Raw genomic sequence first — 56,813 nt, forward strand, 5'->3', positions numbered from 1 at the left:
ATACTTTATTTTTGTTTGCTTGCACTTAAGAGTCGTTATTCTGTATCTGTGTGCAGCTGTTTCTCTAAGGAGGGAGTTGGTGCAAGGGATCTACAAGGTGCAACTGCAGACTTCAGTGGAGAAGTCTGATGTCAGGAGAAGTGATGCAAGTCCTGGCGTGGCAATGACATAAATAGTGGGGTTGGAAGATGAGGAGCAAAGATATCCATAAAGGGTCAAGCTTCTCCTACCTGTCCAGACCTCCTTAAGAGACACTCAGGGCTTGCTGTGTCTTAATAAACCCCAAAGTATAGCTTCTGCAAAGTCCAACAACTTCAACACCTGAGAGGAGACTGATGAGTTAATTGGAGGTCGTGATTACAGGTAGGCCAAGGCACTGTGCAGGTGGCTCTGAGGCTGAGAAAATGCTGGGTTTGTTTCATCAACCAGAAAGGCCAAACCCTGATGCCAATTCTGGGCAGAGAGCTCCTGTCCCTCCCATGAAGCTCCAGGCTCTTCCTCAGGCAGTGGGGTGTGGGTTATGCAGTGCCAAGTGAAAGACAGTGGTGTGACACCTCCTGGCCTCCATCAGGAGGTGCAAGGAGGTGATGAGCCCCCATTGCTAATAGGACAACATCTCCTCCTAGGCTTTGGTGGCAGAGAGACCTGCAATAGCCAAGGGGACAAGGCCTTGGTTTTCCTGGCTAAGTCTACTCTTGCCAGTGTCCTTGTCCATCTCCACCACCGGCTGCCCTATGATGTCCCACACCCATCCCTGTTTCCCTGCAGGCTGAAAACATGCATCTTGCTTTCCTACCTTGCTCTCAGCTTAGCATTTCTGTGCCTTCATTGACATCTGTACCCTCTCCAGCTGTGCCCTGAAACACAAAGCTATGGGCGGAGCACAGATTCCCTCAAGGTGACGTCTGACACTAAAGCACTACCCTTTCAGTGATATATCTTCCCTCTCATGCCCTGTCTCCACCATCCAAGCCTCAATTTCTAGAAAGCTGTCTGTCACCGTGAACAGGGGAAGTTTCCTGTGACCAAGGGAAGTTCCAACATCTCAGAAACCATCCTTCACACAGGCATCCCAACCTATCAGCTTTCCTGTGGCTAGTCATCTCACCAGGCAGAAGGAACCTCACCAGGGTCTTCCAAGCCATGTGGCCTTCCTGCTGGCCTTTCAGCTCCTCAGATAGACACAACCAAGCCACATGCCTGCTCTCAGTCCCTTGCCCAGCCATGCTCCTGCTGTTGGCCTATCAGCTCCAGAGGCAGAAGTGACCTCAGAGTCACCTCCACAGCCAGACACTTCACTTTCATTATTAAAGTCCAGGAATAAGGGATTTGAGGATTAGGTGTTCAGGTTAAGGTTTGGGGATTGGATCTTGCCTTCCAGGTTAGGGATTGGGCAGAGATTTAGGGAGAGGCTTTGCTTTTCTGCTTTGGGAACCCATTCAGTGTTTAGGGTATGGGCTGGATTTTTGGTTATGGTTTTATTTCTGCCTGGGTGAGGGTTAGAGTTAAGGCAATTTAATGCAAGGAATTAAGGGCTGTGGATTACAGTGAGCAATGGGGTAAAAAACACTAAGTGGTTATGTCTAAGTGGTTATGGGCTTTGTCTTCAGGGTAAGGTTTGAGGTTGGTAATTACTACAGAGGCTTCATTTCAGGATGAGAGACAGCACTTAAGGGTATGCCTAGGATTTATGGTTACTTGTTAGAAATATTACCAGGATCTAACATGAATTTATTCCCACTAAACGTTGCAGCAGCAGCAGCCTTACCTGAACCCCTCCTAACTCTTCAAAATCTTTCCTTTCTGTTAGCCAAGTCCCTCTTATCTCTCCCAAAGCTCCCACCTTTATTCTTCCAGCTTCCCCCTGGCTTCCCCAAAGGAGTCACCCTCTTTTGGGCAGCTTTCTGATGGCCTTTATGACCTCAGAGGCTCTGCCTCCCTGCTGTTGGCCAGCCGGGTGCTGGGACAGAAGTGACCTCACAGCCAGCATCCACAGGGCTACAAGGAGCTGTTGTGCTCAGGAGGCCTCTTCCCAGCCCACCCACGAGCAGTGGGTGCAGGGGATGCCCTGCACAATCCCTCAGGTACTCTGCCTACCAACCAGCTCATGTTTAAGAAGGCCTCCCACATGTCTAGACTCATGTTTCCTCATGCAGCCTTTAGAGAACAAGGGCCCAGCCCAGCCCCTGCTCTGCCAGTCCTTCCTGCCCCTCCCAGGAGGCCAGCCCAGCCCAGACCCTCCCCAGCTCTCCACACCTCCCTCTCCTCCACCCAGCCTAGCCCAGCAGAGCAGCCCAGACTGGGCTGGCCTCGAAGCAGCAAATGGAGAAGTGGAGGTCAGTGGCAGTGTCCCTGCTGCTGCCATCTGCAGGAGATCCCATACCCTTCCAAGGTGCAACCTTTTTAATATAAAATAGAGAAAATTTACTTGAAATCTAAAGAAGGAAATCTTCACTATGAGGCTGGTGAGGCACTGGAAAAGGTTCTTCAGAGAAGTAGAACCCCACTCCCTAGTAGTATTCAAGGCCAGGGAGGATGGGACCTTGAGTAACCTGGTCTTGTGAAAGGTGCCTCTGACCATGGCAGCGGGGCCCGAACAATATGGTCGTTAAGCTCCCCTCCAACCAAAGCCATTCTATAGTTCTATGACACTTCAGGCCCCAAATTGGCTGTGTAGCTTGTGTAGACAGAGGAATTTCAATTTCTGTGAAAATGTTTCCTCCCCCTGAATAACAACAAGTGCTTGGAAGAGACAGGATGCAGCTTGCCTGTCACATTGCGGGTATGTGGTCGCACAATGGGACAAGAAAAGTTAATTCTCAAGCCAAACTCTTGTTTTGAATTAGAGAAAAGGAGAGCACTGGAATTAAGTGTCCATCCCCAGCTCAGAGAAGAAAAAAAAGTGTTTGCTTCAGTGAGTTTCAAAGTTGATTCCCCTGGAGGCCCAAGGACTTATCAATATCTCCCTGTACAGCTGAGCAGGGCTGGGCTCTTGGGCCCAAGGGGAGCTCCTGGCAAGCGGGCAGCGCTGCAGAGAGACAGCTCTGCCCAGGAGCAGCTCCTCTGCACAGCGCAGCAGGGCTGGTGGCACTGCCTGCAGGGGACAAGGGCGGCTGAGAGAAGGGAGGGAGATGTTAAAGGCAGTGTGGAGGGGGGATGCTGAGATCTCAGTGTTGGAGAAATCTTCCCAGCCCTGAACAGGGTAAGTCTCTGGCTGCAGGGCAATACAGCTGTTGTTCCTGGTGCCATCTCCAGATTTGCTGGAAAATCCTGCAGCATATGAGACCTTTCAGGAGATCTCTCAGAGGTTCTTTGGATAAGAGGAGAACAACAAGGTCCAGAGCAGCGATTACCTGCCATAAATAACTGATGGACAGGACATGAGGGTTCCTTCTAGAGGGGCTGGCTACAGGCTGTACAGCTGGGGTGCAGGCAGGGGTGGCCAGGGCTGTGGTGCAGAGCAGGGTCCCTGCTGTGCCCCAGGGGCTGTGTGCCGGGGAAGGGCCTCTGCCGCCTGCCAGACTCAGCACTCAGCCTGCCTGGGGAGCTGCCCAGGGCACTGCGGGGAGAAGCTGTGGGTGGAAGGAGTCCCCGGAGCAAGGCAGGACAGGGCAGGGCAGGGCAGGGTCCTGCTGGTGCCCAGAGGCTGCTGCCTGGGGAAGGATTTTCACTGTACCACAGCACCCCCAGAACACCTCAGAGCAGACACCTCAAGGGAAAGGTCAGAGCAGGGGTTTCTTGAAGAGAAATATTCAGTGCTTTGAGATTTCTCCTCTTGCTTTGGGGGTGGCAGTTAGAGACAGGAATTTACTTCTCCATTTTGATAAAAGCACTGAGACGCTAGTTGTTGTAAGGTCTTTTAGCTCTGAGCTGCTCCATAATCATTGAAAACATGGAGATATCCCTGAAAATTACCCTGGGACGGGAGGTGTCTACAAGAAAGAGCTGAGTACACTGCGGGTGGGATGGGGTCTGTAAGCAATGGCAAGGAGGAGATGTGGGCACAGGGAAAAAGATCCCAGCAGGGACAGCTCCAGGCAGGGGCAGGGAGGGGAAAGGGAACTTCTGCCTGAAATTCCAAGGGAGGGGGGATTCAGGCACTCCCTGCCAGGTCTGCAGTGCAGGCACCTTCTCTGCAGCAACCCCCTGCCCTCCTCTGCCACCCAGCACAGCTTCTGCCTGCAGGGGCTTTAGGGCATGAGCCACCTCCTCCTCAGCTGGACCTCTAGAAGAGGGGAGGAGCCTGTGTCCTGCAGTGTGATACACAACATTGAGGCTAAGAGTGCCTTCCCTGCAGAGTCACTTCCATAGGTGGCATGCAGGCTTGGTAAGCTGAAGGCTTCCCTGCATGCCCATCTGCCTTTCCCTCTCTCAGCTGGTTGGAGCATTGTGGTATTCTCTCTTATTTCTCCACATGTGCGTGGTTTTTCTACTCACTTTCTCTGAAGTGCAGGTGAGTGTAATCTTCTGTTCCGACACAGACTGCCTTCAACCCCATACCCGTACAAAGGTGTCTTCAAGGGAACAAGTCACCCAAGCTTCATTTTATACTGTCAGGCAAACTGTCATTCAGATGGGAGGGGTGGAGAATGAGATGAATCATTCAGCTCAGGGAACGCTGATTTTCTGTGATTCTTCTGAGAGAAGGAGTGGGTTTTGCTTGGAGAAGTTTCTCTAACATATATCTGTCTTTTCCTCCATGGACAGCCAACCATGCCCTGAGGCAGCAAATGTCCAACAGCAGCTTCCCCAACGAGTTCCTCCTCCTGGCATTTGCAGACACGCGCGAGCTGCAGCTCCTGCACTTCGGGCTCTTCCTGGCCATCTACCTGGCTGCCCTCCTGGGCAACGGCCTCATCCTCACAGCTGTAGCCTGCGACCACCGCCTCCACAAACCCATGTACTTCTTCCTCCTCAACCTCGCCCTCATTGACCTGGGCTCCATCTCCACCACTGTCCCTAAAGCCATGGCCAATTCCCTGTGGGACACCACGGCCATTTCGTACACAGGTTGTGCTACCCAGGTCTTTATGTTTGTTGTCTTTGTCACAGCAGAGTTTTCTCTTCTCACCATCATGGCCTATGACCGCTACATTGCCATCTGCAAGCCCCTGAACTATCAGACAATAATGGCCAGCAGTACTTGTGTCAACATGGCAGCGGCTACTTGGGGCAGTACTTTCCTCTATGCTGTGCTGCACACTGCCAATACTTTCTCCCTCCCGCTCTGCCAAGGCAATGCCCTGGACCAGTTCTTCTGTGAAATTCCCCAGATCCTCAAGCTTTCCTGCTCTGATGCCTACTTCAGGGAAGCTGGGCTTGTTGTGGCTAGTGTCTGTTTAGCATCTGGGTGTTTTGTCTTCCTTGTGCTGTCCTATGTGCAGATCTTCAGGGCTGTGCTGAGGATCCCCTCAAAGCAGGGCCAGCACAAAGCTTTTTCCACTTGCCTCCCTCACCTGGCTGTTGTCTCCCTGTTCATCAGCAATATCGTGTTTGCCTACCTGAAGCCCCCCTCCATGTCCTCCTCCTCCCTTAATCTTTTGCTGGCAGTTCTGTACTCGGTGATGCCTCCCGCAGTGAACCCTCTCATCTACAGCATGAGGAACCAGGAGCTAAAGGATGCTGTTAGGAAACTGATTTGGGGGATGTTTTTCAGTACTCATAAAGTTTCTTTCACTCTCCAGAAATGAAAATTGTGCATCCCATTGTTTGTTTGTTTTTTTTTTTTTTGCAACAAATGTGGGTTTTTTTTTTCATTATTAATAAAATTGCTTTTTCCTTATTGTCATGTTGACTGCTTTTGCTTCTTGCATTCCCACATAGATGTTTGGATTCCTCCCACTGCAATGAATGAGTGAAACTGCTCTGTCTCATATGGATGCTTTATACATGTACATATAACTGTGAGTCAGTTAATCCTCTCATAAAAACTTTGTAATAAATGGGATAACCCGTGTGCACTGTCCGAAGGCTAGGATTTCTCTCCCAAACCAGTGTCAAGAATAGGCCCAAAGAATTGTTCCCCACAAGGGACTGTTCCTCCTTCAGTTCAGGAGAGAATGGCTCACTGTTGATTTGTGACCTGTCAGAGACCAAGGGCTAGATTTAAACTCACCCATGGGTGTCTGCTGACAGCAGAGGCAGCAAACGGTCACTGCATTACATAGCCAGGGCTGTTCCCACATGTGACCCGTAGATGATGTCCTTCAGGAGGGGAATCTGGAGCTACCTGCACAGCCCAGGGTACCTCCAGGGACAGCGGAGCCTGGTGTGGGCAGTGACTGCTGCCCCTCTGAAAGTGAGAGATCTCCCACTGTGATCTCAGCCACAGGGAAAGAACTAAAGCCAGGTATTCACAGGGAACCTGTGACTCTGCAATCTCAGAGAAGAGAGTGGGAACCCAGGAGGCAGTGGGAAGGGAAGCTGGGGGGTGATTCATTTCCCCCTTCGTGAAGTACTTCTGTTTGGTCCAGCCCAGTGATCTAGACCTAGCTGAATCTGCTTCCCACCCTGACCAGCACAGCCATGCATATTGACCCCACAGCACCACAGCCCATTTGCTCTGCAAAGGAGCACTGCCAGCTTGGGGATCACATGTGGGGAGCACGGGAACAGTCATTCCCCACGGCCCAAGGGGAGCTGATCTTTGAAATTTGACCAGCTCCACCCTTCTGCTGGCATCAGTGTCTATACTGGGGGTACAGCCACCAGTGGATCAGCACTGGGTCATGGGCCCAGAGACTTCAATACCCAGCTGCAGAAAGCACTGACTAACCTGATCTACCTGTGAAGCTATCACTGCTCAGAGAAGATGATGGTAGTGGACACCTCCAGAGGTCCCTTCTGACTCAGGGAAGAAAGGGTTGGACTTCACAGTCAGACTGCATGACAATCCTATGTTTTGAGGCATTTGAGGCTGCTGCTTGTAAATCCCTGCTCCTCAAGGTTACACATTGAGCAGGGTAATTCTCAAAATGAGGCTCTGACTCATGGGAACCTGTGGTACAACAGGTGCAAGGATACTACTGAAAAGTTCTCAGAAACATTACCAGGTATTCCAGAATGACTGAGTCACAAATTTGTTGGACTTAGAAAGAGTCTCTCCCCATCTTTCTTGTAAGCCCCTTTTAAGTATTGGAAGGCCTGAAGAAGGTTTCCCCCAGAGTGTTCTCTTCTCTAGGCTAAACAAGCCCAACTGTCTTCATGGGAGAGGTGTTCCGCTCCACTGATCACTTCTGCGGCTCTGCTCTGGTCCCACTCTGTAAGTCCTAAATCTTACATGTCTGTTGTGCTGGGCCCCCAGAGCTGGATGCAGGACTCCAGGTAGGGTCTCACAAGAGGAGAGTAGAGAGGGAGAATCATCTCCCTTATCCTGCTGTCATCGCTGTTTTTGATAGAACCCAGGATACAGTTGGCTTTCTGGGCTTCATACGCACAGTGCCAGCTCATTCATCAAATCATTAAGGTTGGAAAGGACCTTCAAGATCATCTGGCCCAACCATCACCCTACTGCTAATGTCACCCACTAAACCATGTCACTAAACTCCAGGTCCAACCTTTCATGGAACACCCCCAGAGATCATGACTCCACCACTTCCCTGGGCAACCTGTTCCAATGCCTGAGTACTCTTTCTGAGAAGAAATGTCTCCTAATTTCCAAACTAAACCTCCCCTGGTGCAACTTGAGGCCGTTCCCTATAGTTCTATCACTAGTTTTCTGCGAGAAGAGGCCGACCCTCAGCTCCCCACAACTTCCTTTCAGGTAGTTGTATATAGAGGTTGTTGTATAGAGCAATAGCATGTCCCCTGAGCCTCCTCTTCTCCAGTCTATACAACCCCAGTTCCCTCAGCCACTCCTCATAGGACTTGTGTTCCAGACCATTCACCAGCTTCGTAGCTCTTCTTTGGACATGTTCCAGGGCCTCGATGTCCTTCCTGTAGTGAGGGGCCCAAAACTGAACACAGTACTCAAGGTGCGGCCTCACCAGAGCTGAGTACAGGGGGATGATCACCTCCCTGGTCCTGCTGGCTGCACTATTCCTGACACAAAGCAGGATGCCGTTGGCCTTCTTGGCCACCTGGGCACACTGCTGGCTCATATTCAGGTGAGCATCAACCAGCACCTTTTCCTTTTCCTTTTCCTCTTCACAGCTTTCCAGCCACTCTGCCCTAAGCCTGTAGTGTTACATGGGGTTAATGTGGCCAAAGTGCAGGACCTGGCACTTAGCCATGTTGAACCTCATCCCATTGGCCTCTGCCCATCAACCCATCCTGTCCATGTCCCTATGCAGGGCCTTCCTACCCTCCAGCAGACTGACACGTCTCCCCAACCTGGTGTTCTCTACAAACTTACTGAAGATGCGCTCAATTCCCTCATCCAAGTCATCAAGAAAGATATTAAAGGGGTTGGGCCCCAACTCCGACCCCTAGGGAACACCACCAGTGACCGGTCACCAGCTTGATTTCAGTCCGTTCACCACCACTCTCTGGGCCTGGTCATCCAGCCAGTTTTTAACCCAGCAAAGTATGTACCTGTCCAAGCCATGGGCTGCCAGCTTCTCCAGGAGAATACTGTGGGAGACTGTGTCAAAGGTCTTGCTGAAATCTAGGTAGGCTACATCAACAACCTTTCCGTCATCCACCAAGCAGGTCACCTGGTCATAGAAGGAAATGAGGTTGGTCAGGCAGGTTCATGCCTTTCATGAACCCATGCTGATTAGGCCCGATCCCCCTGGTTGTCCCATATATGGTGTGTGATTATATCCAAGATGACCTGTTCCCTCACCTTTCCTGTCAGGCTGACAGGCCTGTAGTTCCCCAGGTTCTCCTTATGACCCTTGTTAGAGATGGGTGTCACATTTGCAAGTCTCCAGTCATCTGGGACCTCTCTGGATGACCATGACTGCTGATAGATGGTGGAAAGCAGTTCAGCAATCGTATCCGCCAGCTCCCTCAGCACCCTCGGGTGGATCCCATCTGGCCCAATGGACCTGTGACAGACCAGGTGGAATAGCAGGTCTCTAACTTTTTCCAGTAAAGGATGCAGATTCTCCTTGGTCCTCCTCTTACTCTTAATAGATTTGTAAAAAGATTATTTGTTATCTTTTACCACAGTGGCCATGATGAGCTCATGCTGGGCTTTTGCCTTTCTGATTTTTTCCCTGTATATGCTAGAAACTTCTTTGCACTCTCCCCAAGTTGTCTGTCCCTTCTTCCACTGGACATAAGCTCTCTTTTTCTCGTGGACACTCAGCAAAAGTTCCCCGTTCAGACATGCCAGTCTTCTTCCCTGCCGTCTCATTTTAAGGCACACGGGACAGCCTGCTCCTGCACCATTCAGACTTCCTTCTGGAGGAGCATCCAGCCTTCCTGCACACCCCTGCCTTTCAGGATTGACTCCCAAGGAACCCTCCAGACCAGGGTCCCGAACAGCTCAAAGTCTGCCCTCTGGAAGTCCAAGGTAGCAGTTTTACTGACCTCCCTCTTGACTTCACCAAGAATAGAGGACTCTACCATTTCGTGGTCACTCTGCCCAAGACAGCTCCCTACCACCACATCTCCCACCAGTCCTTCTCTGTTCATGAACAGCAGGTCTAACAGGGCACACCCCTGGTAGGCTCACTAACCAGCTGAATCAGGAAGCTATCTTCCACATGCTCCAGGAACCTCCTAGACCACTTCTTCTGAGCTGTATTGTATTCCCAGAGTATGTCCAGGAACTTTAAGTCCCTCATGAGTACAGGTGCTGACAATTACATGACTTCCACCAACTGCTTGCAGAATGCTTCATCCATTTCTTCATCCTCATTTGGAGATCTATAACAGACCCCCACCAGGATGTCCGCCTTGTTGGCTTTCCCCCTGATCCTTATTCATAGGGGCATAACCATATCATTCCCAGCCCTGAGCTCTACAACATCGAAACACTCTCTAATATAAAGAGCCACACCACTGCCCCTCCTTTGTTGCCTCTCCTTTCTGAAGAACTTACAGCCATTCTTTGCAGCACTCCAGGAAAGATCGTACACAGAGAAAATGAGGAGGTGATTGGTGACAGCCAACATGTCTTCATTAAGGGCATATTGTGCCTGATAAATCTGGTGGCCTTCTATGGTAAGATTACAACATTGGTGGATAGGGGAAGAGCAACTGACATCATCTACCTGAACTTGTACAATGCATTTGACAATGCCCCCGCATGATATTCTCATCTCTAAATTGGAGAGACATGGATTTGATGGGTGGACTACTTGCCGGGTAAGGAATTGGCTGGATGATCATACTCAAAGGGTTGCAGTCACTGTATCAACATCAAACTGGAGATCAGTAAAGAGTGGTATTCCTCAGGGGTAAGTATTGGGACCAGCACTGTTTACCATCTTTGTTGGTTACATGGACAGTGGGATCAAGTGCACCCTCGTCAGGTTTGCCGATGACACCAAGCTGTGCGGTGCAGTTGACATGACGGGGGGAAGGGAAGCCATCCAGAAGTACCTTGACAGGCTTGAGACGTGGGCCTGTGCAAACCTCATGGAGTTCAACCAGGCCAAGTTCAAGGTCCTGCATCTGGTCTGGGGCAATGCCAAGGACAAATACAGGCTGGGCAGAGAATGGATTGAAAGCAGGCCTGAGGAGAAGAACATGGGTGTGTTGGTGGATGCAAAACTCAGCATGAGCTGGCAGTGTGTGTTTGCAGCCCAGAAAACCAACCGTATCCTGGGTTACATCAAAAGAAGCATGGCCAGCAGGGCAGGGGAGGAGATTCTTCCCCTCTACTCTGCTCTCATGAGACCCCACCAGAGTACGTTGTTCAGCTCTGGGGCCCGCAGCATAAGAAGAAAGTGGGAATATTAGAACAAGTCCAGAGGAGGGCCACAAAGATGATCACAGGGCTCAAGGACCTCTCCTGTGAAGACAGGCTGAGAGAGTTGTGGTTGTTCAGTTTGCAGGAGAGAAGGCTTTGGGGAGACCTTCAATCATTCTATGATCATCTAGTTCCATCCTCCCCTGACATGGGCAGGGACACCTTCTCTTCCAGTAGTGGAAGTTGCTCAGAGCCCCATCCAAGTTGAGCTTCAACACTTTAAGGGAGGGGGCATCCCCAACTTCTACAGGCAACCTGGTCCTGTATCTAGCTACCATCACAGTAAAGAATTTCTACCTTATTGGAGATCAAAATCTACCCTCTTGTAGTTTGAAAATGTTCCCTCTTGTCCTGTCACTATACATCCTGTTAAAGCATCTATCCACAACTTTCCAGTACACCCCCTTTATGTATTGCAAGGCCGCATTAAGGTCTCCTCAGAGGCCTTTCTTCTATACTCTGAAGTACCCCGGCTCTCCCAAGCTTTCTTGATGAGGTTTTCCAGTCCTGTGATTATTTTTGCGACCTTCTATCATACGTCTACTTCTTTCTTACACTAGGACCCTAAAGCAGGATGCAGGTGGGGTCTCACACAGATGGAGAAGAGGAGGAGAATCACTTCCCTAGACCTGCCACCTATGGTATTATGATCCAGTCCAGGATACGACTGGCTTTCTGGGCTGTAAGTGAACATTGCCAGCTCATTTCCAGGTTTCCGTCTACCAATATCCCCAAGTCCTTCTCTGCAGGTCTGCTCTCATACCAGTCATCACTCAATCTTCACTGATGCTGGGTAGTGTCCTGACCCAGGACACTTGTCCTGGGACAAGTCCCACTGGTCCTGGGAACAGGACCTTGTGCTTGGCCTTGTTGAACTGCAGGAGGTTCACATGAGCCCATTCCTCAAGGCTGTCTAGGTTCCTCTGCATGGCGTCCCTTCCCTTTACTGTATCAACTGCAATTTTGGCTGTCTCAAATCCCCTCCCTGTCTTCCATGAACCTTAGCATGCTTTCCAGGAGGTTCTGCTCCGAGATCTTCCCAGGCACAGAGGTAAGGCTGACCAGTCTGTAGGTCCCTGGGTTGTCATTTTTAGCCATTTAAAAGATAGGTGTTATATTTTCAGACTTCTGGGGACATCACCTGACCCCAACAACTTTTCCAATATGATGGATAGTGGCTTAGGAACTTCATCTGCCCGTTCCCTCAGAACCCTGGCATGCACCTGATTGGGTCTCATGGAGTTTACACCCCCAGGTTCCTCAGGTAGTTTCAAACCTGTTCTCTCTCTACAGTGAGTGGACTTCATCTCCCCCGTCCCCGCCTTGACATTTTGTGACTTGGGAGGTGTGGAATGGGCTGGTGAGAAAGTCCAAAATGGTGTTGAGTACCTCAGCCTTTTCCATGTCAGTTTTAGTCAGGTCCCTTGTGACCCTTTTTACGGAGGGTACAATTTCTTTGCTGCCTTACGTATCTGCAGAAACCCTTCTTGTTATTCTTTGCATCCCTGGCCAAGTTTCCCTCCAGCTGTGCCTTGGCTTTCCTGATCCCATCCCTAAACTCCTGGGCCATATCCCTATGAACTTTCCAATTTGTTTGTCCCTACCTCCACTGCCTTTGCTTTTCCTTTCTATGCTTTAGTTTGATTATGACATCCTGACTCAGACATTGGTCTCCTGCCTCCCTTGCCTCATTTCTTCACTGCCCCAGGAGACACTGGCAGTGCATTCAGGATGCTGTTTTTTTCCAGAGATGCTGGTAGGGAGGTCAGGTCTTGTACCACATTCAAAGCATTTGTGACAGATTCAGAGATGATTGGATGAAGCCTCAAGAGAAGTGGTGTAAACCTAAAGAATAACACGTTAGTACGATTATCTACAGGAAAAGACAAACTCTGAGATCTGTGCATAGAAGAGGAAGCAAGTTCTTGTTGATGGTACAAGGTTCCTTGTGGTCAGTTTCTCAGTGCCTTCTGGAACTCGTAGTTCCTCATACTGCAGATGAGGGAGTTCAATGTCAGAGACATCACCGCGTACAGAACTGCCAGCACCCAATCTGATGATGGGAACCAGATGGAGAGGACCTTCAGGGAGGAAAAAATGAGGTGCTGGAGGCATAGGGAAAATGCTCTGCTTTGATGCCAGGGCTCTGCATTGAAAAAAAAAAAATCCTTTTTAAATGAATAGAAGAAACACAGAAGGCCACCTGTCATGCGACAATAGGCACAGTTACAGAAGGACTCTGAGTGAGTCTGACTGTGTTCGTGTCCCTGCAGAAGTAGAATGAATGCAAACACTTGTGTACAACCATGGTTACCAATGACAGAATACTCCAAAGCACAACATATGTCTGTGATCAATTGGAGATTTCTTGTGAAGAAAGACAGACAGCTTATTCTTTCTTAATTACCACCAGTAGGATCAGTTCCTTCAGTGCCCCTTTGATCTCCTGGTTCCTCATGCTGTAGATGAGGGGGTTCACTGCTGGAAGCACCTCCGAGTACAAAACTGTCAACGCCACGTTCAGGGATGGGGAAGAGGTGGAAGGGGGCTTCAAGTAGGCAAACATGATAGTGCTGAGAAACAGGGAGACAACAGCCAGGTGAGGGAGGCATGTGGAAAAGGCTTTGTTTTGTCCCTGCTGTGAGGCAATCCTCAGCACTGCCCTGAAGATCTGCACATAGGACAGCAACAGAAAAGCAAAACATGCAAAGAGTAAACACGCTGAAAACCCAACAACGCCAATTTCTCTGAGGTAGGCATCAGAGCAGGAGAGCTTGAGGATCTGGGGAATTTCACAGAAGAACTGGTCCAGGGCATTGCCTTGGCAGAGGGGGAGGGAAAAGGTATTGGCAGTGTGTACCATGGCATTGAGAAAGCCACTGCCCCAGGCAGCTGCTGTCATTTTGACACAAATTCTGCCACCTAGGACGGTCCTGTAGTGCAGGGATTTGCAGATGGCAACATAGCGGTCATAGGCCATGACAATGAGAAGTAAATACTCTCCTCCAAGTAAAAAAACTAGCAGAAAGACTTGTGCAGCACATCCCAAGCAGGAGATGGTCCTGGTGTCCCACAGAGAGTTGACCATGGACTTGGAGAGAGTGGTGGTAATACTGCCCAGGTCGAGGAGGGCGAGGTTGAGGAGGAAGAAGTACATGGGGGTGTGGAGGCGGTGGTCGCAGGCTACGGCTGTGAGGATGAGGCCGTTGCCCAGGAGGGCAGCCAGGTAGATGCCCAGGAAGAGCCCGAAGTGCAGGAGCTGCAGCTCACGTGTGTCTGCAAATGACAGGAGGAGTAATTCTGTCGGGAAGCTGCTGTTGAACATTTTCTCTCTGTGGGCCCTGACAACTGTCCAAAGAGAAAAAGACAGTGAAGAGTTAGAACAGATTTCTCTGCACAAAACCAAAGCTATTTCTCATAGACTCTCCCCCACAACACGCCTATCCTCTGTGCTATTTGGCAGAACCTTGCTGCAGTTCTCTGCTGGGAGCTCTGCTTTCTGCTGTCTGAGTACGCCATGAGGGGCAGGACCTCTGCCCATAGACTCCCGAGGAGTAGGTCATGCTCTAATTCTGTGGCATCTGGGAGCAGGGGGGGATGCAGGGGCCAGGTCCGATATTCAGGATCTCTCAGGTAAAACCCCTCTGAACACTGAAGAGCTTGTCAGTATCTGCACCCAGGAGTGCTGGGACACCACAGCCCCATGGCCACATGGCTGGGGTAGAAGCCACAAGGTTAGTGCCTGACTCTGCAGCTGAAACTGCTGACTGCCCTGCCGGAAGCTCCACAGGTTAGAAAGGCCCTTTGGCACCTTGTTCCCCTGCAGACACCTCCTCTGCAGGATGCTGAGCACCAGTGTCTGATCCTCAGCTGAACTCCTCCCCATCACTCCAAGGAGCTGACATACCCAAGAGCCCCAGCATAAGAGAAAGACTGAAACAGGTGGAGGGAAAAGGACAAGCAGGATGACCGAGAGAGAGGAGAGACAGATGAGCAAGTGGAAATGGGTCACCCTGCCCAGCCGTGCCTGCTGCCTGCCAGGAAGCACCATAGCAGAGCAGCAGCTGTCAGCCCTTTGCTGGGCAGTGGGACAAGGCACATAACAGGAAAGGAAGATCTGCCTTCTTCTGGGGCTCTGGCTACCCAGGAGGCAGCTCCTGCCCAGGAACTCTGGATCATTCCAGCCTGTCTGTCCTGAAGTCTGTATCTATCCACTGAAGTGTCCCATAACTGCATGTCCTGTCCCACCATGCCTTGGCAGTGACTCCATGGATGTCAGAAATCACAGGCTCCAGCTTGTCCTGGTCTGTGCACCTGGCTGAGGGCGTTGGTACGTCTTTGAAATGTTACTCCTCAGACCATGCCTAAAACTTAATGCTCTCTGCAATGACAATGAGAAACAGAACTGGGATGGACAGTGGGAAGAAAATTCTTCTGCCCTCATTTGCCAGGCCAGGGAAGAAATCACCCTGGGAAGAAATAGGTTTGCTTTCAGTCTATCTTTGCAGCCCCTGAGGGCCATTGGTGGAGGTTATGCAGCTCTCCAAGAGTCTCAAGGTACTGCTGAGCAGCACACTCTGAAAATGGTTGGTCTGTTCCTTGACAGATACATCAAGGGATAAGTAAAGAATGGAGGAGAGAAAAAAATAGGTGTTTGAGAGCATAGGCACATGAGTGGACTGCCCTACATCTACTAAATTAGGAGGCTCCTTCAATTCTTTTGATGGTATAGGGGCCTTACAGAGACATTTGATAGATTTGAACACTGGTCAGTTGCCTACCATATAAAATTAACAAGAACTAATGCCAGATTCTGCACCTGGAACAGTGTATTTCTGGATATACGTATAGACTGGAGGACATGTGGATGGAGCATAACCCTGCAGAAAGGGATCTGGGGGTTGTGGTTCATGGTATGTTCAGGAAGAGTCAACAATGTTCCCTGCAGTGACCAGGAGATGGTGGAATTGATCCTGTGGGAGGACAGCGTAGCTCAGAAAAAGCAAGCTCACAACTCTGGTCTTCAGGAGAGCAGTCTGTGGCCTCTTCAATATCTGCTTGGAAGAACACTTTGGGATAAGGCCCTGGAGAGAAGAGCAGTCTCAGAAAGCTTGTTAATATTCCAGGGTCACCTCCTCCAACATCAAGAGCAGTCCATCCCAAGAAAGACGAAATCAGGTGAAAATGGCAAGAGACCTGCATGGATGAACCGGAAGATTCTGGCCAAACTCCAACACAGAAAAGAAGCATAGATATGGTCGAAGCAAGAACAGATAACCTGGGAGGATTACAGAGGCCTTGTCTGAGCATGTAGGGAAGAATAGCAGAGAACCGAAGCCCGACTCTAATGGAATTTGGCCAAGGATGTCTAAGGCAGTAAGAAGGGCTTCTAGAAGTACATAGGTGGCAAAAGGAAGGTTCGGGAATATGGACTCACTGCTGAATGAGGACCAAGATCTGTTGACACAGGACAGGGAAAAGGCTGAAGTGCTGACTTCCTTCTTCACCTCAATCAGTACTGGCAAGTCTGGCCTTTGGGAATCCCAGGTCACAGAGAATGGGGGTAAAGTCTGGGGCAAGGAAGACGTACACTTGGTGGGAGTGGGTCAGGGCAGGGCATACTTGACCAAATGGGATACACAGGTCTATGGGACCTGATGGGATTCACCCATGAGAGCAGAGGGAGCTGGCTGATGTCCTTGCACAGCCACTCTTGGTCATCTTGGATCAGCCCTGGTGAGTAGCAGAATGTGCCTCCTAGCTCCAAGAAGCATTACTTGCAAAGGCAAATGCCATATTTCCTATCATTCCTCACACCATCAATAAAAGAAAAATACATTTTATTCAGTGTTGTTTAAATAACTCAATAAATGATTTTTTTTTATTTATGTCTCAGCTCAGCCTCAACTTTGCCTTCCAGACAAAGCCTTTTGTAGCATCTTCTGTCTTCCAAGACTTGGTCACATATTAAAGGAAAGATGAAAACAGAACAAACACTCTTCAAGACAGCTGTTGCACAGGGGTTCTCCAGGGCAGCTGTGTTTTAGTGCAGGAGGAAACTGGCTTTGAGAGGGTTTAGGAACAGTCATGGAGTGTGTCTGCACAGCATGAAGGCTTTCTGTTTCTCATACTGCCCCCACGCCATGTAGTTTGGAGTTGTGCAGGACATTGTGATGGCACACAGCCAGCAGAGCTAACCCAAAGTGTTCAGATTGACGTTCCTCACCATCCAGCACCCCCTGCAGCCTACCACATGAATACCAAAGGCACACCAAATACGTGTCCTGTGGGGAGTGGCTGAGAGAGTTGGGATTAGTCTGAAGAAAAGAAGACTCCAGGAGACATTATTGTGGCCTTCCAATACATAAATGGGGCCTACACACGTGTGTAGTGACTAGACTAGACTAGACTAGACTAGACCAGAATAGTTCGGTTGGAAGAGACCTTCAAAGATCATCTAGTCCAACTGCCTGACTTCTTCAGGGCTAAACAAAAGTTACAGCATATTAATGAGGACAATGTCCAAATGCTTCTTGAACACTGACACTGGCTTGGAACAAGAACCAGGTCTCAAGGAAGCCTGTTCCGGTGTTTGATCACCCTCAGAATACAGAAAATTTTCCCTGCTGTCCAGTCTGAACATCCCCCGGTGCATCTATGTGCCATTCCCACACGTTCTGTGATCAGTTACCAGGGAGAAGAGATCATCACCTCCCTCTCCACTTCCACCCTCATGAAGTAGCTGAGAACAATGAGGTCCCCCTCATACTTCTTTTCTCCAGACTAGACAACCCAAATGTCCTCAACCTCTCCTCATAGGACATCCCCTTTTACAAGTATTCCCTCTTTTCCCTTGGTTTCCCAACTGACAAGGTTCCTGGTCAGATAACCTTGCTGGAAGAAATGTTTTCTCTCTCTCCCATGCTCCCACCAGGCAGTGTGACTGACCAGGTCTGGCTCCCTCACTGTCTCCTTTATCACTTGTCAGTCAGGTTTGTGTCCCTGGCTGTGTTGTGCTTTATCCCCAGGAGGTAGCCAAGCACCACACAGCCACTCTCTCCCTCCCCATTCTTAAAAGAACAGGGGGAGAAAAATAGGAGAAATATCTGGAGAGACTTTATCAGGGAGTGTAGTGATAGGACAAGGGGCAGTTCTTCTAAGCTAAAAGAGAGTAGATTTAGATCAGATCTAAAGAAGAAATTCTTCACGCAGTGGCTGGCGAGACCCTGGAACAGGTTGCCCAGAGAAGTGGTGGATGCCTCATCCCTGGTAGTGTCCAAGGTCAGGTCGGATGGGACCTTGAGCAAACTGTTCTAGAGGGAGGTGACTCTGCCCATTTCACAGGGACTGGAACTAGACCTTAAGGTCCCTTCCAACTCCAAACGTTCTATGGTTCCATGAACTTGCTGGGTTGTGTAGTCTGTGTAGACAGAGGGATATCATTTGCTGTGAAAAAAAATTCCTTCTCCTGAATATTAACAAGTGCTTGAAAGAAATAGAATACAAACTGGGGGGGTCCTAAATAATAACAGGAGAGGAAAAAAAGATTCCCATAAGGAACTCCTATTTTGATTCAGGAGAAAAGACAGCATTGGAAACCGGTGTCTCTCTCTAGCTGACAGAAGGAAGAACAGTGATTGAATCAGTTTGATTCAAAGTTGATTCCCCTGGAGGACCAGGGACTTGTCGAGAGCTCCCTGTGCTGCTGAGCTGGGACAGGCTCCTGGGCCCAAGGGGAGCTCTTGGCAAGCGGGCAGCGCTGCAGAGAGACAGCTCTGCCCAGGAGCAGCTCCTCTGCACAGCGCAGCAGGGCTGGGGGCACTGCGTGCAGGGGACAAGGGTGGCTGAGAGAAGGGAGGGAGATGTTAAAGGCAGTGTGGAGGGGGGCTGCTGAGAGCTCACTGCGGGAGAAATCTTCCCAGCCCTGAACAGGGTAAGTGTCTGGCTGCAGGGCAGCACAGCTGTTGTTCCTGTTGCCATCTCCAGATTTGCTGGCAAATCCCACAGCCTCTGGGATCTTTCAGGAGGACACTTAAGAGTTCCTACGATAAGAGAAGAACAATAAGTTCCAGAGCAGGGATTACCTGCCATAGCTGTCAGAGGGACATGGGATGATGGTTTCTTTCTGTGGGGCTGGCTACAGGCTGTGCAGCCGGGTTCCAGGCAGGGGTGTCCAGGGCTGTGGTGCAGAGCAGGGTCACTGCCGTGACCCAGGGGCTGTGTGCTAGGGCAGGGCCTCTGCCGTCTGCCAGGCTCAGCACTCAGCCTGCCGGGGAGCTGCCCAGGGCACTGCGGGGAGAAGCTGTGGGTGGAAGGAGTCCCCTCAGAAGGGCAGAGCAGGACAGGGTCCTGCTGGTGCCCAGAGGCTGCTGCCTGGGGTAGGGTGGCTACAGCTCCACAGCATCCCCAGGGAATCTTTGGGGGAGATTCTTGAAATGGAAGAGAAAGGCCTGCACTACTACTAGGGAAGGCACTCTCTGGGGTCTCTACTTTCAATTTCCTGCCCTGAAGGACTCTCAAAACAGGTCAGAACTGCTGTATATCTGCTGAATATGAGGAGATGTCCCTGGGCAATTATCTGGGACAGGAGATGTCTGCAGAACAAAGCTGAGCACACATCAGGTGGGATAGGTTCTGTGAGCAATGGCAGGGAGGAGATGTGGGGACAGGGAAGCAGCTGCCAGCAGAGGCAGCTCCAGGCAGCAGAGACGTGGGCAGGGAGGGAGAGGGAGCTGCTGCCTGAAACACCAAGGGAGGGGGGATTCAGGCACTCCCTGCCAGGCCAGCAGTGCAGGCACCTTCTCTGCAGCAACCCCCTGCTCTCCTCTGCCACCCAGCACAGCCTCTGCCCTCAGGGGCTTTAGGGCATGAGCCACCTCCTCCTCAGCTGGACCTCCAAAAGAGGAGAGGAGCCTGTGTCCTGCAGTGTGATACACAACGAGAAGGCTAAGAGTCCCTGCCCTGCAGTGTCACTTCTCTAGGCAGCATGCAAGTTTGGCAAGGTGAAGGCTTCACTGCATGCCAATCTGATTTTCTCTCTGTCAGCTGGTCGGAGCATTGTGGTATTCTCTCTTATTTCTCCATGTGTGTGTGGTTCTCCTGCTTGTCTAGGGTGCAGATGGGTGTAAGCTTCTGTTCTGAACTGGACTGCTGGTGAACAATGTGCCCAAACTACATTCTACACTGTCAGGCACACTGTCATTCACTTGGGAGGGTTGTTGAATGACCTGACTCATTCCTCATTCCACACAAGGAATAATAATATCTCTGAAGGAGAACTGGGTTTTGCTCAGAGAAGTCTACCTAACGTCTCACTTTTTTCTTCTCCTAGAGCAGGTCTGCATGACCCGAGGCAGCAAATGTCCAACAGCAGCTTCCCCACAGAATTCCTCCTCCTGCCATTCGCAGACACGCGCGAGCTGCAGCTCCTGTACTTCGGGCTCTTCCTGGGCATCTACCTGGCTGCCCTCCTGGGCAACAGCCTCATCCTCACAGCCGTAGCCTGCGACCACCGCCTCCACGCCCCCATGTACTTCTTCCTCCTCAACCTCGCCCTCCTCGACCTGGGCACTATTACCACCACTGTCCCCAAAGCCATGGCCAATTCCCTCTGGGACACCAGGGCCATTTCCTTCTTTGGTTGTGCTACCCAGGTCTTTATGTTTGTCACATTTGTCACAGCAGAGTTTTACCTTCTCACCATCATGGCTTATGACCGCTACATTGCCATCTGCAAACCCCTGCACTATCGGACAATAATGACCAGCAGAATTTGTGTCAACATGGCAGCAGCTGCCTGGGGCAGTACTTTTCTCTATGCTGTGCTGCACACTGCCAATACCTTTTCCCTCCCCCTCTGCCAAGGCAATGTCCTGGACCAGTTCTTCTGTGAAATTCCCCAGATCCTCAAGCTCTCCTGCTCAGACGCCTACATCAAAGAGGCTAGGCTTATTGTGGTTAGTGCCTGTTTACTATTTGGGTGTTTTGTCTTCCTTGTGCTGTCCTATGTGCAGATCTTCAGAGCTGTGCTGAGGATCCCCTCAGAGCAGGGGAGGCACAAAGCCTTTTCCACATGCCTCCCCCACCTGGCTGTGGTCTCCCTGTTTATCAGCACTGGCATATTTTCCTACCTGAAGCCCCCCTCCATGTCCTCCTCCTCCCTGAATCTTTTGCTGGCAGTTCTGTACTCGGTGGTGACTCCAGCAGTGAACCCTCTTATCTACAGCATGAGGAACCGGGAGTTGAAAGATGCGGTGTGGAAACTGATGAATGGATGTTTTTCAGAAGGAATAATCTGCCCATCTTAGAATCATAGAAACATAGAAACATAGAACAGCGTGGCTTGGAAGGGACCTCAAAGATCATCTAGTTCCAACCCCCCTGCCATGGGCAAGTATGCCACCCACTAGATCAGGTTTGCCAGGGCCCCATCCAGCCAGGCCTTGTAGTCCTCCAAGGATGGGGCATACACAAGTTCTCCGGGCAACCTGTTCCAGTGCCTCACCACTCTCTGAGTGAAGAATTTCCTCCTAACCTCTGATCTAAATGTCCCCTCTTTTAGTTTAAAACCATTCCCCCTTGTCCTGTCATTATCTGACTGAGCAAAAAGTCATTCTCCATCCTTTTTTATGCCCCCTTTAATTATTGAGAAGATGCAATCATCACAGACAGCCCCTCGTAACCACCGTTCCCTGCACTGGGCTCTTGCTCCAGCTCAGACAGGTGGTTTGTAGACAACGAATTCACCCTAAAGCCTTCTCTTCTGTAGGCTGAACCACCCCAACTCTCTCAGCCTTCCTTCACAGGAGGGGTGCTCCAGCTCCTTGATCATCTTTGTGGCCCTCCTCTGGATCTGTTTTAACAGATCAACATCCTTCGTGTGCTGGGGCCCCAAACCTGGATTCAGTACTCCAAGCCGGGCCTCACAATAGCAGAGTAAAGGGGGACAATCACCTCCCTCGACCTCCTAGCCACTCCTCTTTTGATGCAGCCCGGAATGCAGTTGGCCTTCTGGGCTGCAAGCGCGCACTGATGGCTCATGTTGAACAGTTCATGTCCACCAGAACAAGAACCTTCTCTGCAGGGCTGCTCTCAATGCATTCTTCTCCCAGTCTGTCCTCATGTCTGCGATTGCTGTGAGATAGGTGCAACGCCTTACACTTGGACTTGCTGAACATCTTTAGTTTCTCATGGGCCCACTTCTCATGCTTGTCCAGGTCCCTTTGGATGGCATCCCTTCCTTTTATTGCATCAACTGCACCACTGAGTTTAGTGTCATCTGCAAACTTACAGAGGATGCACTCGATCCCCCTGTCTAGTTCTTTTTCTGCATATCATTCATAATGTAACTCATTAAAGGCCCAGATGCAGGTTTGTTTGTTTTTTATTTTGCTTGTGAGTATATTTTTTCTCTTTATGTTACTTGTGAAATTATTTTCCACAAAGAAATATCTTTGTTCATATTCTTTCATTTCAGTATCTACATATCCCCTGTGACTCCCAGACTTGGTGTAAACAATGAACCAGGCTCTCTGTATTTAAATAAAAACAAGGACCCTGCAGTGACTTGCTTGCCTGAGATCCTCCCTCAGAGACTTGTAGTGGAGCTGCAGGGGCACTTGGCTGTGTGCAGAGGTGGAGGGGAGAAGTGTCCTGGCACAGCAGCACTGCCAGGGAGCCCCAGGGCTTGGTCTGTCCCAAGCTGCTCTCCCTTTCACCTCCCACACTCTCCTACAGAGCCGTTGTGTTGCTGTGAGGACTAATTGCTCTTGTCACTTGCTCACCGTGCTGCTGTGGGGCAGTCCAGTGTCCACAGGCAGGGACAGGCCAGGGGCACTTCTCTAACACAGCTGGCTCTGTACCAGCATCTCCAGCATAAAAGGGGATCTGCTGAGGGCAGTGCCTGAAGGCTCAGTTCTCCCAAAGCTACTCTCATGGATGTTGCAAAGTAAAGATAATTTTCTGAATTACAGATAAAGTGCTAAATCTGGGTGGGAACAGGCAAAGGAGAGCTCTGCCACTCCAGGGAACACAGCTGGTAGAGGAAAAGCAGTCTGCTGAGATTTTATACCTGTGTTGAAATTTCGTAGACTGAATACAGGGAACCACCCCAAAACATCTAATGACATTGGAAATAAGTTGGACTAGATGATCCTGGTGGGTCCCTTCCAGCTCAGACTGTTCCATGAGTCTCTGACTCTGAAGAAGGCCGGCTATCTGTGCGCACCCTCCATGGCCAAAGAACCACTTGTGTGGGAGGCAGTCAGTGGCAGTGCCCCCCACTAGATGGCTCTGCCTTCCCAGCCTGACCAGCACGGCCCTGCAGAGTGCCCCCACGGCCCCACGCATCACAGCCCCCTCACTCTGCAGAGCAGCACCGCCAGCTCGGGGGCTGTGGGCAGCATGGGCAGGGGCTGCAGGAATGGCTGCTCAGGCCAGCCCAGACGTGGTGGGCTGGGGCAAGGCTGTGTGGGACATGGGGTGTCCTGGGAGCAGAGCAGGGCACTGTGTGTGTGTGTGCAGTGGTGCTGCCTGAGGAGCCCCAGGGCCAGCACTGTGGTGCTGTGCTGTGTCTCGGAGCGGGGCTGGCCTGGGGGGCTGCAGGCTGTGTGGGGGAGGGGAATGTCCTGCAGATGGCAACAGCAGAGAAACTGCCACTGCCATCCACTTCTCCATTTGCTGCTAGTCATCATGACTTTAACACTAACTCCTTGTCTGCAGAGTTCTCAACATTTTCCTAAAATATATATTCAGTTCTTGATTCAATTTTCCACACAGCAGTGGCCATTTCCCTCAGGATGCCCTCAAGTTACTAAAGGCTACATGGGGAAACATGAGTCTGGATATGTGGGAGGCCTTCTGAAGCATGAGCTGGTTGGATGCCTGCTGGATGCTTGAGGGAGGGTATTCTCCTGCAGACGGCAGCAGCAGGGACACTGCCACTGACCTCCACTTCTCCATTTGATGCTTTGGGGCCAGCCCAGCCTGGGCTGCATTACTGGGCTGGGCTGGGCTGGGGAGAGGACGGGGAGGTGTGGAGAGCTGGGGAGGGGCTGGGCTGGCCTCCTAGGAGAGACAGGGAAGACCAACAGAGTGGACACTGCCACTGTCTATTTCCACGTGCCTCCCTCACCTGGCCGTGGTCCCCCTGTTTGTAAGCACTGGCTAGTTCGCCTACCTGAAGCTCCCCTCATTCTCCACCCCATCCACGGACCTGCTGGTGGCAGTTCTGTACTTGGTGGTTCCTCCAGCAGTTAACCCCCTCATCTACAGCATGAGGAACCAGGAGCTCAAGGATGCAGTGAGGAAACTCTTTGGATACATGCTTCAAGCAAGTATTTGCACAGATTCTTCAACATTAATCATGTGCCTATAATCCTATCAGGGCACTGATGTCTTCTGAAATAAACTGTTAGGACAATCTTCTTTAATTTTATTTCTTTCTTAATATTGTCTAAAGCTCGTGAATTTGACTTAATGTTATTCTTAGTGTCCAATATGTAATGTTTTTTTAGTTTTGACCCATTCCTCTAATGTACTTATAGAACTGGGATTCTCGTGCAGATAACAACAATAAAGAAGAGAGTAGAAATTTACTGGTCTCATGTCCCATCTCCTCCCATCTCTTCTGCAGCTGGGGGAGCAGCCCCAACATGCACGAGGAGCTCAGGACCAAGAGCCCAGCTGCCACATGGAGGAGCAGCCCCGGTGGCCCTCAGGGCTGCCCCTCACTGCCCACTGGGCTCTGCCTCTCTGCTGCCTTCGGGTCGGGGCTGCTGCTTCCCTGGAGCCATGGCCATGGCCAGCAGCAGGACGTGGCCTTTTCACTGCTGCTCTCTTTTGGCTTCCACTTTGTTCTCTTGTTCCCTTGCATTTCTCTTAGCCCTCAGATCACGGGTACCTTGGTGACAGTCCTGATGTCTCTACAGTGGCATCTCTGCCACATCTCTGCACTCGTCTGCCAAAGATAGTGTCAGAAATACAACCAAGGACACCTTCCCTGGACAGGCCTCTTGCTTTTCTGGGCTTCACCATGGATCAGAGTCCCATAGTGATCACTGAAGGACTGTGGGATGCCTTCTTGGTTGTACATAGCCTAGCAAATAGTAGCTGGCCTTTCACTGGCCTGGGAGTGTCCCAGTGCTGCTGGGCCTGATGGCAAATCACATCCTGGAGAGGAATCTGGAGCTGCTTTGTGCCTGTGGCAGGCCTCTTGTGCTGGCCTGGGGAGCGGGGCTGGCCCTGCGAGGCACAGAGACTCTGTGCTGGGGATCTCCCAAGCAAGAGACCAGGGCTCCTCCAGCTTCACTGACCTCCATTTCCTGAGCAGTGGCTGGCCCCAGCCCGGGGGCTGCTGGGGAGGCCCAGAGCCGCCTTTGTCCCAGCAGCTGCGGTGTCTTGCGAGGGGCTGGGGCTGTGGTGGCCGTGCCCAGAGCCCTGCAGCAGCCTGCGGTGGGCACTGCCCAGGGGCCAGCCCAGCCTGGGCTGTTGGGCTGGGCTCGGCTGGGCTGGGGAGAGGGCAGGGAGGTGGGGAGAGGGCAGGGAGGTGGGGAGAGGGCAGGGAGGTGGGGAGAGGTGGGCAGGGGCTGGGCTGCATTGGGCAGTGCACAGCAGAGGGCAACAGCAGCATCAGGGAGCAGTGGGAGCATGCAGGGGAGGGCTCCCAGCAGGGCTTGGTGCTGCAGAGCCAGGGCTGGGGAAGGGAGCCCAGAGCTGCAGGGGCAGGGGAGAGGAGGCCGCTCTGGGCCCTTGCTGGCCTAGGCAGAGCAGAAAGGGGGCCTAGGGCATCTGTCCCATCACCGCAGCCTGCCATGACCGCAGATGGTCATGGAGCGTCCAGGGCCAGGCTCTGCCCCGTGGCCACGAGCCCTGCCTGCCCTCCTCCTGCCACGCTCTGTGCGGTGGCTGCAGCAGAGGGGACCCCCAACCAGCCCCTGCCCGGGGCTCTGCCACCCACGTCGCCCCGGCCATCTCCAGCGCTCTCCTTGATGCTCTCTGATGCATGCCAGTACCTCCCAGTGCGTGCTGACCAGCACATCTGCTGAGGGCCACTGCGACTGCTGCAGGGGCAGGGAGCTCAGCATGGCCCTTGCAGTCCCCTGCCCTGGGCCTGCTTCTCCCCTTGCCCTTGGCCCCAGCCTTGTCTCTGCTGGCAGGAGCGCTCTTGGCATGCGCTTCCTGGCCTCCCCTCACCTGCGCACAGCTGCTGCCCACTCAGGCTGCTGGCACAAATGTGTGCTCACAAGCAGCACCACCCCTTGGGCTGCTTCTCCTGGCCTCCCCCACCCCACTGCCTTGACTCCTTGTCTCTGCTGGGCCCCACCTTCCACACCCACATGTGTCCCTTGGCTGTCAGCTCCATCTCCCCTGCCCCACAGGATGACAAAGATAGGGTGGGACGTATTACTGTTATGTGTGGAAGTGTTTTTGTAATCCGCATCAGTAATGGCACAAAAAGACAGTTCCTTCACCAGTGATCTACATCCTTCTTCAAGTGAATTTTCAGGATCTATATTCATCACAGGAGAAGAAATACTGATGGTCACCTGTACTTGCACTGTCATCGCTTTGTCCATCATGGTGTACTCCCTCATCTTCCAGGTACTTCCACTCATCTCGAATAAAAAATCCCTGTTGAACGTTCCCTTTCCAGCTGCCTGTCTGGACCTATGCACTTCCCATGGTTCTCCTGCTTTGTCCTCCCCTTACCCTTTGATCATTCAGACCACTCTCACCGACCCAGTTGCTGCTTTGAGCTTCATTGAGTTCAAGCTTGCCCATCTATTAGCAGTCTGCCTAATTGTTTCTGTAGCAAGCTCCTCATCATTTATCATTGAATTAGGATCATATGGAATAATACTTATCTTAATACTTATAATTTCCTATCAATCAGGATAAAATGCTTAATTTACAGTCATCCTTTTAGGAAGGTTAAACTCAATGGAGACATTCAAGATGAGGAGCTTGCTTTGCTGTTTGGAAAATTGCTGCACGTTTTCCTGCTGTTTGTTTTAAAATAAGGACAAACCCTTCTGTGGCTGTGTGCAGCCAGGTCTCTAAGGAAAGCAGGTGGGAGCTGGTGCAAAGGGGCTGTAACATCCAGCTGCAGACTTCAGAAGTCTGGTGTAAGGAAAAGTGATGCAAACTCCAAGTGGCCAATGAGAGAAATGTCAGGGTTGGGGTGGTGAGGAGCAAGGTTGTCCATGCACTGTCAGACCTCAAGAGTCTGCTTTTCCTCCCTATGGACATCTCCATAGGAGAAGCCCTGGATTAATATCAATTGAAGAAAGATGCTCAAAGCTGAAATGCAACAAAATTCACCTTTTAAAACGAGAAAAGATTTTTATTAGGTGCTTTTTGAAATCTTCCTCCTTAACTACACCATGAAAGCTCTCCAATTAGCTGTCCAAGTCTTGAAGACCTGAATAAAACTATGGAAGACATATGGTTCCTTAGGTGTTTCTGCATTTTAATGAATTCCATGGTGGATTTTGGTGCTCAGTCTGTGAACCTCAGGTACTGAGAGGAGAATGATGCAATTGCTTGAGAAAGTAAAGTCAGAAGGAAAAGTTGAAGTGACTTGGAGTATTAATGGGCCCCACTGAGGGCCGTTACCAAGAGATTCTCCTCAGGGACTTGTTAGGGCAGAAAATTGGAGGCCATGCTTACAGATAGGTAAAGCACTGTGCTGAGAAAACTCTGGGTTTGTGGTGGTGAAGTAAAAGGGCCAGGTCCTGACTCCAGCCACTGAGAGGGAAGTTCCTGCACCCCCATGTCTGGCTCAGGGCTCTTGCTGGGGTTCTGTGGGATGTGGTGGGCAGTGTGATGCCAGGAGAATAACAATGGTATGACACCTCCCTGGCTCTGCACAGGGTCTCAAGAAAGCAATGAGCCCCCTTGCAATGACTATATCTCATCTCCTCAGAAGCTCTATCCAAGGGGACAAAAATGTCAGGGCTGTTGGGGCCTTCTCTTCTTGCCAGCACCCACCTCTTTGTCCTCTCCAGGCTTCCCTATGCTGCCCCACACTTTGCCCTATTTCCTTGAAGGCTGCAGACACCCATCTCTGTTCACCACCTTGCTCTCATCCCGGCATTTCCATGGTTTCACTGATGTCTTGTCAACTCTAACCAGCTGTTCCTTGAAACACAAAATCATATTCTGATCACAGACACTCTTTGGGTGACCTCTGGCACCACAGCACAACCCTTTGAGGGACATTTCTTCCTCTTCATGACCAGTGCCAACCTTCCAAGGTGCACTTTGTGGCAATTTTTTTCTCTCCTGCTCTTTCCTACTACCAAAGAAAGCTCCATCAGGGTGGAAACAACTCCTGAAGTAGGCATCCCAACCCATCGGCCTTCTTGCGGCCTGTCAGCCAACCAGACAGAAGTCACCTCACCAGCATCTTCCAAACCATGGTCCTGCTGCTGGCCTTGCAGCTTCTTGCGTAGACACAACGAAGCCTTGCTTCAGCTGCTGTCAACTCATGTACTGAAGCAGAAGGGACAGGACCACCCATATTCAGGCCTTCTTTCTGTCTGGGTCCTCCTGGGCATGTAGGCAGGGGGGATCCCACAGTCAGCATGCCAACCAGGTGCCTTCTGCTGGCCTACCACGGCCACTGGCAGATGTCAGCTGAAAAGTACACATCCTAGGTCAAAGTGTGACCTGTCAGCTACTTCAGACAGAAGTGACCTCACAGTCCCTTTCCGTGACACGTTCCTGCTGCTGCCCTATCAACTGCAGAGACAGAAGTGACCTCACAGTCCCTTCCACAGTCACTTTCCTCCTGCTGGGGCAGGAGATCCTGAGGCAGAGCTGAGCTCATCAGATCATTCCCACCCATCTCCTCCTTGTGGACTACAAGCTGCTCAGATCCATGGCCCTTCACGTTCACCTTTGAATGCACCGCAATCTGACGATTCCTGCCCTGCCCCAGTGGAACAAGAACCTAAAGTTAAAGGTTAGGAAAAGGGTTAAAGGTGGGAAGGTTAATGCACAGGAAGACAGGCTTTGGATGATAGTTGTTCATGTATGGCGTTAGGGACTACGGCGAACCTTTCTGGGTGAGACATTAAGCAGATATTTAGTGGGAGGGTTTGGTGTTCTGCTTGGGGTGTCAGGTCTGTGGTTAGGGTATGGGCAAGCTCTTTGGTTGAGGGTTTTGTTTAGGTCTGCAAGAAGACTAGGGTTAAATAGAGCATTTTAATGCTAGTGTTAAGGGCAGGGATCAGGGTGAGCAAGAGAGTAAAGGTAATGGAAAGGGGTTATGGACTAATTTTGGCTTCAAGGGATATTGTGGTCGAAAGTTAGAGCAGTGGATTCCTGTCAGGGTGTGGAGTGACATTTAGATTTAGGTATTAATGTAACAGGTTAAACTAGGGTAAGGGCCTCACATGGCTGCTTTAAGTCAGCTTTATGGTGGGATCAACATTACCTGAATGTTCTTACCTCTCCAAAATCGTTAGCTTCTGCTGTCCAAGCTCCTCTTTCCTCCCTTAAATCTCACATCTCTCCTGGCCACGCTCCTCCTGCCTTCCCCATATCAATTATCTACTTAGGGTCAGCTTTCTGATGGCTTTCATGAACTCAGAGCATCTGTCTCACCTCTGTTGGCTCCTCTGTTCCTGAGAAAGAAGCAGCTCCTAAGCCAGCATGGAGAAGGACACAAAGGCTGTCGGAGCAGCCTGCACAATGTGCCCAGCAGCTCTGCAACATCACAAAAGTGCGCTTCCAGCCTACATGTTTTGGTTCTAGAATGGCTCCTATGGACTCAGGGTAACTTATTCCATGGCCTTGTGAAGGCTTTGTGTTCCCCCAGGCATCTGGGAGGCAGTGGCCCCCTCTGTGTCAAAAACTGAAAGCAGCCCTGAAGGATGAATGAGGCAAAAGCTGAAACCTCTGACATGACAACACCCGTTCAAGACCTCTTCCTCAACGGGCCCTACCAGGTACTTAGGAAGAGAGGATCTCACAAACGATGTGCAAAGCAGGTGCATCTGCTGGCCTGTCATGGAGACCAGCAGATGTGAGCCTCCTTTAGGCTCACAGATCCCAGCCAGGATTCAAGGGATGACCTGTCAGCTACTTCAGAAAGAAGTCAACTCACAGGCCGTTTAACAGCCATTCACTTCCTACTGAACTTAGAGCTTCTGAGGCACCACTGCCCTCCTAATACCATACCTACAAAACACCCCCTTCTTGGGCCAGAATCTGCCCAGGTAGAAGTGAGCTGGTTGTGATCCTTCAAGCCCATGGCACTGCTGCTGGACTCCCAGCCTCTCTGGCGCACAGCAGCCAGTTCTGTGCCAGTCCTGTGAGGTGCTAGGGCAGGAGGGACCTTGCAGGCAATGTTCCAGCCCCGTGCTTCTTTGTGGTCTCTCAGCTCCTTGTGCACAGTGAAGATCATGCTCACATCCAGAAGCCATGTGCCTGAAGCTGGCCTAGAAGACACTCAGGGGAAGCGCCCTCCAAGCCGCAGCCCCAGCCCCAGCCCCAGCTGGCGGTGATGCTCTGCAGAGCGAGGGGGCTGTGGTGCCTGGGGCATGGGGGCACTCTGCAGGGCCGTACTGGGCAGGCTGGGAGGCAGACCCAGCTCATGGGGTCACTGCCATTGCCCCAGGGCTGCAAGGAATCACTCGCCAGACTCCTTTGCTGGGGCTGCTGCGTGCCCTGGGGCTGCAGAGCTCTCCTCTGCCTGTTCACACCACATTGAGCACTTGAGCTCTGGTCAGTCCACCTTGGACAGGCTCACGCTCTGCAGTTGTCTCCCAGGCTTATATTGCCCCTGCAGATCACCTGGGCTCCCCTGGAAGCTCCTGGATCCCTCCAGGACCAAAAAAAAAAAAAAAAAATTGAAGGACAACATATTCCTCTGCGATCAGCGCCTTCATGTTCTGTGAAGCCCGAGTGTATGGCCACTAGCAACTAACAGGGAACTTGTGAACCAGCCCCAGATCCCTAAACTCCATGCTGGGACTCTGCTCTCACCACACCAAGCCCTTGTGGAAAGCAGCAAAGCACACAGCCTCTTTGGAGTCTCTTCCTTGGGCTTGTTCTTGACGGCAACTTTGCAGGAAGGCCTCAGCCTTCAGGCAGTGCCCGGAGGAGATCCCCTCTTAGGAGGGAAGTGCTGCAGCAAGTGGAGGCCAGCTGTGCCACTGCCGTGCCCACTGCCTGTCCCTGCCTGCAGTCCCAGCACAGCCCCACAGCAGCACTGGCACCAAGCTACAGGAGCAGCCGGGCCTGACCCCACCAGCAGGGCTCAGCAGGAGAGGGCGGCAGTGGCAAGAGAGCAGCTCTGCAGGCACCAAGCGCTGCTGCTCCCTGGCCGTGCTGCTGGGATGGGGCTCTTTTCCTCAGCACCCCTGCACACAGGCACTGCCCCTGCAGATCCAGACCAGGTCTCAGAGGAAGGACATCAGATAAAGAAGGCAGTGCAGGCTCCTTTCTTTTGTTTATATTCATAGAGAGCCTGGCTCGTTGTGTGCAGAGACTTTGAACTATGCTCAACAAGTAGATACTGGAATGGAAATGGGATGAATAATACAATTTTCATCTGCAAAATGAGCCTAATTAAAAAAAAAAAAAAGTTGAAATAAACATACACACACACACAGAATATTGACCATTCCTGTAATAATTGACATTACCACAGAATCACAGAATCCTCTAGGTTGGAAGACACCTCCAAGATCACCTAGTCCAACCTATGTCCTAACACTAACAAGTCCTACACTAAACTATATCACTATGCTCTGTATCTGAAAGTCTTTTAAATACCTCCAGGGATGGTGACTCAACCACTTCCCTGGGCAGCCCATTCCAATGCCTAACAACCCTTTCAGTAAAGAACTTTTTCCTAAAATCCAACCTAAACCTCCCCTGGCACAAATTTCCGCCCATTGCCCCTCATCCTATCACCAGGCATGTGGGAGAACAGACCAACCCCCACCTCTCTACAGCCTCCTTTAAGATATCTGTAGAGTGCAATAAGATCTCCCCTGAGCCTTCTCTTTTCCAGGCTGAACAATACCAGCTCCCTCAGCCACTCCTCGTAAGACTTGTTCTCCGGACCCCTCAACAGCTTCATTGCCCTTCTCTGGACATGCACCAGACCTTGATGTCCTTCTTGTAGTGAGGGGCCCAAAACTGAACACAGTACTTGAGGGGCAGCCTCACCAGAGCTGAGTACAGGGGGACAATCACTTCCCTAGACCTGCTGGCCACAATGTTTCTGATACAAGCCAGGATGCTGTTGGCCTTCTTGGCCACCTGAGCACACTGCTGGCTCATATTCAGCCGACTATCAACCAATACTCCCAGGTCCTTCTCTGCCAGGCAGCTTTCCAACCACTCATCTCCCAGCCTGTAGCGCTGCTTGGGGTTGTTGTGCCCCAAGTGCAAGACCCAGAACTTAGACTTGTTGAGCTTCATGCAGTTGACCTCAGCCCACCTATCCAGCCTATCCAGATCCTCCTGCAGAGCCTTCCTACCCTCGAACAGATCGACACACGCACCTAACTTGGTGTCGTCTGCAAACTTACTGAGGGTGCACTCGATCCCCTCATCCAGGTCATCGATAAAGATATTAAAGAGGACTGGCCCCAGCACTGAGCCCTGGGGGACTCCGCTAGTGACCGGTCTCCAACTGCTGGTCACTAGTGGAGTCCTCCATTCACAACACTTTGGGCCCAGCTACCCAGCCAGTTTCTAACCCAACACGTGATGACACTCAAGAGAACCTGTTCAATAAGCTTCCCTGGTACTGCAGTCAAACTAACAGGCCTATCGTTTCCCAGGTCCACCCTCAGGCCCTTCTTGTAGATTGGCATCACATTTGCTAGCTGCCAGTCGACTGGGACCTCCCCTGATAGCCAGGACTGCGGATAAATGACAGAAAATGGCTTCGTCAGCTCTTCTGCCAGTCCTCTCAGTACCCTCGGGTGGTTTCCATCCATCCCCACTGATTTGCATACATCTAAGTGCTTTAGAAGGTCGCCAACCATTTCCTCTTGGATTATGAGGGCCACATTCTGCTCCCCATCCCCTTCCACCAGCTCAGGGGGCTGGGCAGCCAGAGAACAACTGCTCTTTCTCCTAAAGACTGAGGCAAAGAAGACGTTAAGCACCTCAGCCTTCTCCTCATCTCTGGACACTAAGTTGCCCCCCGCATCCTGTAAAGGATGGAGATTCTCCTTAGTCCTCCTTTTTGTGTTTATGTAATATCCATGCCGGGTCATCTTTGGGCACATGGGGACAGACTGCTCCTGAGCCATTAAGGTTTCCTTCTTGAAGAGTGCCCAGCCTTGCTGGACTCCTCTGTCCTTCATAACTGCCTCCCAAGGTGCCAGCCAGTGTCCTGAACAGCTCAAAGTCTGCCCTCCAGAAGTCTAAGACAGCACTTTTACTGATCCCCCTCCTGACTTCTCCAAGAATAGAGAACTCTACCATTTCAGGGTCACTCTGCCCAAGACAGCTCCCGACCACCACATCTCCCACCAGTCCTTCCCTGTTTGTGAACAGAAAGTCTAGCTGGACACTATCCCGGTAGGTTCAGTAACCAGCTTTGTCAGGAAGCTATCTTCCACGCTCTCCAGGAACCTCCTAGACTGCTTCTTCTGAGCCGTACTGTATTTCCAGCAGATACCTGGGAAGTTGAGGTGCCCCACGAGAACAAGTTCTGGCAATTGTGCAACTTCTGCCAGCTGCTTGTAGAACGCCTCATTTGTCTCTTCATCCTGGTTTGGCAGTCTATAAGATATCCCCACCAGGACGCCTTCCTTCTTGGCCTTCCCGCTGACCCTAACCCATAAGGACTCAACATTATCATTCCCAGCCTCGAGTTCTACAACATCAAAACACTCTCTAATATAGACAGCCACACCACCACCCCTTCTGTGCTGCCTGTCCCTTCTGAAGAGCCTACAGCCAGTCATTGCAGCACTCCAGTCATGGGAGTGGTCCCAACATGTTTCAGTGATGGCAACCAGGTCATAGCTTGCCTTTTATTTCTTTGCTATTGAACAATGGCTACAGTTATATTATATTGGACATGCATCAATAAAGTCTCTGTTTATGGCCCAGAGGAATTCGGCATGTCAAATTTCACTCAAATGTCACTCTGGCATCTCCAATGTCACTGGGTGTCTGCATCTGAACAGCTCCCTCCTGGCCTCTGTGTCCATTCAATGTGCTGGGAGCTGAGACAAACAGCTGACATACAGCTGCCTGATTTGTGCCCACCTGAACCAAAGCAAGAGGAATCCCAACTCCTGTGGGCTTCTGTGAGGCATGGGAGAGGCAGCTAAGCCCCCTTCTAGCCTCTGGACTGCAAATAAAGTATGAGATGCCTGGTTTGACTCAGCTGAAACCCTTCCCTCAGCACGGGGAGGGAGATCCTTGGGTGGGTGTTCTGCCTGAAACCAGCACATGGAAAGGTGATCCCTAGACATCATACCTCTTCTGAAATGAGGAAGGGCAGTGGTCCCTCTCCAGTGGAGGGAAGAAACACAAATGATTACTTCAGTCTGTTTCAAAGCCGATTCCCCTGGAGGCCCAGGGACTTCTCAAGAGCTCCCTGTGCTGCTGAGCTGGGCTGGGCTCCTGGGCCCAAGGGGAACCCCTGGCAAGCGGGCAGCGCTGCAGAGAGACAGCTCTGCCCAGGAGCAGCTCCTCTGCACAGCGCAGCAGGGCTGGGGGCACTGCCTGCAGGGGACAAGGGCGGCTGAGAGAAGGGAGGGAGATGTTAAAGGCAGTGTGGAGGGGGGCTGCTGAGAGCTCACTGCGGGAGAAATCTTCCCAGCCCTGAACAGGGTAAGTCTCTGGCTGCAGGGCAAGGCAGCTGTTGTTCCTGGTGCCATCTCCAGATTTGCTGACAAATCCCACAGCCTATGGGACCTTTCAGGAGGACTCTCAGCAGCAGCAGCACCAACAGCTGTGCCCAGTGTGTCTCCCCAGCCTGCATTTCCAGTCAGAGCAGAGGTAGCTTTTAAACTAAAAGAGGGTAGATTTAGATTGGATATTCAGAAGGAATTATTTTCTCTGAGGGTGGTGAGGCACTAGAACTGATTGATCAGAGGAGCTGTGGGTGCCCTACCCCTGGAATTCATCAAGGCCAGGCTGGATGGGGCTTTGAGCAACCTGGTCTAGTGGAAGTTGTCCCTGCCTATGGCAGGGCAATTGGAAATAGATGATCTTTAATGTAAGGAATGGTCCAGCAATTCGTGCCACTAAGGGGTTTGAAGGGTTAACATTGAGGCCTGGGTTTAGGCGAGAAGAGAACAAAGGGATTTCTTCAGAGAAAAACTGCTGACTTTGCACGGACGTGCAGTAACTTCTGACAGCCGGCCAAGAGACCACTAGATAAGGAGGAAGAATATGAGCCTCCCCATCCGAGCGGCCCCCGAGAGACTAACAGAGACTGATAAGCAGGCGCTTACCTGGGAGGACTTCGGATTTGGGAAACCAATTATAATAACCCTGCCTCTTCTAGAAGTAGTAATGAATATGTATTAGCCTAGGAGCATAAAAACCAGCCGCCTTATGTAACAGGTGTGCGTCCTGGTGAGACTCCCGGCGCACCCAGCGCTGTTTGCTTGCCTCTATTCGTTTAATAAATTGTAAACTTTGATTGTAATCCTATTTGGGACTCAGTCATTTATAACAGGTTGAAGCCCCAAGTTAGGGGAAGGAACCTCAAAATTGTGGGATCCCCCAAAATTGGGCGGAAGAACTCTTAATATTAGGGGGAAACCCAAAAAAGGCGGGTGGGGGACTCCAAAATTGGGGTTAAAGCCCCAGATCTTGGGGGGCGAAGCCCCGAATTAAGGGAAGGAACCTAAAAAATGTGGGGAGAACCCCAACATTAGGGAAAAGAACCTTAATATTAGGGTGGCAGGCCAAAAATAGATGGTGGGGGACCCCAAAATTGTGGGGGGCTTGGAATTGGGGGGGGAATCCCCAAAATGGAGGGGGAACCCCAAAACTGGGGGGACGAAGCACCAAATTAGGGGAAGGAACCCCAAAATTGTGGGGAAGAACCCTGAAATGGAGAGGTGGAAACCCGAAATTGAGGGGAAACCCCCAAAACGGGGGGAAAACCTCCATAAACACAAAACAGAACGGGGAATGTAACAGAGCAAAACATGGCATCCTACGACAAGGTGCGAGGCTCAATTTTCCATGGAGTATTGGGAAATGTAGTTCTTGGGCACTGGGTTTCCGGGAGGCCATATTGCCTTCCCAGAGCATACCGGGAGATGTAGTTCTCGGGCACTGAACTTCCGGGAGGCCATATTGGATTAGGGTTAGGGTTAGGATTAGGGTTAGGGTTAGGGTTAGGGTTAGGGTAAGGGTTAGGGTTAGGGGGTTAGGGTTAGAGGGTTAGGGGGTCCGGGTTAGGGTTAGGGTTAGGGGTTAGGGGTTAGGGGTTAGGGTTTGGGTTAGGGGTTAGGGGTTAGGGTCAGGGTCACGGTCGGGGTCGGGGTCACGGTCATGGCTAGGGCTAGGGCTAGGGCTAGGGCTAGGGCTAGGGCTGGGGTAGGGTTAGGGTTAGGGTTAGGGTTACCATTAGCTTTGGATTCGGGTTAGGTTTAGGGTTAGGGTTAGGGTCAGGTTTAGGGTTAGGGTTAGGGTTAGGGTTAGGGTTAGGGTTTCGGGTTAGGGTTAGTGTTAGGGTTTGAAGGTTAGGGTTAGGTTTAGGGTTAGGTTTAGGGTTAGTGTTAGGGCTTGATTTAGGGTTTAGAATTTACGGTCATGTGTTTTAGGGTTAGGGTTAGGGTTAGGATTGGGGTTAGGGTTATGGTTAGGGTTAGGTCTTGGGTTAGAGTAAGGATTAGGGTTAGGGTTAGGGTTTAGGGTTAGGTTTTAGGTTTAGGGTTTCGGGTTAGTGTTAGGGTTAGGGTTTGAAGGTTAGGGTTAGGTTTAGGCTTAGAAGGTTAGGGTTAGTGTTAGGGCTTGATTTAGGGTTTAGAATTTACGGTCGTGTTTTAGGGTTAGGGTTAGGGTTAGGGTTAGGATTAGGGTTAGGGTTATGGTTAGGGTTAGGTCTCGGGTTAGAGTAAGGATTAGGGTTAGGGTTAGGGTTTAGGGTTAGGGTTTAGGGTTAGAGATCCCAAAATGGGCATTTCCCCCCACAAACTGACAGGTTCCTCTCCGAACAGACCCAAGAACAGCTTTCCTCACCCCAAACTGTCTGTTCCATTCCAGAATGACCCCAAACCTGCTTTTCTCACCATAAACTTCCAGGTTTCCCGCTGAAAAGACCCCAAGCTGGCTTTTCTCAACCCAAAGCATGTGTTCTCATCTCAAAGGACCCAAAAAGTGCTTTTTTTCTCCCCTAAAGCAGGGCTTGGGGGGCAGTTCCCCCAAGGTGCCACTGCCCTGGGGCGTTGAAGCCTCTATTGTAAGGGCGGGGGGGACAATAAAGCAAAGATCCCCCTGCTCTGCTTGTCTCTTGGTATGGCCACATGTGTGTGTGAATTTTGGGGAGGACATTTGGGGGGGGTAAGGCACATTCAGGAAGCACGTGGGGGGGTCCCCAATGTCCCCAAGGGCTCCTCGCCACCATGGCAGAGCCTGGCTGCAAAATGGGGGGAAAATCAAAGATTTTGAGCAAAGGATGGGATGAAGAGGGAGCACCCAGGAAACCTCAGGCTCCTCCAGACCCTCCTAATATATCCAGGACCCCGCAGAATGACCCGTTTACCCTCTGGAAACATCTCATTATCCTCAGTCCCCCCAAGAATCTTCTATAATCCCCTTCAGTGCCCTCATTTACCCCCCAGATCCCATGTTCCCTTCAGACTCCCTCAATATCCCCCAGAGCACCCCCACGAGTCCCTCAGGGCCTCCCCAGAGCCTTCCATTTCCCCCGATCCCTCATTTCCCCTCCTCAGACCTCCCCCCCCCATATCCCCAGACCCCCTCCCCCCACCCCAAGCTTCTCCCTGGACCTCATCAGGACCTCATTTCCCACCCCAGTATCCCTGGGACCCTCCATTTCCCCCAAAATCTACCCCCACTATCCTCCAAGCCCTCCATTTTCCCCCCAGAACTCCCACTTTTCCACACCAGAATGCCCATTTCCCCTCTCAGACCCCTCCCAATATCCCCAGAACCCCCTGGGACCACCCCAAGATCCATCCCCCAATTTCCTCCCATTACCCCAGAACCTCCCAGTATCCCCAGGGAACCCAAAGCTCTCTGTTACTTTTCCAGGACCCCCATCTCCCCCACACACACCAAGAGCCCCCATTTCCCACCCAGAACCCCAATTTCCCCACTCAGACCCCACTAATATCCCCAGGGAGATATTAATAATAGCAGGGGAGGCCTGGAGGGTTGGTTTTATCCCCTTCCCACAAACCCACCACGTGCCTACAGTGGTGGAAGCAACTGCCGGGTGGCTGGAAACATGTGATGTGCCCCATTTCACCCCCGGGATTTCTATCCTGGGCCTCATAAAGCAAGTCTTAAGGTGCCATGGCACCCCAGAAAGAATTGAGTCAGATGATGGGGCTCATTTCCCAAACAACCTTATAGACACTGGGGTCAAAGAGCATGGCATTAAGTGGGTATATCGTAACACCAGGGAAAATGGAGGGATGCATTGGGTTGTTAAAGACTACCTTGAAGGTGCTGGGACGTTCAAAAATTGGGATACACATCTGGCAAAGGCCACCTGGTTTGTCAACACTAGGGGATCTGCCAACCGAGCTGGACCTGCCCAATCAAACCCATTACGTGCTGTAGAAGGGGATAAAGTCCCTGTCGTGCACGTAGAAAACATGCTGGGGAAGAGAGTGTGGGATGTTGCTGCCTCAGGCAAAGGCAAACCCATTTGTGTGGGTGATGCAGAGGAACGGGGCGGTCCGATGCGTACCTCAAGGGGATTTAATGTTTGGCGGGGATAGCCCATGAGTTAATGGGCTGATGTTAATTACTGTATAATACCGAATGTCATCACTCCTATGATTGCTCTATGTCACATCAGTGGCATGACGGTAAGAGTCACCCAGGTTAATTAGGGAATAATGTTAGGCAGAATTGGGCATGTGCAGCGGTGACGGAACCAGAGCTGGTTTCAGCATGAAATGATCCAGAATCATCTATGGGACATCTACTGTCCAGAATCATCCATGGGACAACCCATAGATTAAGGGAGTGATATCTGTGTGTGCATATCAACGGATGAGTAACTTCTGAGGAAGAGAATGAGTAACTGTATTGGGAAGAGTGAGACCTGAACGTGACATAGATGTTATGGAATAAGGGGTGGATAATTTCCTGGTTTTGGCTGGGATAGAGTTATTTTCCTTCTCAGTAGCTGGTGTGATGCTGTGCTTCGGATGTGGGGACAGAAGCAGGACAGCTGACCCCAACTGTCCAAAGGGATTTTCCATACCATATTGCATCATGACCAGCTCTCCAGCACAACTCTGTGCAGCTGAACCACAGAATCATTGAATGACTGAGGTTGGAAAAGACCTCTAAGATCATGTGGTCCAACCCTTAACCTAGCACTAAACCTTGCCACTAAGCTCTACGTCTACACGTTTCTTAAAGACCTCCAGGGATGGTGACTCAACTGAGTCCCCGGGCAGCCCATTCCAACGCTGCACCACCCTTTGAGTGAAGCAATTTCTCCTAATAACCAATCTAAACCTCCCCGGTGCAAGTTGAGGCCATTTCCTCTTGTCTTATCACTTGTTGCTTGGGAGAAGAACCCAATCCCCACCTCACTGACACCTCCTTTAAGGCAGTTGTAAAGTACAAGACGGTCTTGGGCAGACAGGGAAGAGAAGATGGACAGGACAGTTTCTGTAGTGTAGTGGTTATCACGTTTGCCTCACACGCGAAAGGTCCCCGGTTCGAAACCGGGCAGAAACACTGTAGAAATTTTTAGGATCCTACCGGACAAAATGCCCAGCATACAGCTAAGCAAAAACATCATAGGATGGCTGAGCAATTGGCTGACGGGCAGGGCTCAAAGGGTTGTGGTAAATGGGGCCACATCTGGCTGGCGGACGGTCACTAGTGGGGTCCCTCAAGGCTCCATTTTAGGGCCTCTTCAATGTCTATAAATGATTTGGACGTAGGACTAGAAGGTGTTCTGAGCAAATTTGCCGACGACACCAAACTTGGAGGAGTTGTGGACTCGGATGAGGGTGGAAATGTTAGTGTTGGGGAGAATCGAATGGATGTTCTATTAATGTTTCTCAGGTGATGGATCATACGGTATAATTAAATATTATTAAATGTACTTACATTATCAAGTAATCTATGTATACTGGAAACTTAGGGAGTACATTGAACAATCAAAAGAATCGTTGGAGGGGAACCCCGGGAGGGAATAGGTACAACCTGACCTTGGATAAGGGCCTGGAAATGATGAAGTGAGTTGAAGCAGAACCGAGGAGCGGAGAGAGCATGCGTCGAATAGAAAGGTGAAAAGTTTAGCGGAGAGGAAGACTCCTTACTTCATCTGGACGACCACCTGGACGACCACCAGAGTGCGCCACGCATGTGCAAAGGGGAGGGGAGCTAATTAGAATGAAAAGCGAGGCTGATGTTGCAACCTGTAATGAATATGTATACCTGACGCAATGTTGTATGTATAAATAACGGCTGGGAAGTAACGGGACTTGAAGCCAGATTTGGGCACCTGCCCCGGCTTCCAGCGCTGAATAAAGCACCTTCATATAATCACTTGGTGGTTATGTGGTTGCTACACTAACAGAAAGGCCTTGAAGAGACATCTGGACAGATTGGAGAGCTGGGCCCAGATCACCAACCACATGAAGTTTAACAAAAGCAAGTGCCGGGTCCTGCACCTGGGAGGGGACAACCCTGGCTATGCATACACACTGGGTGATGAGATGCTGGAGAGCAGCCCTGCAGAGAGGGATCTGGGGGTTGTGGTTGACAGCAAGTTGAATATGAGCCAGCAGTGTGCCCTGGCAGCCAGGAGGGCCAACCGTATCCTGGGGTGCATCAAGCACAGCATTGCTAGTCGGTCGAGGGAAGTGATTGTCCCGCTCTACTCTGCGCTGGTGCGGCCTCACCTCGAGTACTGTGTGCAGTTCTGGGCACCACAGTACAAAAAGGACATTAAACTGTTGGAGAGTGTCCAGAGGAGGGCGACGAAGATGGTGAAGGGCCTAGAGGGGAAGACATATGAGGAGCGGCTGAGGTCACTGGGCCTGTTCAGCCTGGAGAAAAGGAGGCTGAAGGGGGACCTCATCGCAGTCTACAACTTCCTCACGAGGGGGAGTGGAGAGGCAGATGACCTATTCTCTGTTATCACCAGTGACAGGACCCGTGGGAATTGTGTGAAGCTGAGGCAGGGGAAGTTTAGGCTGGACATCAGGAAGAGGTTCTTCACCGAGAGGGTGGTCGCACACTGGAACGGGCTCCCCAGGGAAGTAGTCACTGCACCAAGCCTGTCTGAATTTAAGAAACGATTGGACTGTGCACTTAGTCACATGGTCTAAACTTTTGGGCAGACCTGTGTGGTGCCAGGAGTTGGACTTGATGATCCTTATGGGTCCCTTCCAGCTCGGGATATTCTATGATTCTATGATTCTATGATTCTATGATTCTATGATTTTATGATTCTATGATTCTTTTCTCCAAGCTAAACAACCCCAGCTCTCTCAGCCTCCTCATCAGACTTGATCTCCAGACCCTTCACCAGCTTCGTTGCCTTTCTCTGGACATGTTCCAGCACCTCGATGACCTTCTGGGAGTGAGACAAGGGCAGCAGCTGAAGGAATCACGCTGCTGCCACCTGTATTGAAGGAATTGTGCTGCTGCCACCTCGTGTTGAAGGAACCACATTGCTGCCACCTTGTGTTGAAGGAATTATGCTTCTGCCACCTCCAATATTTTTTGGTTCGACCCTGGAATTGCCTTTTCAGTAGATCAGATTGACTCTCCTTCGTTCTTATTTATTAGCAATTCATACGATGTACAGCTCGAGGTGGGTGCCTCCCGGGAGGTACCCCCGTTACATTTGGTTCTGTATTTTTATGATTTTTTTTTTTTAATGATTTTTTATGATAACTCCACCCTGACATAGTTCCAATCCATACCGGCCCTTTTAACCAATCTAGTTTTCTGAGTCCGGAGTCTCTCTCTGTGATTTTTCTATTCAAATTCTTGGGTGACACCTTCCTGGAGGAGGCCGAGCTTCTCCAGGTGTTGATATCCAGGAGTTATCCCATCGTTCTTCTGTGATTCTCCTTACTTATCTGGTCAAAACTGTTCTTCTGCTGCTACCTAAGAGGTTTTGAAATGAGGGCAAAAGTAGAGTAGCAACTTACATATTGACCTTTGAGTCCAAATTCTCTGATTTGGTGTCCATGATGTGAGGCAAGGCCAAACTTCCTGGAATGCTGTTGATGTGTCATCTCGCTGTATTTTATGTAGCTGTTATGGTTTAACCCGGCCAGCAGCTAAGCACCACACAGCCGTTCGCTCACAGCCCTCCCTCCCTCTCTGGGATGGGGAGAGAGAATTAGAAAGAAATGAAAACCTGTGGGTTGAGCTAAAGGCAGTTTATTAGGACAGGAAAGAAAGGAAAATAATAATAATAATAACAACAACAACAACAACAACAACAACAATAATAATAATGTGTACAAACAAGTGCTGCACAATACAATTGCTCACCACCTGCTGACCGATGCCCAGCCTATCCCTGGGCAGCTGCCCCCCCCACCCCGGCCAGCCACCCCTGTATATTGTTTAGCATGATGTCAGATGTTATGGAATACCCCTTTGGCCAGTTTGGGTCAGCTGTCCTGGGTCCATCCCCTCCCAGCTCCTGTTGCACCCCCAGCCTGCTCGCTGGCAGGACAGAGCAAGAAGCTGAAAAGTCTTTGGCTTAGTGTAAGCACTGCTCTGCAACAATTAAAACATCAGCATGTTATCAGCACTCTTCTCATCCCAACCCAAAATGTAGCACCCTACCAGCTACGAGGAGGAAAATTATCCCAACCGAAACCAGGACAGAGTGTTATGCTCAGTGGTGCAGAATCTAGCTGGTGGCCTGTAGTGTTCCTCAGGGGTCAGTACTGGGTCCAGTGTTGTTCAATTTATTGATTTTATATAATTTTATCAGAGATGTGGACAATGGAACGGAGGGCACCCTCAGCAAGTCTGCTGACAACATCAAGCTGGGAGGAGCAGGTGATACCCCAGAGGTCTGTGCTGCCATTCAGAGGGACCTCAAGAGGCAGGAGGGTTGGGCCGAGAGGAACCTCATGAAGGTCAACAAGGGCAAGTGCAGGGTCCTGCACCTAGAGAGGAATAACCCCAAGCACCAGTACAGATCACTGAAACTGGCCACTCACAGAGGTTTTGGAGTCTCCTTCCTTGGAGATACTCAGAAGATGTGTAGATGCAGTCCTGGAAATCCTGCTCCAGCTAATGATGCTTGAAGGGGAAGGGCTTGGACTGGACTCTTCCAGTCCTCACTATTGGGTGATTCTGTAACGACCAACAGCTTTACTGAGAATTTTTCTGTGGGACACCATGCTAGTTTGAGTCCTGGAGCCCATGGAGCAGAGCCTCTTGTTGAGCCTGGACTCATAGCTACGGTGTGTGCACCTCATGGGGTGAGTGTGCACACTGAGGGTGTTCACACTGGGGAGTGCAAACACGCTGGGGGCAGGGTGCAACATGGAGTGTGAGCACACCATGGGCCGTGTTCTCCCCATGTTGGATCAGATCCTAGGCCCTAATCCCTGTGCTCTTCTGTGCTCTCCTGGGCAGGAGGCAGTGGGACATCAGCATCTGACACGAGCCCTGTCACATGCTGGGCAGTCCCAAGCAGATATGTCCTGACCATTCCCATCTCCAGTGGCTCTGGGCACCCACAAGTGAGGGCTGAGTCCAGCCCACATTCCCTAGCAAATCACCCGATGATCTCATCCACACATGGAGAACACAAGCTTAACAGCAGGCCCTTTTAGGGTGCAATTTCTTGAGAGTATTCATGACTCCAGAAGAAGGAAAAAGATCTCAAAGTTCAGACACAGCACTGAAGACATCCCCTTTTATTCCAGAGAGGTGAAAAAAGAGTACAGCTCTGACATAAGTACATTTAAAGATGGCTTCTGGGACAGAGGGACTGGGTTTGTACCTCTGGAGGAGAGAGACAAATCCAGACATTCATGTTCAAACAGGGTAGTCAGAGAAAAATGTCCAAAGCACAAGAGTTGCCTGAGAAAACAACCAACCAACCAACAACAACAACAACAAAGTGAATAAATATGGGTGGCTTAGTCCTGCTGAAGTACTGCCAAGAGAATCAGTTTCTTCAGGGAATCCTTCAGCTCCTGGTTCCTCATGCTGTAGATGAGGGGGTTCAGTGTTGGAGGCACCACTGAATACAGAACTGCCACCACCAGATCCAGGGATGAGGAGGAGATGGAGGGGGGCCTCAGGTAGGCAACTGTGCCAGTGGTGATGAACAGGGAGACCACGGCCAGGTGAGGGAGGCACATGGAAAAGGCTTTGTGCCGGCCCTGCTCAGAGGTCATCTTCAGCACAGCCCTAAAGGTCTGCACATAGGACAGCACAATGAAAACAAAACACCCAAAAGCTAAACAAAGACTAACCGCAATTACCCCAAATTCTCTGAGGTAGGCATCTGAGCAGGAGAGCCTGAGGATCTGGGGGATTTCACAGAAGAACTGGTCCAGGGCATTGCCTTGGCAGAGCGGGAGGGAAAAGGTATTGGCAGTGTGTAGCACGGAATAGAAAAAACTACCGCCCCAGGCAGCTGCTGCTATTTTCATACAAGCTCTACTGCTCAGAAAGGTCCTGTAGTGCAGGGGCTTGCAGATAGCAACATAGCGGTCATAAGCCATGACAGTGAGAAGGGAATATTCTGCTCCAAGCAAGAAGAAGAGAAAAAAGACCTGGGCAGCACATCCTGAGTAGGAGATGGTCCTTGTGTCCCACAAAGCAATGGCCATGGCTTTGGGGACAATGGTTGAGATGGAGCCCAGGTCGAGGAGGGCGAGGTTGAGGAGGAAGAAGTACATGGGGGTGTGGAGGCGGTGGTCGCAAGCTACGGCGGTGAGGATGAGGCCGTTGCCCAGGAGGGCAGCCAGGTAGATGGCCAGGAAGAGCCCGAAGTGCAGGAGCTGCAGCTCGCGCGTGTCTGCGAATGGCAGGAGGAGGAACTCGTTGGGGAAGCTGCTGTTGGACATTTGCTTCTTCTGGGAACAAAGGCCTGTCCGAGGTGGAGAAATACAGGGTAGATTTCTCTGAGCAAACCTACTCCATTTCTCACAGAAACCCACCACAACATCTGTGTCCTTTCAGGAAAAACTTTGTGCAGCTCCCTTTTCCTTGAGCTCTGGTTTGTATAAAGCTGAGACTGACAGTACAGCAAGGACTCTGCTCTGGATTCCAGAAGAGCAAATCCTGCCCTACAGCAAATGGTAAATAGCAACACAGGGGGATCCTCAATTAATCCACTTGTTATAATGAAGATTGTTTCAACATTGCTGCTCCTGGTTAACCTGACTGCAGAGCAGAGCTGTGAGAATTTTGTTTTGTTGAACTTATTCTAGTGGCCCCACCACACATGAGGAGTCCTTTTATGGATAAATAAATAAATAAATAAATAATAAATAAATAAATAACTCTATCTGCTGTGATCAAAGTGAAATCTTGTGGGTCCTGAGAGGCAAAGGGACTGTCTCTTAGTGCCGAGGGTGGACAGCCAGTCTGTCCATCAGTCCCAGGCTCAGGTGCCCTGTGCTGGCAGCTCTTTGAGGATGGGAGGATGATTACACCCAGATGTTCCCCTGAGGAGAACCTGGACACTGCTGAGAGCAGACGAATCCAGTCTGAAAGTGCGAATCAACAACTCCCCGCCCCATGTCGGTGTACTTGAGGAGGACCTCAGCTCTCCCCTCCCAGCCAAAGACACAGAGGGCTCCTTGCAGATGCCCACAGACACCATCCAGCAGCATTTCCATCACCTTAGCAGTGAGCTGTCTTCTGCATCGGGCTCCTAGATAGCAAAGCTGCCTTGGGGGAGCTGTGCCCTTGTGGACGGCAGCCTGCAGCCCAGCAGGACGACCCAGGGAAAGAGAGAGATGTCCTGAAGATGGGGTGTCCTGCAGGGAGGGCCAGCTCATTGCCAGCCCCACACACTGCAGGGCCCAGACCCCACAGGGTTTAGCTGGGACAAAGACGGCAAGGACAGATGGGGAAATATGGTGAACTGTCCCAGTGTTCCTGCCAAGGGAGGCAGGACAAGGACAGACAGATGGCACTGGGGCATTTCTCCTCCGTGCTGTTGGTCTGCCACTAGTTCTGAAACCCACCGGCCTTGAGGGCAGAAGATTTTCTGGGTGGCAGAGGAGAGCAGGGGGTTGCTGCAGAGAAGGTGCCTGCACTGCAGGCAGGGCAGGGGGTGACTTAACTCCCCCCTCCCGTGGTGTTTCGGGCAGCAGTTCCCTTTCCATCCCTGCCAGGTCTCTGCTGCCTGGGATCATCTCCTCTCTGCCAGTGCTCACAGACCCAGTCCGACACATTATACGCTCAGCTCTGCCCTGAAGACCTCTGGTCCCAGGGTACTTTTCAGGAGCATTTGCATGAGAAAACTCAAAGCACAGAACAACTCACTTCAAGAATCCCTTTCTGTGACCTTCCTCTTGAAGATTCCCTTCTGACATGTTACGGGAGTGCTGTGAAGCTGTGAGCAGGCTGCAACAGGTACCAGCCTCTGGGCACCAGCAGGAATCTGCACTGCCCTTCCCTGCCCTGCCCTGCCAGGAGGGCTCCTTCCACCCACAGCTTCTCCCTGCATCTCCCTGGGAAGCTCCCCAGGCAGGTTGGGTGCTGAGCCTGGCAGGCGGCAGAGGCCCTGCCCCAGCACACAGCCCCTGGGGCACAGCAGGGACCCTGCTCTGCACCACAGCCCTGGGAACCCCTGCCTGCACCCCAGCTGCACAGCCTGCAGCCAGCCCTGTAAGAAGGAACCCTCATGTCCTGTCCCTCTGACAGTTTGGGCAGGTAATCCCTGCTCTAGAGCTTGTATACTCTTCTGCAGTAGAGGAACTATTGAGAGTCCCCCTGAAATAACCCATAGGCTGTGGGATTTGCCAACAAATCTGGAGATGGCACCAGGAACAACAGCTGCCTTGTCCTGCAGCCAGGGACTTACCCTGTTCAGGGCTGGGAAGATTTCTCCTGCTGTGAGCTCTCAGCAGCCCCCCTCCACACTGCCTTTAACATCTCCCTCCCTTCCCTCAGCCGCCCTTGTCCCCTGCAGGCAGTGCCCCCAGCCCTGCTGTGCTGTGCAGAGGAGCTGCTCCTGGGCAGAGCTGTCTCTCTGCAGCGCTGCCCGCTTGCCAGGAGCTCCCCTTGGGCCCATGAGCCTGGCCCAGCTCAGCAGCACAGGGAGCTCTTGACAAGTCCCTGGGCCTCCAGGGGAATCGAGTTTGAAACAGGCTGAAGCAATCACTGATGTTCCTTCCCTCCACTGGGGAAGAAAACTCATTTCCAGCACTGTTGTTCCTCATATCAGAAAAAAGTATGATGTCCAAGAATCACCTTTCCATGTCCTGGTTTTAGGCAGAACACTCACACAAGGACAGGGAGGGATCTGCCTTCCCCTGATGAGGGAAGTTTTTCGTCTGAGTCAACCAAGGCATCTCATTCTTTGTTTGCAGTCCAGAGGCTAGAAGGGGTCTTAGCTGCCTCTCCTATGCCTCACACAAGCCCACAGGAGTTGAGATTCCTCTTGCCTTTGTGCAGGTGGGCACAAACCAGACATCTGCATGTCTGCTGCGTGTCTCAGCTCCCAGCACATGTAATCGAGGTGTAAGGAAGGAGGGAGATGTTCAGATGCAGACCCCTGGTGACATTGGAAGTGCCAGAGTGACATTTGAGTGACATTTATGGTGTTAGATTTCTCTGGGTCATAAACAGAGATGATATGAGGGAACTGCTAGCAGCTGTAGCCCAATGGCAAAGAAGTAAAGGCAGGATCTATTCAACCTCTCAAAACTTTATTGCTCCCAAATCCGTTTAAATATGAAATGTAGATGTGAAATATGCCAAGTTAAATATGTTTGGGGGATATAATACCTCCATTTGTGTTATTGGGAGGACATGCATTTTTGGAAATATCTATATAAATTTATATTTGCATAGAGGGAACTTCCTCATCTTGCTGGGACATGTCCCAGACTTATGAAAACAATCATAAATCTTCTAGACAAGCTACAAAATTCTGAAAATGAAGACTTCTTACACACCAAGAAGAACAACAACACAACATCTTTTTATTTATTTCACAGAATCACAGAATGGTTGTGGTTGGAAGGGCCCTCCAGAGATCATCTAGTCCAACCCCCCTACTCATGCAGGCTCACCTAAAGCATGTTACACAGGGTCGCATCCAGGTGGATTTTGAATATCTCCAAAGAAGGAGACTCCACAGCCTCTCTGGGCAGTCTGTTCCAGTGCTCTGTCACCCAAACTGTAAAGGAGTTCTTCCTCATATGACAATGAAATCTCCTGTCATTCAATTTATACACATTACCCCTTGTCCTATCACTCACCACCACTGAGAAGAGTTTGGCTCCATCCACTTCACATTGTCCCCTCAAGTATTTATAAAGGTTGATAATATCCCCTCTCAATCTCCTCTTCTCTAGGCTAAACAGACCCAGCTTGCTTAGTCTTTCCTCACAGGACAGATGCTCCAATACCTTAATCATCTTTGTGGCTCTATGCTGGACCCTCTCTAGAAGTTCTATGTCCCTCTTGTACTGGGGAGCCCAGAACTGGACACAGTACTCCCCGTGTGGCCTCACCAGGGCTGAGCAGAAGGGGAGGATCACCTCTTTCAAACTGCTGTCCACACTCCTGATGCAGGCTAGGATCCCATTGGCCTTCTTGGCCACAAGGGCACATTGCTGGCTCATGGCTAACTTCTCCACCACGACTCCCAGGTCCCCCTCTGCAGAGCTGCACTCCAGCAGGTCAGCCCCCAACCTGTACTGGTGCCCGGGGTTGTTCCTCCCCAGGTGCAGAACCCTGCACTTGCCCTGGTTGAACCTCATGAGGTTCCTCTCTGCCCAACTCTCCAGCCTGTCCAGGTCCTTGTGAGTGGCCGCACAGGCCTCTGATGTGTCAGCCACCTTGACAAGCTTTGTATTATCCACAAACTTGCTTAGGGTGCACTCCGTCCCTTCATCTAGATCACTGATGAATAAGTTGGATGGCACTGGACCCAGTACTGACCCCTGGGAGACACCACGAGCCACAGACCTCCAACTAGACTCAACACCGTTGAGCACAACACAGAGCTCTGCCATCCAGCCAGTTCTTGATCCACCCCACTGTGCACTCATGGATCCCACAGTTCCGGAGCTTGCCCAGGAGGATATTATGGGAGACAGTGTCAAAAGCCCTGCTGAAGTCAAGGTAGACAACATCCACTGCTCTCCCCTCATCCATCCGCCCATCCAGTCATCTCATCGTAGAAGGCTACCAGGTGGGTTAAACACAACTTCCCCTTGATGAATCCATGGTGACTGCTTCTGATTGCCTTCTTTTCCTCCATGTGCTTAGAGATGACCTCAGGGATGAGCTGCTCTATCACTTTTCCAGGGGTGGAGGTGGGGATGACCGGCCTGTAGTTGCCTGGGTCTTCCTTCTTGCCCTCCTTGAAGACTGGAGTAATGTTGGCTTTCTTCCAGTCCTCAGGCACCTCTCCTCTCCTCCAAGACATTTTGAACATGATAGAGAGTGGCTTAGCAATAACGCCTGCCAGTTCCCTCAGCACCCTCAGGTGCATCCCATTGGGACCCACAGATTTCTGGGTGTCTAGCTTGCCTAAATAACTTCTAAGCCAATCCCCTTCAACTTGGGGAAAGTCTTCTTCCCTCCAGGTTTTCCCTCTTGTTTCCAGGCTCAGTAGTGCTTGGGTTCTAGCCTTAGCAGTGAAGACCAAATCAACAAAGGCATTCAGTAACTCCGCCTTCTCTGTTTCCGCCATTACCAAGGTACCCACCTCCTTTATCTGAGCACTCACATTTTCCTCAGTCTTCCTTTTGCTGCTGATGTATTTGAAGAAGCCCTTTCTGTTATCCTTGACGTCTCTCACTAAATGTAATTCTCACTGGGCCTTGGCCTTTCTCATTTCATCCCTGCATTCTCTGATAATGTTCCTAAATCCCACCCAAGTCGTCTGTTCCTTCTTCCACATCATGTACATTTTCTTCTTCTGTTTAAGTTTTCCCAAGAGCTCCTTGCCCATCCACGCAGTTCTCCTGCCCCCCTTGCTCAACTTCTTTCTTGTAAGGATGAACCAACCCTGAGGTTGGAGAAAGTGGTGCTTGTATATATCAGCCAGCTCTCCTGGACACCCTTTCCCTCTCGGGCCCTGGCCCAGGGGATTCTTCCAATTAGGTCTCCGAAGAGGTCAAAGTTAACTCTCTTGAAATCCAGGGTTGCAGTCCTCCTTTTGCCCTGATTCTTCCTCGCAGGATCTTGAACTCCAACATCTCATGATCACTGCTGCCGAGACTGCCCTCAACCTTCATGTTTCAAACTAGACCATCTCTGTTTGTTAGCACCAAGTCCAGCAGCACCCTTCTCCTTGTTGGCTTACTTTCTTCCTGCATCAAGAAGTTATCTGCCATGGTCTTCAGCAACCTCCTGGACCGTTTGTTCTGAGCTGTGTTGCCTCCCCAGCAAATATCTGGGTGGTTAAAGTTCCCCATAAGAAGCAGGGCCTGAGAACGTGAGGCAACTTGCAGCTGCCTGTAGAAGGCCTCATCCACCTCCTCTTCCTGATCCGGTGGCCTGTAGTAAACACCCACCACACTGTCACCCCTGTTGGCCTGCCCTTTGATCCTCACCCATAGGCTCTCGACTTGCACTTTCTTCCCCCCTAGGCAGAGCTGCATACATTCCAGCTGCTCACTGACATAAACAGCAACTCCACCACCTCGCCTTCCTGGCCCGTCCTCACTAAAATCACAAAGCCGTCCATGGCCAGATTCCAGTCACGGGAGATGTCCCGCCATGTCTCAGTCATTGCAACGAGATCATAACCCTGCAACCGCACACACACCTCCAGTTCCCCTTGTTTATTCCCCATGCTGCGTGCATTTACATAGAGGTGTTTGAGTTGGGCTCCCAATGCGTTTGCCTTTCTGGATGGGGCAACTTTAACTCTTCCATGTGGGCCGACGTTAGCTCTCCTGTTAAGCTCTGTTCCCTCTCTAGGCTCTGGGCATCGTTTGCTGGCTCTGGTGTTCAGCTGGCGTGAGTGGGATGGCATGTCATCCCGTACCTTATCCCCTGCATCCCTGATGATATCTCCCTCCCCGTTCGATACAAACTGGAGTCAAAGGCAGCCTACTGCTATGCCACAGTTAATATCCCTAAAGCATTTTTCTCCATTCCTTTGCCAGCAGCATGCAGGCCACAGTTTGCTTTAATTTGGAGGGGAGTCCAGTCCACCTGAAATCAACTGCCTCAGGGGTGGAAACACAGCCCTACCATTTGCCATGGACTGATTCAGACCGCCCTGGAACTGGGGGAAACTCCTGAACACCAGCAGTACGTTGATGGCACCATTATGTGGGGTTAGAAAGCACAGGCTGTTCTTGAGAAAGGGAAGAACATGTACCAAATACTTCTGAAATATGATTTTGCACTGAAAAAAAAATAAGAGACCAGCACACTGGATCCTGATGCAGGCTGGCCATGGTCAAGGGGGTTACTGTAAAGGCACGGGCTGGGCATCGTTCAGCACGGTGGTGAGCAATTGCATTGTGCATCCTCGCTTTGTACATATTATCATCATCATCATCATTATTCTCTCTTCTTTTTCTGTCCTATCAAACTGTCCTTATCTCAACATGTGAGCTTTTGGGGGGTGAGGGTGAGCTGTGTGGTGCTGAGGTGCCTGCCAGGTTAAAGCACAACATGCTTGACAACCAGACTCTAACAGCACAAATCACACTTCTAAAATGCGTCTCTCCCATGTTCAGAGAGGAGCAGTTGGTGATGACTTCAGTCTGCTTCAAACACCACACCCCAGGAGAGATCATGCTGCCTTCAGGAGCTGTCAGCCCTGAGGCCTTGGGGACACCTCGAGGGAGCCCAACGAGTGATGTTATGGTGAGGTGCTGTGCTGCTGAGCTGGGCTGGGCTCCTGGGACCAAGGGGAGCTCCTGGCAAGCGGGCAGCGCTGCAGAGAGACAGCTCTGCCCAGGAGCAGCTCCCCTGCACAGCGCAGCAGGGCTGGGGGCTCTGACCGCAGGTGGCACAGGGAGAGATCTGCAGGCTGTTGGCACCGTGAGTCTCTGGCATGAGGGCAATGCACATGCAGTTCCCAGAGAGGTCTCCTACAGCTGGCATATCTGATGCCTGATATCATCTTCTGGATAGTTCTCTCTGTTACTCCAGCACAGAGTGGAAGATGCTTCAGAGAATGGAATTTATGATCTGATTTGTTCAAAAGGAACACCAAGGCAGGGGCTACTTGAAGGGTATGGCTGCATTCTGTAGCTTTCAGATTCCTGCAGTGGAGGGGAGGCAGGGATGGGGTCTGTGAGTATGGACAGAGAGGAGAAATGGGGACACAGAACCAGCTCCCAGCAGGGACATGGGCACGCAGCAGGGACATGGGCAGGTGGTGAGAGGGAGCTACTGCCAGAAATGCTGTGCAAGGGAGGGCTCAGGCACCTCCCTGCCATCCCCTGCAGGGCAGGCACCTTCCCTGGGACACCCCTTGATCTCCTCTCCCACCAGCAGAGCCTCTGCCCTCAAGCCCCCGGTGTCCCCAGCAGGAGCTGCCTCCTCTGCAGGCAGAGCTGCAGCACAGGAGGGTCTGCTGAGTGTCTGTCCCACCTTGGCCTTGCCTTCTGTGGCAGCAGCACGCTGGCCTTCCTCCCGGCTTCTCCACCTGGCCGTGCTGCTGCTGTTCTTGTTTCCAGGCTGGCAGGGGATGGGGCTTTCAGATGCACATGGAGTGAGCCCTCAGTGTGCTTGGCTGGTAGGGGGATACAGGGACAGGGTGAGGGGTCTGGAGATGTGCCCTTTGAACCTGGATTCCTTTACTCCCAGCATTGTCACGGTTTTGTAGGCACTGGAACAGGCACCACAGGGAAGTGGTCACAGCACTGAGGCTGCCAGAATTCAACAGACATTTGGACAACCCCCTCAGGCATATGGACCAGTTTTTGGGTGTTCATGTACCGATTCAGGGGTGGGATTTGGTTATCCTTGTGGGTCCTTTCCACGTCAGGATATTCGATGAATCTGTGCCTCTATGAACCTCTGAGTGCAATTGTCCTGCACCACAAAGTGTTGCCAGCACAGGTCAAATGAGACCAGCCATGGCTGTCCTCTCTGAGGGACACTGCACTGAAGGCTCCGTCCCCTTGTGTCTGAGGATCCACAAGGTTTCACTTGAAATGCCCAGGATTTATGCCTTAGAAAATGTCCTCCGGATGGAGTGGGCAGCTAGACAGAAAACAAAAATATAAATCCTCACAGCCCTGCTCTGCTGTTGGGTGAATTATGAGTAACAATATGGAAAAGTTCTTTATTATCAGGTGATTGAATCTGAGATTACCCTATGTTCCTCTTTACGTCTGGCTGTGGGGCAAGACTGATTCCTGCATTGCCCACAGCAGAATCCCTGCTCACAGGGCCACCCTCAGGCAGCATCAAGCAGAGCGCATGAAAGCAACCTGCTAAATATCTGCCTGAAAGGGGAAAATTGTTTTCAGGAGGGTTATATGAGAAATGGAACAAGTTTTTCTCAGGTATGTCTTCTTGTTTATTAAAGCTTTTTTTTTTTTTTTTTCCCCAGTTATGTTGACTTTATTAATGTTTTTTCCTCCTTGGAAAGGACCCCATGCCCAACATCAGCTCAGTGAGCGAGTTCCTCCTCCTGCCATTCACAGACACACGCGAGCTGCAGCTCCTGCACTTCGGGCTCTTCCTGGGCATCTACCTGGCTGTCCTCCTGGGCAACGGCCTCATCCTCACAGCCGTAGCCTGTGACCACCGCCTCCACACCCCCATGTACTTCTTCCTCCTCAACCTCGCCCTCCTCGACCTGGGCTCCATCTCCACCACTGTCCCCAAAGCCATGGCCAATTCCCTCTGGGACATCAGGGCCATCTCCTATGAAGGATGTGCTGCCCAGGTCTTCTTTTTATTCTTCTTGCTTGGAGCAGAGTATTTCCTCCTCACTGTCATGGCCTATGACCGCTACATTGCCATCTGCAAGCCCCTGCACTACGGGAGCCTCCTGGGCAGCAGAGTTTGTGCCCAGATGGCAGCAGCTGCCTGGGGCAGTGGCTTTCTCAATGCTGTCCTGCACACGGCCAATACATTTTCCCTGCCCTTCTGCCAAGGCAATGCTGTGGACCAGTTCTTCTGTGAAATCCCCCAGATCCTCAAGCTCACTTGTTCACATGCCTACCTCAGGGAAGTTGGGCTACTCGTCTTTAGTCTTTCTTTAGCATTTGGTTGTTTTGTTTTCATTGTGCTTTCTTACGTGCAGATCTTCAAGGCTGTGCTGAGGATGCCCTCTGAGCAGGGCCGGCACAAAGCCTTTTCCATGTGCCTCCCTCACCTGGCCGTGGTCTCCCTCTTTGTGAGCACTGTCATGTTTGCCTACCTGAAGCCACCCTCTATCTCCTCCTCATCCATGGACCTGCTGGTGTCATTTCTGTACTCGGTGGTGCCTCCAGCAGTGAACCCCCTCATCTATAGCATGAGGAACCAGGAACTGAACAATGCAGTAAGGAAATTATTTGCATACATGCTTCTTCAGCATCAGTAATATACCCATCATGTTAACAGTAGTAACAGGGTTTCTCACAAAATGTTAGGAAAATATTTTGAAATTGTCTTTATTATTACTTTTTCCAACATGTGATAGTATTATTTTTATTTAAAGAAGTTTCTTCTTATCCTCCTACCTGTTGATTTTTGTTTTGACCCAGTCGTCTACGGTACTTTAAGAACCAATCTTCCTGTGCAGAGAAAGTCAATAAAGAAGGCATGAGAGATTCACTGGTCTCAGGGCCTGTCTCTTCCCATCTCCTCTGCAGCAGGGGGAGCAACTCCAGCATGGAGGAGGGGCTCAGGGCCAAGAGCCCAGCTGCCACATTAGAATAAAGTGGCCTTTGGGGCTGCCCCTCACTACTCGGTGGGGCAGTCTGCAGCTTCACTGACCTCCATTTCCTGTGGTATGGCTAGCCCCAGTCTGGGGGCTGCTGGGGAGGCCCAGAGCCTCCCTTGTCCCAGCAGCTGGGGTGCCTTGCGAGGGGCTGGGACTGTGGTGGCCCTGCCCAGAACCCTGCAGCAGCCTGCGGTGGGCACTGCCCTGGGGCCAGCCCAGTCTGGGCTGCTGGGCTGGTCTGGGCTGGGCTGTGTTGGGGAGAGGGCAGGGAGGTGGGGAGAGGTGGGCAGGGGTTGGGCTGGGCTGGGCAGTGCCTGGCAGAGGGCAACAGCAGCTTCAGGAGGCGGTGAGAGCATGCAGGGGAGGGCTCCCAGCAGGGTTTGGTGCTGCAGAGCCAGGGCTGGGGAAGGGAGCCCAGAGCTGCAGGGGCAGGGGAGAGGAGGCCGCTCTGGGCCCTTGCTGGCCTGGGCAGAGCAGGAAGGGGGCCCAGGGCATTCGTCCCCTCACCGCAGCCTGCCATGACCGCAGACGGTCATGGAGCGTCCAGGGCCAGGCTCTGCCCCTTGCACACGAGCCCTGCCTGCCCTCTTCCTGCCACGCTTTGTGCAGTGGCTGCAGCAGAGGGGACCCCCAGCCAGCCCCTGCCCGGGGCTCTGCCACCCACCTCGCCCCAGCCCTCTCCAGCGCTCTCCTTGATGCTCTTTGATGCATGCCAGTACCTCCCAGTACATGCCAGCCAGCACATCTGCTGAGGGCCACTGCAACTGCTGCAGGGGCAGAGAGCTGAGCATGGCCCTTGCAGCCCCCTGCCCTGCGCCTGCCTCTCCCCTTGCCCTCAGCCCCGGCCTTGTCTCTGCTGGCAGGAGTGCTCTTGGCATGCGCTTCCTGGCCTCCCCTCGCCTGCGCACAGCTGCTGCCCACTCAGGCTGCTGGCACAAACATGTGCTCACAAGGAGCACCACCCCTTGGGCTGCTTCTCCTGGCCTCCCCCACCCCACTGCCTTGACTCCTTGTCTCTGCTGGGCCCCACCTTCCACACCCACATGTGTCCCTTGGCTGTCAGCTCCATCTCCCCTGCCCCACAGGATGACAAAGATGGGGTGGGACGTATTACTGTTATGTGTGGAAGTGTTTTTGTAATCCACATTGGTGATGGCACAAAAAGACAGTTCCTTCACCAGTGATCTACATCCTTCTTCAGGTGAATTTTCAGGATCTGTATTCATCACAGGAGAAGAAATACTGATGGTCACCTGTACTTGCGTTGTCATCGCTTTGTCCATCATGGTGTACTCCCTCATCTTCCAGGTACTTCCACCCACCTTGAATAAACAATCCCTGTTGAATGTTCCCTTTCCAGCTGCCTGTCTGGACCTATGCACTTCCCATGGTTCTCCTGCTTTGCCCTCCCCTTACCCTTTGACCATTCAGACCACTCTCACTGACCCAGTTGCTGCTTTGAGCTTCAGGGAGTACAGGCTTGCCCATCTATTAGCAGTCTGCCTAATTGTTTCTGTAGCAAGCTCCTCATCATTTATCATTGAATTAGGATCATATGGAATAATACTAATCTTAATACTTTTAATTTGCTATCAATCAGTATAAAAAGCTTAATTCACAGTCATCCTTTGGGGAAGGTAAACCTCACTGGAGACATTCAAGATGAGGAGCTTGCTTTACTATTTGGAAAATTGTTGCATGTTTTCCTGCTGTTTGTTTTAAAATAAGGAAAAACCCTTCTGTGGCTGTGTG

The 56,813-nt window shown here is 51.3% G+C and overlaps 3 protein-coding genes across 3 annotated transcripts; 2 read left to right on the plus strand and 1 right to left on the minus strand.

The window, feature by feature from the left end:
• The first annotated feature begins 4,502 nt into the window (after nt 1-4,502).
• On the plus strand, nt 4,503-54,853 carry LOC310887884 (olfactory receptor 14C36-like). Its single transcript, XM_083814060.1, has 2 exons — nt 4,503-5,024; nt 54,078-54,853. Exons 1-2 carry the CDS (start codon nt 4,731-4,733, stop codon nt 54,717-54,719), a joined length of 936 nt encoding a protein of 311 aa, XP_083670186.1. The 5' UTR covers nt 4,503-4,730; the 3' UTR covers nt 54,720-54,853.
• LOC310887889 (olfactory receptor 14C36-like) lies at nt 20,479-21,405 on the plus strand. The gene has a single exon (XM_083814066.1). It carries the CDS (start codon nt 20,524-20,526, stop codon nt 21,169-21,171), a length of 648 nt encoding a protein of 215 aa, XP_083670192.1. The 5' UTR covers nt 20,479-20,523; the 3' UTR covers nt 21,172-21,405.
• Nucleotides 43,728-45,190, minus strand: LOC310887875 (olfactory receptor 14C36-like). Its single transcript, XM_083814051.1, has one exon. It carries the CDS (start codon nt 45,088-45,090, stop codon nt 44,155-44,157), a length of 936 nt encoding a protein of 311 aa, XP_083670177.1. The 5' UTR covers nt 45,091-45,190; the 3' UTR covers nt 43,728-44,154.
• Nucleotides 54,854-56,813: the final 1,960 nt, after the last annotated feature.

The sequence above is a fragment of the Anser anser genome (assembly GCF_964211835.1).
Source record: "Anser anser genome assembly, chromosome: 29".
NCBI lineage: Eukaryota > Metazoa > Chordata > Aves > Anseriformes > Anatidae > Anser > Anser anser.

Bases quoted from the DNA above. Each gene is read 5' to 3' on its own strand.
- LOC310887884 (XM_083814060.1), top strand. From the start codon at position 4,731: ATGTCCAACAGCAGCTTCCCCAACGAGTTCCTCCTCCTGGCATTTGCA. The intron at 5,025-54,077 runs GTCTTTATGTTT...TGTGCTGCCCAG, and splicing joins ACACAGGTTGTGCTACCCAG to GTCTTCTTTTTATTCTTCTT.
- LOC310887889 (XM_083814066.1), top strand. From the start codon at position 20,524: ATGTTTGTCACATTTGTCACAGCAGAGTTTTACCTTCTCACCATCATG.
- LOC310887875 (XM_083814051.1), bottom strand. From the start codon at position 45,090: ATGTCCAACAGCAGCTTCCCCAACGAGTTCCTCCTCCTGCCATTCGCA.